The following is a 72,089-nucleotide window of genomic DNA, read 5'->3' on the forward strand; positions in this document are numbered from 1 at the left end:
TCTTCCATATGGTTTCCAATAGCATGTGTTCCAGAACAAAAAAAAAAAAAAAAAGGCGGAAGGAGGGAGAACGTGCTGCATTTTTCCTGCACTGGACTGTATTGGAACACAGCAAAACGCATTAAAAATGCACCAAACCCCAGTACAGCAAAAAAAAAAAAAAAAAATATTATATATATATATATATATATATATATATATATATATATATATATATATATATATATATATATATATATATATATATATATATATATATACACATACACATACACATATACACACACACACACACACACACACACACACACACACACATATACATACATACACATATATATCCCCCAAACAACATCTGGAATGTATCCAGAAATCCGGTAGAATTTCAATCCATGTATGGCCATTAGTATCGGAAGAAGTCAGACAACTAGACAATTTCTCTGTACAGGTTTCTTTTACCTGCTCCCTATATAGACGTTTTCTGCTCCTATTCCATGGAATGTAATACATAACAATGGAAGTTAAACTTACCTTATATTATAGGAAATGTCTGCAAACCGGTCAAAGCACCAAATTCCAAACTCAGAAATGGTGAAAAGAACTATGAGGAGCCCCTTCCCTTATCACAATCCTCTGTGCTCAGCTGTGCAGAGACCTAGTTTAACCCCTTCGTGACCTAAAGGACCTGCCATACGAAAAGTGGTATTAACCACTTGGCTACCGGACACTTTCACCCCCTTCCTGCCCTGGCCAATTTTCAGTTTTCAGCGCTGCCACTCTTTGAATGACAATTGCGCGGTCATGCTACACTGTACCTATATGACATTTGTATCATTGTTATCACACAAATAGAGCTTTCTTTTGGTGGTATTTAATCACAACTGGGTTTTTTATTTTTTGCTAAACAAAGGAAAAAAGACAGAAAATTAAAAAAAAAAAAAAAAACACATTTTTCATAGTTTGTTAAAATTTGGCAATTTTCCAAACAGGTAATTTTTTTCTCCTTCACTGATGTGTGCTGATGGGAAGGTACTGATGGGCACTGATAAGGCGGCGCTGATAGGTTTCACTGATGAGGCAGCACTGGTGGGCACTGATAACGTGGCACTGATAATGTAGTGCTGATAGGTTTCACTGATAAGGCAGTACTGATGAGCACTGACGAGGAGGCACTGATGGGCACTGATGAGGCAGCACTGGTGGGCACTGCTGCACTGATGGGCACTGATAAGGTGGCACTGATGAGGTGGCACTGATAAGGTGGCACTGATGAGGCAGTACTGATGAGGAGACACTGATGAGGCTGCACTGAGAGCTGGCACTGATGGGCACTGTTAGGTGGCCCTGATGAGGCAGCACTGATAAGGAGACACTGATGAGGCAGCACTGGTGGGCACTGCTGCACTGATGGGCACTGATAAGGTGGCACTGATGAGGTGGCACTGATGGGCACTGATAAGGTGGCACTGATGAGGTGGCACTGATGGGCACTGATAAGGTGGCACTGATGAGGTAGCACTGATGGTCACTGATAAGGTGGCACTGATGAGGTAGCACTGATGGGCACTGATAAGGTGGCACTGATGAGGCAGTACTGATGAGGAGACACTGATGAGGCTGCACTGAGAGCTGGCACTGATAGGTGACACTGTATTATCACGTGGTATTATCAAACCCATATTTCAGTAACAAATACACTACAGTTAAAGGAGAAGTATAGCCAAAGCTTGTTGGCTGGGCTTCTCCTGTGGATCACGGGAGAGCAATCCGTTTTGCACTCCTGTGACCCGTTTCCATCGGAGAGCGGTCTGAAGTCGGACTCTCTGCTGACATCACTGGAATCAGTCATGGCACCACGTCATCACTACAATGGGAGTCTGGATCCGCCAGGTGCCTGGACTGACACCCGTCTCAGCAAGTCGCTGAGAGGCTGAGACGGCCGCTCCCCGCCCCTCCACAGCTCAGCGCTCCAATGAGTGAGGAGGAGCAGAGCAGAGAGCTGTGATTGACGGTCTGCAGCTCCCCACTCGGAAAAAACATGAGGCTGCGTTGAGTCAATAGATACCAAACATGTCAATCTTTAAAACTTTGAGCGCCCATGAAACAAACTTTGTTACCCAAAATTTCTTATAGGCGACGCGGCTGTGCGTCTTTGCCTCCGTATCAGGGCCGCATTCAGGCAAAGATTCTGCCCTGATTCATCCCTGAAACGGAGAACAGGGACGGACAGTGTTGCTGTGCGATCCGCGGCCGGTTTAGGTGCGAACCAAGCGTTACAGGTCATCACTGTAGAGTTACCCATGAAATATGGCCCTAGAATAATTGCTCTTACTGAGGTGTAGATGACCATACCAAATATGCTCCATAACTGCCATATAGGCTCTCCAGCACATGCATTTACATACATATGTACATGGGGGCAAGGGCCATTTACATTTGTTTATATTTATATATATATTTTTTTAATTTTAATTTTTTATTTTACACTGAAAGTGGTATTAAACCTTCAGTTTATAAGAACTACCGGCAGCTGAATATGCAGCTTCTTTACTCTTTAATCCTTGCCTATGTTCCTGTTTTAACTGGTGCCATGACCTCTCTTGCAGCGTCCTATGGAGTCACCCATGTATGCAGGGACTACTGTTGTGTCTCACTACACTGTGTGCATCAATAGAAACACAGAGCCCCATTGCCTAGGGTGGCAACAGACAGGTTGGAGACTGCATTGGCCATTGTTCTCTCTTTCCTGTGAAGAATGGACATTCAGGGAAGCGGCACTGACAGAGCCAGCAGCATTTAAAATTGTAAACTGCAAGTGCTGGAGGAAGAATTTTAACAAATAATTTAACAGGGAATGTTTATTTTATTGTACTCAATTTGTTTAAGTGATACTATAGGTATTTTTTTTTTTAAATAAACATGTTATATTTATCTGCTCTGTGCATCCAAATTGCACAAAGCGGTCCTTTACTTTACTGGAAGTGCCTCATCATTGCTGTCTGCTCCTCCTTGCAAACGGATGCTATGGAGGCACCCTTGCACACATTTTCCCAAGCTGGGCTGTGTGCATCCACAGACACACACAGCACTGGTAAGCCCCACCCCACCCCCACCTATGGCCTACATTGTAATTGAATGTTATTAAAAACGACCTTTCGTTTTTAATCTGTAATTTTCTGTAAAATGCAATATGGCAGCCTGGAAGTGTTCTGTACACAGATGGTTTATGGAACGCCCCCCAGAAATGTAATTTCCTGCTTGTTTGATTGGCTTACTGATTTTCCCAGAAGTCTGCAGTAAGATACAAGTCAGAGTTTGGGCATCTCTTGCAACATTTTTTGGTAAGATACTCCCAAAGGGGAAATCATCTCTAAAGGGATGCAGACCCTGCCACTTTCCTCATCAGAACCCTGCAAGTGCAACAGCTGATTGATAATTAAAATAAAGGACTCCCATTCACATTTACTTTGCACATGGACACAGACAAACAAGCAGTTTTAGAACACCCCAGAGGGAATTTTTTTTTTTCTTCTCAAGAAAAGTGGAGTTATACTCTAACTTTGCTGTCGCAAAAGTTGATAGCATAGTATAAATGACCCGCTAATGTCCACTATGGACCCCAGTGAAGCTGATCAAGCACATTTTGTGCTTGATCAGCTTCTTCCTGGGCCACAGCAGCCAGGGAAAGACAGCTGTGAACTCAGACGTGATTAAATACTGCTTGGTTTAATCACTGGAGGGGAGATCAGCGAACAAACGCTTGCTGATCTCCCTCAATTTTACTTCTGCCACCCAACATGCCTGTCCTGAACACACAGGAAGGACATCAGATCCTGGGATACAAAATAGGGGAAGTTGGGGGCAGTGACATCTTAATATGGACAGGTGCATGGGGGCCATCATTTTGCATTACTTATGCATACTTTTGCTGGGACAGTCACAGGCTTTTTACTAAGCTGTCCAGAGAGGGCCTTGTCCTGACCAGCTTCCCAGATTCTGGGCCATGGGGACAGCAGCAGTCTGCAGTGGGCTAACTGTACTTTGGAATGAAATCCTCCCCCCAGCTACAGTGAGGGAAAAAAGTATTTGACCCCCTGCTCAATTTGTACGTTTTCCCACTGACAAAGAAATGATCAGTCTATAATTTTAATGGTAGGTTTATTTTAGCAGTGAGAGACAGAATAACAACAAAAAAGTCCAGAAAAACGCATTTCAAAAAAGTGATAAATTGATTTGTATCAATGGCATCACTGAGGGGGGGGGGCAGAGGGGGCCCTGACCCCCCCAACATTATGCTGTGCCCCACCATGTGCCCCCCCCCAATTTTTTTTTTTTTTACAAAAAGGCAATTTGCATTCATAGCGGATGCACCGCATCTTACTCAGGCCGCCGCTGGAGCAACACAGTCTCTATTGAGAGGGAGAGCGTCCCCAGTCAGCTCCTGCGGGTGCTCCCCCCCCCCACCTCTGCTCGCTGACACTGCATAATGCGAGCGCTCACATAACCACGGGCGTCCGATCTGCTCCTTCCCCTGCATCCTCATTGGCAGGGAGAAGAGCGAGTTCCAGGAAGGACTCCACCAGGACTCTCAGTTACTGAAAAAACAGACTGATTTCTCCCATCCTTAGGACAGGAGGACCAGCCTGTAAATTCCAAGAGATGCCAGACCAGCGCTGTCAATAGCAGGGGCAGGACAGCAAGAGGAGGCTGGGGAACCCCACAGTGGCAGAACACCAGGGCCCGGAGGCAAGACAACCTTTGCAACCCTGATAATTCTCCCACTGCTTTAGATCCTTATATTTTCTTGGTATGCTGGTGACATATATCTCTTGTTTTCTGCCACCCTGGGGGGGGGGGGGGGCCCAATACAGTAGGAAAGGAGCTCACTGCACAACACGTGAAAGGGCTGTTGTGGGATCGTAGTAAAGGGCCCCAGGATATATATATATATCTATATATATATATATCTATATATATATATATAGATATATATATATATATATTTGTATTTTATAGTTGCCCCCTACTTTTGTCCCCCTGTCCCCCCATGTGCCCCCCCCCCCCCCCCTAAATATGAAAGCTGGAGACGCCACTGATTTGTATTTTAATGAGCGAAATAAGTATTTGATCTCCTATCAATCAGCAAGATTTCTGGCTCCCAGGTGTCTTCTATACAGGTAACAAGCTGAGATAAGGAGCACTCTCTTAAGGGGAGTGCTCCTAATCTCAGCTTCCTACCTGTATAAAAGACACCTGTCCACAGAAGCAATCAATCAGATTCCAATCTCTCTACCATGGCCAAAGAGCTGTCCAAGGATGTCAGGGACAAGATTGTAGACCTACACAAGGCTGGAATGGGCTACAAGACCATTGGCAAGCAGATTGGAGAGAGGGCGACAACAGTTGCGATTATTTTCAAATGTAAGAAATACAAAATACCTATCAATCTCCCTCGGTCTGGGGCTCCATACATGATCTCACCTCGTGGAGTTTCAATGATCACGAGAACGGTGAGGAATCAGCCCAGAACTACACCGGAGAATCTTGCCAATGATCTCCAGGCAGCCTAGGACCCTAGTCACCAAGAAAACAATTGGTAACACACTACATTATGAAGGACTAAAATCCTGCAGCGCCCGCAAGGTCCCCCTGCTCAAGAAAGCACATGTACAGGACCGTCTGAAGTTTGCTAATGAACATCTGAATTATTTAGAGGAGAACTGGGTGAAAGTGTTGTGGTCAGATGAGACCAAAATCAAGCTCTTTGGCATCAACTCAACTCGCCGTGTTTGGAGGAGGAGGAATGCTGCCCTATGACCCCAAGAACACCATCCCCATCATCAAACATGGAGGTGGAAACATTAGGCTTTGGGGGTGTTTTTCTGTTAAGGGGACAGGACAACTTCACCGCATCAAAAGGACCATGGACGGGGCCATATACTGTCAAATCTTGGACAAGAACCTCCTTCCCTCAGCCAGGGCATTGAAAATGGGTCGTGGATGGGTATTCCAGCATGACAATGACCCAAAACACACGGCCAAGGTAACTACAAGAAACGTCTGACCTCTGTGATTGCCAACAAGGGTTTTGCCACCAAGTACTAAGTCATGTTTTGCGAAGGGGTCAAATACTTATTTCACTCATTAAAACTCATTGTCTAAAACTCATTGTCTCTCACTGTTAAAATAAACCTACAATTAAAATTATAGACTGATCATTTCTTTGTCAGTGGGCAAATGTACAAAATCAGAAGGGAATTAAATACTTTTTCCCTCACTGTATTACTGGCACTCTGTATTGGTTCAGGAAGATTCCCCAGAGGCGGCGCATTTTACTGCAGTTAACTATGTCTGTGTGGGCATGATGTATACTGCTCTGATCCTTGCTGGCCCTTCAAGACCCACCCACACTGTACCATCCAAACCTGCCCACACTGTGCTCTACTGACCCCTGTACTGTGCCCACCTGACCCACCCACACTTTGCGTTACTGACCCCTGTACTGTGCCCTCCTGACCCACCCACACTGTGCCCTACTGACCCACCCACACTGTGCCCTACCGACCCACCCACACTGTGCCTCACTGATCCCTGCACTGTGCCCTCCTGACCTACCCACACGGTGCCCCCCTTACCCATCCACACTGTGCCCTACTGACTCATGTACTGTGCCCTCTTGATCTACCCACACTGTGCCCTACTGGCCCACCCACACTGTGCCTTACCGATCCCTATACTGCCCACCTGACCCACCCACACTGTGCCCTCCTTACCCAACCACACTGTGTCTTACCGATCCCTATACTACCCACCTGACCCACCCACACTGTGCCCTCCTTACCCAACCACACTGTGCCTTACTGATCCCCGTACTGTGCCCACCTGACCCACCTACACTGTGCCCTCCTTACCCAACCACGCTGTGCCTTACTGATCCCCATACTGTGCCCTCCTGACCCACCCACACTGTGCCCTCCTTACCCAACCACACTCTGCCTTACTGATCCCTGTACTGTGCCCTCCTGATCCACCCGCACTGTGCCCTACTGACCCACCCACACTGTGCCTTACCGATCCTCGTACTGCCCACCTGACCCACCCGCACTGTGCCCTCCTTACCCAACCACACTGTGCCTTACTGATCCCTGTACTGTGCCCACCTGACCTACCCACACTGTGCCCACTTTACCCATCCGCACTGTGCTTTACTGATCCCCGTACTGTGTCCTCCTGACCCACCCAGACTGTGCCCTCCTTACCCAACCACACTGTGCCTTACTGATCCTTGTACTGTGCCATCCTGATCCACCCACACTGTGCCCTCCTTACCCAACCACACTGAGCCTTACTGATCCCTGTACTGTGCCCTCCTGACCCACCCGCACTGTGCCCACCTTACCCAACCACACTGTGCTTTACTGATCCCCGTATTGTGTCCTCCTGACCCACCCAGACTGTGCCCGCCTTACCCAACCACACTGTGCCTTACTGATCCCTGTAGTGTGCCCTCCTGACCTACCCACACTGTGCCCTCCTGACCCACCCACACTATGCCCTCATGACCCACCTACACTATGCCCTCCTGACCCACCCACACTGTGCCCTCCTGACCCACCCACACTATGCCCTCCTGACCCACCCACACTGTGCCCTCCTGACCCACCCACACTATGCCCTCATGACCCACCCACACTATGCCCTCATGACCCACCCACACTATGCCCTCCTGACCCACCCACACTGTGCCCTCCTGACCCACCCACACTGTGCCCTCCTGACCCACCCACACTATGCCCTCCTGACCCACCCACAGTGTGCCTTCTGACCCCCATTACTGTGGCCTTCTGACCCACCGTACTTAGCTCTGCTTCAAAGTACTAATAAATAAATATTTAATCTTATTAACTATATATACTTTAATTCTTGAGATTAGATGCGTAAATTGGGGCAGGTTGGTAGGGGCCCCAGTGCACTACTTTGCCCAGGGGCCCATGATTCTATTAAGAAGTGTGTGGAAGTGATCTGGTAACTTTACAGCCATCCTAATTATTCCACCAGAAAGCTGACAGTCGGCTTGACAGTTTTTAAACACAGAGTAACCTTAAAAGCCCTTGCTACTGAATAAGCCGCCATTTATATACGGCGCTGGAAGACAAAAGGCTAAGCATTACAAATTTAATATTCTTTCATTTAATGTTACACTTTTTCCAGCAAACGAAAGGCTCTAATTGGTCCGATGTCAGTGAGAAGATGAAGCCCAAACTTTGAGAATTCGTTTTATTCACTTTCGTCTTCTCTGAAGTTCTCGTTAGCCTCGCCGACTAACCTCGCCTAAACCAAATTAGAACGTCGCTGTTTTTACAATCCCGCTAATTACCCGCATTCACAAAGACTCCGCTAGTTCCCTTCAAGATAAATCTGACTCGTATCTTCGCAGCTTGCCTGACCCTGCGCCCTTCATATCCTCAAAAACGCACCATTGATTTTCCCGTTAGAAAAACTCAGTCTGTCGAGGCTTTTGGCAGCAACAAAAATCTTAAGTACAGCAAAGTGCTAATAGACGCGGCTAAAAATAGCTTTAATGAGATTGAAGCCACCACGCGCGCTGGTCAAGATTTTATGTCCGCTGCTAAAAAAAAAAAAAAAAGTGCTGGAAGAAAAATGCTATCATCTGACGTGCCTCTTGCTCTGTGACATGATTACATTTTGCACAAATCTGTAATATTTTAGGCGACTTTTTGTTTTTTACTGGAAAAGGCGCTAATTGCCTTCCAGAAAGACTTAAAATACAGTTCTATTAATAGCATTACCGTAATAAACATGTCACTTTTTTCACACAGCCTACACAGATTTAACAAAAAAAGAACTGTTTGAGTCTAATCCTGCCACTAATAATTTAAAGCGGAACTTCAGTCATTTTTTTCAACTTTCCATCTATTAAATCTCCTGCCCTTGTTGTTTTAATTTTGGATAGTAAAACATTTGTTTTCTGCCAGTAAATCCCTTATACTGCTCACTTCCTGTTTCTTGTCTGGTCATTAGCCTAGGCTTATGACATCATGCACAGCTTTCTCTCTCACTCTCGTGAGAGTTTGCCAGGGAGGGAGGGGGGTGAGTCATAAGAGGGCCAATGAGAGCTGCAGAGCTGGAGGTGTGCCTCTGTGTGTCTGTTTAAATCCAGGAAGTGAACAGGCAGCAGCTTCAGCTGCCCACAGTTAAAATGGTTGCAGCCAGACTCAGTGGAGGGAAATTTCTGCAGCATATTGGGCAAGTACAGAATCACAGTATATATAAAATAATATGCAAAGTGGTTGGAGGGAAGCTTCAGAACAGCAAAGATATTTGCATTACAAGTTATGTGAGCAGACTGCAGTTCCTCTTTAAAGCTAAACTCCAGGCACAAGTACTTTTATTTAAATCTATTCCTCAATAACGACAAAATGATATAAGTCCACTTTGTGTGCGCCAAATGCCTTCGCAATTCCAGTTATTTCTCTGTAAGGGTAGCAGCAACATCACCACTGTGCAAATGAGTGTAGCTTTAGATTGCTGTACACGTTTGATGCAATAAACCGATTTAGTCTCCAATGCACTGAGATCAATATAATTGCATTAATGTCTTGTAACCCTATCACTACTGGTTCTGATGAAGTGGAGCTATCTACGAAACGCGTTTCCCGCAATCTGTGAAAGGGGAAAGTCAGCATAGTGCAATATATAAGTGAACTTTGTAGTGGGCCAAAAAAGAATATTGTATTGTGCATAATATTTGATTCTTTTAGGTTCCGTTCACACCATGTAGGCGCGACGGAGCATGTGCGCTTCTAATTGTCGTGTGTAGGCAGCCCATTAATTTTAATGGGCTGTCCCACATGTGATAAAATGGGCATAAAAAGTCCCTGAACCTTTTGCCAAATCTTGCAGTGCCATGTTTTTTGGCGCATGCATTAGCACAGGGGTTTAAAAACTGGAGGCCCTCCAGTTGTTGCAGAACTACAAGTCCCATTATGCCTCTGCCTGTGGGAGTCATGTTTGTGACTGTCAGCCTTGCAATGCCTCATGGGACTTGTAGTTCTGCAACAGCTGGAGGGCCACCAGTTTGAGACCCCTGCATTAGCATATGCATAGGGTGCCATTAAGAATTAAAGTGATACTAAGCACACACTGTTTGATATGCATTGCCCCTTCTATTTCTCTAGAGGAATTATTGCATTGTAATTATTTTAATTTAAAAAAAAAAAAAAATCTAAGTAGCTTTTTCCTAATCAATATACAGCTGTCACATGACCCGGCTCCTTCCCAGCCTGTCTGCAGGGAAGCATTAGCAGGAGGAGCTTCTAGTCCTCTGCTGCTGGTCACATGTTCAAAAAAATAAAATAAAAATAAAAACAGCTTTTAAAAAACAGAGTAAAAATAAATAATTGATATCAATAAACTGTTTTACATTGCCATACAAATATATATTTGAAATCAAATCTTTATTATTCTTTGGCAATAACATGATGTGGGCAGATTTCGGCCAGTCACAGGCTGTATCACGCCCCTCCAGCCTGTATCTTAGAATAAGAGGGAGGTGAAGCCTCCATTAATCTACATGTAATATTCCACCCTCATTGTGTTTAGCTGATTAGTGGGCATGAAAGTGGAGGGAGGGAGTGGGCTGTCATTTACCACGGCGTATACGCCCACATGTGTGACTCTATAGTCACATGGGCTGCTCAGATGTGATAGGGAGGAAATGCTCAGCATAGAAACTCACTGAAAACTGAGCATGTGCAGAGCTGCCAACACTGCTCTGCAAAATCCCTAGCTGAATTGGGGACATTGGGGACATAGACAGAATCTATCAGGATTTTTGTAGAATACTGACAATGAATCTCATAGTGACTGAGTGAGTATGAACAGCCAGTGGCGTAGCGTGGGGGGGTGCAGGGGGTGCCGTGCAGTGGTCAGTATAGTGGACAGTGTAGTGTAGTATAGTGGTCAGTATAGTAGACAGTGTAGTTTAGTATAGTGGTTAGTATAGTGTAGTATAGTGGACAGTGTAGTGTAGTATAGTGGACAGTGTAGTGTAGTATAGTGGTCAGTATAGTGGACAGTGTAGTGTAGTATAGTGGTCAGTATAGTGTAGTATAGTGGTCAGTATAGTGGACAGTGTAGTGTAGTATAGTGATCAGTATAGTGGACAGTGTAGTATAGTGGTCAGTATAGTGGACAGTGTAGTGTAGTATAGTGGTCTGTATAGTGGTCAGTATAGTGGACAGTATAGTGTAGTATAGTGGTTAGTATAGTGTAGTATAGTATAGTGGTCAGTATAGTGGTTAGTATCAGTGGATAGTGTAATGTAGTATAGCGGTCAGTATAGTGGACAGTGTAGTGTAGTATAGTGGACAGTGTAGTGTAGTATAGTGGTCAGTATGGTGGTCAGTGTAGTGTAGTATAGTATAGTGGTCAGTATAGTGTAGTTTAGTATGGAGGTCAGTATAGTGTAGTATAGTGGTCAGTGTGGTGTAGTATAGTATAGTGGTCAGTATAGTGTAGTTTAGTATGGAGGTCAGTATAGTGTAGTATAGTGGTCAGTGTGGTGTAGTATAGAATAGTGGTCAGTATAGTGTAGTTTAGTATGGAGGTCAGTGTAGTGTAGTGGTCAGTATGGTGGACAGTGTAGTGGACAGTATAGTGTAGTGGTCAGTGTAGTGTAGTGTGGTGGTCAGTATAGTGTAGTATAGTGGACAGTGTAGTATAGTAGACAGTGTAGTGTAGTATAGTGGTCAGTGTACTATAGTGGACAGTGTAGTGGTCACTGTAGTGTAGTATAGTGGTCAATGTAGTATAGTGGTCAGTGTAGTGTAGTATAGTGGACAGTGTAGTGTAGTATAGTGGACAGTGTAGTATAGTGGACAGTGTAGTGTAGTGGTCAGTGTAGTGGACAGTGTAGTGTAGTGGTCAGTGTAGTGTAGTGGTCAGTGTAGTGGTCAGTGTAGTGTAGTGGTCAGTGTAGTATAGTGGTCAGTGTAGTTCTCAGTGTAGTGGACAGTATAGTATAGTGGTCAGTGTAGTGTAGTGGTCAGTGTAGTGGACAGTATAGTATAGTGGTCAGTGTAGTTCTCAGTGTAGTGGACAGTATAGTATAGTGGTCAGTGTAGTGTGTAATGGTCAGTAAAGGAATCAGGTTGGTCAGTGTTGAAATCAAGTAGGTTAGTGTAGTGGTCAGTATAGGAATAAGGTAGGTCAGTACTATTGTATTTGAAGGGACTCGGGGAGTGCTAAAAGTCTGCAGGTTAGGGGGCGCAAATTACTTGCCTTGCCCCGGGTGCTGACGCCACTGTGAACAGCGTGTAATACACCATTTGTGATGTGGATTTAGTGACACTTTAATGCACCACCATGCATCTACTAAAGAGCAGCGGGTTTCTGTGCGTGTCAGGAAAGTACATGCAAAAAGTGTGAAGAGCTTACCCCATCTATGGCGGGCAGCACTTCACCCAGGCGACAGTCGGCGGGCATCGTTTCCAGCTTCCCCTTCCCCTGCTCTCCTCCGCGGGCATCACGGCGGCTTCCGTCTCTTCCCGTCCTCTTCCAATTGGAATGCTCCTCCTTTCAGCCAATTGGGAAATGGGTCTCAGACCCACTTCCTGATTGGCCGGGAGGAGAATCAGTGTAAAAATAGCGAATTTTCATTCGCTATTGTCACACAACTGGGTGGGCTCAGTTCGCACAGTGCTCTGCACCCCGAGAACACCCTATTTTGAATCACGTGCTTCAAAAAAACACCCCCCTCCCACTGAAATTCATGCATCTGGCGTCCTGCATGGGGGCCAAACACATGGATATTGGGGGCTATGCCCGTGCGCCCGTAATGGACGGGCCACCCCTGCCAGTAAGGGTGTGAAACGTGTTAGCTACAGCTGATCCTTTTACCTCCGTTTGCTCTATGGGCTGTTTTCATACTAATAAAAATGATTGCATTGGAGTGCAGCTGTCCAGGTTCACACGTCTATTGCATGCAAAGCCAGCACCCTTTTCATGTGCAGGGGAGGTGTAGCTGTAGGTTTGCCATCTGGAGCGGTATACCATTTGTGTTAATTTTTAATAAAGTTAAATTGAACAAAGTCAAAAAGTAAAAAAGGCAATTCTTAGGTCATGATATCCCTCCAATTGCTGTATAAATACAGTGTCTAATTTTTACTATGTAGTTTGTCAGTGTTATTTTTAGGTAATGAAATGACATTTGTTTCTGTAAGTTTCAAATATGTTTGTCATTTGTCTGTGCCAGGAAATTATGAAATGCTTATCTGCTGTGTGGTCAACAATCTGGATGCTCTCTGTGTCCAACCCTTCCTTAAAGTGACAATCCGGATTTATTTAGAAGATAAATACCCTTAAATTATACCTAAAAAGCAAAGTGGAGATGGAGTAGAAGACCTGTCAGGTTTTCATTGCTTCCTGTGGCCCCCATTGGGGAGATTCACCCTCTCTATTTGTCTTTTTTTTTTTTACAATGATCATCGAAAGAAGTGAAAGTTAAAAAAAAAATTCTAAATTTTAGGTTGTCCCTAGAACAGTATTAGTGTGGAATTTGGTGACAACCAGGAGTTTCCTCACTTTGGAGGGATTTACACTCACTTCCTGTTTGGCTATGGGACAGGAAATCAAAGGAAATCTCCCTAATAGGACAAAGATGGGAAAAAAAGCCCGGCAAGGGCTATAACCTTCCCTTGCTCTATCAGAAAGGGAAAAAAAATGTTTGCCTTTAGTTCTACACCTATCAGCCACAACATGATAATGACCCACCAAATATTGAGTAGGTCCCTTTTTGCTGCCAAAACAGCCCTGACCAATCACGGCATGGACACCATTAGACCTCTGAAGGTATGCTGTGGTATCTGGCACCAAGCTATCAGTAACTCAAGTAAGTTGCAAGGTGGGGCCTCCATGGATTGGACTTGTTTTTCCAGCACAAAAAAGTTAGGACACATCTTATAAGTCCAGCTCCTCTTTCTCTGCCACAATGGCTCCCACCAATATTACCAGCAATTACTGGCTGTCAAAGTGAAGGCCCTTCACTGTTCCAGCATGTCTGTACCCCTGTGTACAAAGCCAGCTTCATAAAGACATAGTTTGATGAGTTTGGTGTGGAAGAACTTAAGTGTCCCGAACACAGCCCTGACTTCAACCCTACTGAACACCTTTGGGATGATCTGGAAAGCCGATTGTGAGCCAGGTCTTCCCATCTTACATCGATCCATAACCTTACAAATATTCTTTTGGCTGAATGAACACAAATTCCAACAGACACCCTCCAAAATCTTGTGGAAAATCTTCCCAGAGGAGTGGAGGCTTTTATTGCCACAAAGGAAGGGAGACGATGAACTCAGTTTCATAATAATGGTCTTTTTTTTGGAATGGAATGTCCAACAAGCTCATATAGATGTGATGATCAGGCCCCCCGTATACATTTGGACATTAAGTGTACATTGAGAGGATTGCAACAAGTTTCTTTACAGATCCTTACCTGCATCTCTTCTGTAGATCCCAAGATAGACCATTCGAGTGCATTTGCTGAAAGTGAGGGGTGAGTGAGAGAGTCTGCTTCTGTAATCACATGATCAGCGAAAGCATTGTAATGAGAAATGTTGCTCTTCTCATCATCTCTCTATATGCATCTCAACAAAAAGATACTTGATATATAGGAAATGCTCTCAGCACTTAACCTTAACAACTGTATGATCCGTTGTTCAAAGTTAGCTAGCCTTAGTAGTTCATTAGTAAGTAGACTAGCAAAGGTTGTCTGTTGGGCTCCTTATTTTCCTAACATCCCCTAAAAGCCCACCTGGAGCCCCTCCGTGGACATTTACTATATTTTTAGATTTCTGATACATGTGTGATATCATTTTGTCATTGATATAAGTAAGTCATAACTACATAGATAGGAAGTATAGTACTTATTGGGTACATGGTAGAATGCATTGATGTAATTATGTCATGGAACACCTGCCAATCTAACAATTAGTGATTCGACATTGGTTTACTTACTGTACTCTATGACCAGTAGAGTGTGAGAGTAGGGGTGTACCAACTTGACCAGAAGTCAGACAGTAAGGGTGTGGGGGTGCCCAATTGACTGGAGGTTAGACAGTAAGAGGATGCCCACTTGACCAGAGATCAGAGAGTAAGGGGGTGTCCACCTTACCAGAGATCAAAGGGTAAAAATAGTTGGCCACTTGACCAGAGGTCAGACAGTAAGGAGGTTCCCCACGGTGTGTCCGCTTGACCAGAGGTGAATCAGTAAAAGGGTTTGGCCAATTTCCTAGAGCTCAGAGTAAAGAGCCTGAGCAAAGGTCATAGAGTAAGAGAATGACCACTTCACTAGAGATAAGAGAATAAAGGGATGCCCACTTGACTACTGGAGATCAGAGAGTAAAGAAGTGCGCACTTGACCAGAGATCAGAGAGTAAGTGGGTGCCCGCTTGACCATTGGTTAAAGAGTAAAAAGGGTTTGCCACTTCACCAGAAGTAAGACAGTAAGGGGATGCCCACTTGACCAAAGGTCAGACAGTAATAATGTCATGGAACACCTGCCAATCTATCAATTTGTGATTCCATATTGGTTTACTTGTTGATCAGTAGAGTGTGAGAGTAGGGGTGTACATACAGTAAGGTGGTGCCCATCTGGCCAGAGGTCAGACAGTAAGGGGGTGCCCACTTAACTAGAAATAGGAGTGTAAGAAGGTGCCCACTTGACCAGAGGTGAACGAGTAAAAGGGTTTGGCCACTTCACTAGAGCTCAGAGGGAAAGAGGGTGCCTACTTGACCAGAAGTCAGAAGGAAGGGTGCTCATCTGAGAAAAGGTCATAAAGTAAGGGAGTGACCACTTCACCAGAGATAAGAGAATAAAGGGATGCCCACTTGACCAGAAATCAGAGAGTAAAGCTGGCCATACATGGATTGAAATTTGGCCAGTTCAGTAGAGACCAGCCAAATTTCGATCTGTTTGTGGCCACTTTGGTTGAATAGAAGTCATTCCACCGACTGGCTTCTGTTCAACTGCCATGTTGGTATATTTCCCTTTGATCAGAGCTGCAGGCTATTGATTTCAGTGTTTATCTGTATATTCTGATGGTGGAGGAGCCTCCCTGTTGTCAGAATACAATGATGAAACTGTGAGGATCCTGCATCCACATCGAGTGTGATGTGGATGGGGAATCAGACCAGTTTTTTTTGTTCAACCCACTGGCTGAGTGAAAAAATGAACCATGTATAGCCGGCTTAAGGGGGTAGCTACTTGACCAGGGGCCAAAGAGTAAAGGGGTTCAAACTTGGAGACACCTGAAGCCTATTAAAGGACAATGTAAAAAAGTTAGGTATCTCCATCCTACTTAATTTAAAGAAGAACTCTGGAAAATGTTTTCTTGTTAACTGCTTTCTTTTGTCTAGGGGTGAGGAGGGCAGAGATATACTTACCTAACCTGCCGATCCTCAGAGCGCAAGACTGGTCCCTGCCGCTGCTGTCCCTCCCGCATGCTAGCGGTCTTGTGCATGGACTGTCCCTGACGTCACCACGCCCATAGACCGGCTCTGGACATGAAGACGACAGGAACAGTCCACCGCTGGACATGGGGGAGAACAGTTTTCCAGAGGATCTAAGGATCAGGTAAGTATAGCCTTTCTGTGTGCCCTTGGACAAAACGAGGAGTTAACCCATGCAGTGCGGGCACAGCCCCACTGCAGGCGATTTTTTTCCCCAGAGTTCTTCTTAAAGGATAAGTACACTTTCACATAAATCGCTCTTTCTGGTGCCAGTGAACCTGTCAGAAAAATAAATCCTTAACCCATTCCCTCACCCTATTCTACTTTCATTGCCTCTCCTCCATAACTCCGATCCCTTCCACTGCTCTGCAAAACTCACAATACTTTTGGGTATGAAGGAACCTGGACACACCCCTGCCTCCCTGAAACGCATTGGTCTGGACAGCAAATTGTGAGCTCGGCTAAATGGGGACAGGGGGTGACCATTTCCAGTGACTTTAAGAAAGTTGATGGTGGGCATCTGACCAGCAGAGAAACGGAAGAGGAAATTAAGGGTGCCCAGCAGACCATATGGCCTGCATGGTAGTTTTAATTTCCTGACAGGTCCAGTTTAAACATTGTGAATCAAACTAGTTAAACAAAAAGAAAGTTTACAGTTTCTTCACTTTTTTTTAAATATAACTATTATCGTCAGATAGGCTCAGATTCTCAGTAATTTGCAGGATAATTGTCATTGTCACAGCCATCTTCCATGACATCTGTGAGTGCGCTGATTTTCAATGTCACAGACAACTCATAAAGGATGAAGATTTCATAATGCTTTATTGCATGCTGCGGTATAATATACAGCCCCCAGAAAATCAACACTGAACTTTCATAAATTAAAGAGAAACATAAAACCTATTATTCTATAATAAACTGTTCAGACTCTTTAACGTCACCATTACTTTCATATTTTTTTTTTGTACGTTAAGTGGTGCTCTTATGCTTTCCATATAGACCCATTTAAATGCAGCTTTGTGAGAAGAAAAGGCTTTAGAAAGACTAGTGTGCTGAAGTACTCAGGAATAGATTGCCATATTGTGGCATTGCGTAATGATGCTCAATGTATATAATTTTATTTCCTCAATCGACTGCTGGAAGGGGAACTACTAACCGTAATTGGCTGAATATATAGAATAATCAGGTACAACCAATAACTAAGTTAAATAATAGTCAGAGAACAGCAGTATATTACAACAGAGGAGTGGCAACTTCTGATTAATTTCAAGCAACCAAAATCATATCCTTGCCATAAAGCTGGGGGGGGGGGTTAGGCAACCCTGAAGGTAGAGATCTACCTGAACGACATGGAAGAGATCAAAGATTACCAGTTTGCAGTGCTCTTTTTTAAGAGAAAACCCATCAGGGAATCATTAAAAAGTAAGGAAGGTTTAAAGAGTTTAGGGGTCAGTAGTATGTAATGCAGAGTTCAGGGGCCAATAGTATGTAATGTACAGTTCAGTTAACAGTAGTATGTAATGCAGAGTTTAGGGGTCAGCAGTATGTAATGCGGTGTTCAGGGGTCAGTAGTATTTAATGCAGAGTTAAGGAGTCAGTAGTATGTAACATAGAGTTTAGGGGTCAGTAGTATGGAAGCCAGAGTTCGTTTAGTGGTCAGTAGTATGTATTGCAGAGTTCAGGGACCAGTAGTACTGTATGTATCGCAGAGTTTAGGGGTCAGTAATATGTAATGCAGAGTTCGGGGGTCAGTTGTATGTAATACAGAGTTCAGTGGTCAGTAGTATGTAATGCAGAGTTCAGGGGTCAGTAGTATGTAATGTACAGTTCAGTTAACAGTAGTATGTAATGCAGAGTTTAGGGGTCAGCAATATGTAATGTGGTATTCAGTGGTCAGTAGTATGTAATGTGGTATTCAGTGGTCAGTAATATGTAATGCAGAGTTCAAGGGTCAGTAGTATGTAATGCAGAGTTAAGGAGTCAGTAGTATGTAACATAGAGTTTAGCGGTCAGTAGTATAGAAGCCAGAGTTTGTTAAGTGGTCAGTAGTATGTATTGCAGAGTTCAGGGACCAGTAGTACTGTATGTATTGCAGAGTTTATGGGTCATTAGTATGTAATGCAGAGTTCAGTAGTATGTAATGTAGAGTTCAGGGGTCAGTAGTATGTAATGCAGAGTTCAGTGGTCAGTAGTATGTATCGCAGAGTTCAAGGGTCATTAGTATGTAACGCAGAGTTTAGGGGTCAGTTGTATGTAATGCAGAGTTCAGTGGTGAGTAGTATGTAATGCAGAGTTCGGGGGTCAGTAGTATGTAATGTACAGTTCAGTTAACAGTAGTATGTAATGCAGAGTTTAGGGATCAGCAGTATTTAATGCAGTGTTCAGAATATGTAATGCGGTGTTCAGTGGTCAGTAGAATGTAATGCAGAGTTCAGGGATCAGTAGTCTGTAATGCAGAGTTAAGGAGTCAGTAGTATGTAACATAGAGTTTAGGGGTCAGTAGTATAGAAGCCAGAGTTCGTTTAGTGGTCAGTAGTATGTATTGCAGAGTTCAGGGACCAGTAGTACTGTATGTATGGCAGAGTTTAGGGGTCAGTAGTATATAATGCGGAGTTCAGTAGTATGTAATGCAGAGGTCAGTAGTATGTAATGCAGAGTTCAGAGGTCAGTAGTATGTAACATAGAGTTTAGCGGTCAGTAGTATGGAAGCCAGAGTTTGTTAAGTGGTCAGTAGTATGTATTGCAGAGTTCAGGGACCAGTAGTACTGTATGTATTGCAGAGTTTATGGGTCAGTAGTATTTAATGCAGTGTTCAGTAATATGTAATGCGGTGTTCAGTGGTCAGTAGAATGTAATGCAGAGTTCAGGGATCAGTAGTCTGTAATGCAGAGTTAAGGAGTCAGTAGTATGTAACATAGAGTTTAGGGGTCAGTAGTATAGAAGCCAGAGTTCGTTTAGTGGTCAGTAGTATGTATTGCAGAGTTCAGGGACCAGTTGTACTGTATGTATCGCAGAGTTTAGGGGTCAGTAGTATATAATGCGGAGTTCAGTAGTATGTAATGCAGAGTTCAGTGGTCAGTAGTATGTAATGCAGAGTTCAGAGGTCAGTAGTATGTAATGCAGAGTTTAGGGGTCAGTTGTATGTAATGCAGAGTTTAGGGGTCAGTTGTATGTAATGCAGAGTTTAGGTGTCAGTAGTATGTAATGCAGGGTTCAGAGGTCAGTAGTATGTAATGCAGAGTTTAGGGGTCAGTAGTATGTAATGCAGAGTTTAGGGGTCAGTAGTATGTAATGCAGAGTTCAGGGGTCAGTAGTATGTATCGCAGAGTTCAGGGACCAGTAGTACTGTATGTATCGCAGAGTTTAGGGGTCAGTAGTATGTAATGCAGAGTTCAGGGGTCAGTTGTATGTAATGCAGAGTTTAGGGGTCAGTAGTAGGTAATGCAGTGTTCAGTAGTATGTATCACAGAGTTCAAGGATCAGTAGTATGTGTTGCAGTGCTAAGGGGGTTCAGTAGAATGGAATGCAGAGTTCAGTGATCAGTAGTATCTATCGTAGAGTTCAGGAGTCTAGGGGTTAATAGTATATAATGCAGATTTCAGGGATCAGTAGTATGCACTGCAGAGTTCAAGGGTCAGTAGTATGTATTGCAGAGTTTAGGGGTCAGTAATGCAGATATCAGTATTATGTACTAGGGGTAAGTAAAGCAGAATTGAGGGGTCTTCCTTCCTTTGTAAAATTCTCTCTATGCTTCAACTAGAGCAGTACCCGGAACATGGTAGCAGTAGTGGGACAAGGACATTTAGCGCCTAGGGCGAACATGCCAAACTGCGCCCCTCCCCCTCACGAAGTATGAGCATTATGTGTCAGCAAAGATCCCCTTCCCCCCAAAAAAAAATAATAATTGAGCACTAATCTGAATATTTAACCCTTAAGCATAAATTCCCCCAGTACAAATCAGCCCTCTTACTGAAATCCCCCCTCCCAGCACAAATCTTGCCCCCATCCCCCAACACAAATGCCCCTCCCCAAAAAAGTCACCTCTTCTAGAACAAATCCTCAACCCCTCACATTTCCCCTCCGAGTACACCTCCTCTCCTGCCCTCTATTTAAATCCAGCTCCTAGCACAAATCCACCTCCTAAATTTCCCCTCCTGGAACAAATCCCCCACCCCTGACCCAAACAAAAATCTCCCCTCCTAACACAATTCTCCTCCCCCCTCAACATAACAAGTCTTCTAGCATAAATCCTCCAAATCCCCCCTCCTAGCACAAATTCACTTCTCCCATTCCCCTCCACACACCCAAAATCCCCCTAAATCACCGCTCCAGCAATTCGTACCCCCTGCCAGCCCCCAAATTGTCCCTCCCAACACAAATCCCCCCAATCTCCTTGCAGCTCACATGAAACCACAGCGCCCCCCTCCTGCCCACGCCTTGTCCTGGCCCTGCCTGGTAGAATGGGGGAGGTACTCCCAAGTCTCATATACCATATGACATATCAGAGCCAAGGGGGAGCCTAAGACTTCCATTGAACTTTCTTTCACATTGCCACTCTAATGTGAGGTCTGAGAGTCATTGGGCAGCATCAGGAGCTGGGTCAATTTTATGATTTTTACCTACACTTTAACAGTAACTAGTGCAGCCCTTGGGGCCTCTGCATACAGTAATCTGTGGTTTCCTATTGCCCTGTAAAAGCATTGATCTCTAGCAGTTTCAGGTAATTGGTCTCCAGTCTTTGTCTCCGGAAGCATGTTCCCAGTCTCTAAGAATTATTATAGTATATTTGTTGTCTCTAACAACTCCTATAATATGTTAGCAGTCTTCAAACATCCCTTATAGCAAGCTTGTTGTCTCTGACCATCTCTTGTAGCAAGCCTATATGGTGGAGCTTTTAAGGAGGTGGGGCAGTGGAGAGGAGGGTTGCATGCAGAGGTCAGAGCTGAAGCAGGGTGAAAGTGAGATGTGGATGCAAGAGGATGCAGAGGTAAGCAGCTGTGGAAGAAGGCTGAACCCTGCACTCTGTATGCAGCACACCCCTGAAATCTGCATTCTGTTTGCAGCGCACCCCCAAACTCTGCACTCTGTATGCAGCGCACCCCCGAACTCTGCACTCTGTATGCAAAGCGCACCCTGAACACTGCACTTTGTATGCAGCGCACCCTGAACTCTGAACTATGTACATAATGAACTTCCAAACTCTGCACTCTGTGTGTAAACCCCCCCCCCCAACTCTGCACTCTGTACATAATGCACTCTTGGTGTTTAATGCCCCTTTAAAGCCTAATACACACTATCAGTATTTTTTTTCATTCAACCCAATGGGTTGAACAAAAAAGAGCAGACAGCTTAGATCGGAGCCACTGTACTAACAATCGGCTGCTGGTTTTCCAGCATGCTTGTCCGAAAGAAGCCAGCCAAACGGGCGTTGGCCGTCTTCTGTTAGACCGTCTGACATATGGGTCAAATGGTTTTTATTGAACCAGCTAATGACACCTGACATTTGGCCCATATGTACTAGGCTTTAGACCCTTCCACCATTTGTGAGATTTAACCGCACCCACAATTTGATGCAGGTTGGAGGGTGTGTGTTTGGGAGGGGGCTTTTGGTAGTGGTGGTGGTGGGGGGGGGGGGGGGGGTCGTGGTTGAGTTCCTGTACCTATTTTCTGAGAAAAAAAGCCCTGCAAATTAGTATATTATTTGGTAAGCTCTGAATTTTTTAAAGTTCGTTTTATGTGATGTCAACATTCTGTGATTTTTTATTGAACATTTCGGTCAGAGATCTCCTAATTTTGTTCCACAGACTTTTACTTTTTCCCAACCTGTCCAGACAGACGTGGGGGATATTAATAGGAGACAGGTTGCTAAAACATTCTGGCAGCTGCCACCCCCCCAGGGGATGTATTCCTTTCCCATCAACGTGTGCTGGGGGGGCATTTGGAGCCTGGAGGTTCTCACATTCACTCCCAAGACTCAGGACTTTGCAGAAGACGTACCAAGGACCGAAACAGCAATTCCACACAGAGGTAAACCTGAAAAAAAAAAAAAAGAACTATTTTTATTTTAGGATACGAGCCCCAAAGTGTTATTATGAAATGACGCACGATTAAATTTAGTCGCTTTTATTTTTTGCCTTTCTGTGCTGGATAAAAACAGAGAATACAACTAAACTCATTTATATTTATAGATTCCCAGGAGGGGTTTTATTTCTGAAGAATTTTATCTTGCATGCTGGAATGAGATTTTAACACTGAATGGTGATGAAGTTAAATGCATATTGTATATGTATATTTTGTAGCAGATTTGCACTTTGGGAGCTTTGGTTACTTTTTTGGGGGGTTTTTGGGGTTACAAAAAAATGTTACATATTACCGGTTACATATAATTAAAGGGGAAGTACAATATATTTTTCTAGAATTATTCTTAAATTCTTTAACATAAAGTATTTTTAAATAGCTTTTACAGTTTTAAAAACTCTTCCATGTTTTTTCATTGCATTAAATATGGGGATTTGTAGATTAAGCACTAGATGGAGTCCTCACTGGCTGAGTGATATTACTCTGTCTTTCTACTGATATCCTTTCAGATAAAATATGAGACACAGAGAGAGAGAGCTTTTTACGAGTCCACTGACTTATTAGGCTTAATTTACAAAAGCAATTTCATTCCCGTGCCTTATTTTCTTTTGCTTGAAAGGTAATATACCATTGATTTAATACTTAATAATTTTTATATAACCCGTGCATGTTATTTTATCAATGTAATATTTCAACTGTTAAAGCCAATTCACAAAGTTTACGGCACAGTTTATGATTGTATAGACCAGTGGTCTCCAAACTGCAGACGGGGGGCCAGATGTGGCCCTTTGCATGCCTTTAACAGGACCTTGCGACACTATGCTTTCTTCTCATACAAGGCATCTTTTTCTTCTACACGAACAATAGGGCATAATTCCTGTCACTGATACCAAAATGGGGCACTATTCTTCCTACTTACACCAATGATGAGACCTCATTCCTTCTACGGGCACCAACTGCAGGGCCCTATTCTTCCAACTGACACCAATGACGGGGAACTATTCCTCCCACTGACACCAACAATGGGGCACTATTCTTCACACTGACACCAAGGATGGGACACTATTCCTCCTACAGGCACCAGCTGCAGGGCCCTACTCTTCCCACTGACACTAATGAAGGGGCACTATTCCTTCCCCTGATACCAAAAATATGGCACTATTCCTTCCAATGATTGGGCACTATTTCTTCCCTTAATACCAACAATGAGGCATAATTCCCCCCACTAATGCCAACGATAGGGCATTCTTTTTTTCGATTAACATCAAGGCAATTTCTACTCCCACTGGCCACAGTCCAGCCCCCTTAAAGTCTAAAGGACAGTAAACTGTTCAGAAAGTTTGGAGACCTCTGTATTAGACAAAGCTTTTTTGTTAGTTTTGGATAGAGTAGGAAAGAGTGAAAATCCCTGCTGGGTGCTTCTTTTGTTGTCTGTATCTCATTAGGGAGATTTCACTTCTTTTCCTGGAAACGCAACAGGAAGTGAGAAGAAGTCTCTTCAAAGTGGGGGGATTCCTCCTCCTCCCCATTGCACACAGGGCCATCAAGAAGCAGAGTCATAGAATATGATAGGCTGCCTGAAGTGGGGCTGGACACTGCATCTGTCCCTCCCAGGAGGAATAAGACACTAGAAGGGATGCCCTGCTTCTAGGCTGCAACATGTGCAAGTGGCCTTAGATCAGCCATACACTTTTTTTGCTGTTCAGCCAGCGGATTCTTCAATCCACACAAATGAGGTTGGTGGAGGAATCCCCCTGCTGGGACATTGTATTTTCATAGCTGCATCCGCCGCTGTCAAAATACACTGATCAGTGACTGCAGCAGATTGGCCGCAGCTGAGAAATGTTTTCCAGCATGTCCCTTCAAAAGAAGTAGATCAAACAATCAAACAGGGACGGCCATACACTGATCGGAATTTGGCCAGTCTCTGCTGAACCGGCTGAACTTTGATCAGTGTATGCCAGCTTTGTAGAATTGGTATCATTGAAAGATGTCCCCTTTGGAAGATTTGCCCTCAAATTGAGTTCTGTTGACAAGTGCAAGGTTTTGGATTTCCCACCGCCAATAGGAGTTGATCAATTGGTAGAACTGGGATGACCACACACTGATCGGAATTCAGCCAGTCCCTGCTGAAATGTCAGAATTTCGATCAATGAAAGCCAAGTTTGGACAGTTGTCACCATCGCAGGGTGGACCCTTTGGAAGATTTGCCTTCAATTCGAGTTGCGGTGACAAGTGTAACATTTTGGATGTCCCATCCCTTTGTCTTCTAATAACAGTGGTCACCAGGATAATTGCAGAGGGAAGTAGACCTAGCCGGGACACAGATAGCATAGAAACTTTGGTTTTTGCATTGACTTTTATACACCATTTATGTTTGGCATAAACTTTAGGGGTTTTGGACATCTGCAATTCCAGATTCTATTATAGCATTTAAAGCTTGACACCATCACATCACAGGTTCTCCCATCACATCAGAGGTTCTCCCATCACATCATAGGTTCCACCATCACATCAGAGGTACCGCCATCACATCAGAGGTTCTCCCATCACATCAGAGGTTCTCCCATCACATCAGAGGTTCCACCATCAGATCAGAGGTTCCACCATCAGATCAGAGGTTCCCCCATCACATCAGAGGTTCCCCCATCACATCAGAGGTTCTCCCATCACATCAGAGGTTCTCCCATCACATCAGAGGTTCTCTTATCACATCAGGGGTTCTCTTATCACATCAGAGGTTCCCCCATCACATCATAGGTCCCCCCCATCACATTAGAGGTTCTCCCATCACATCAGAGGTTCCCCCATCACATCAGACGTCTCACTATCACATCAGAGGTTCTCCCATCACATCAGAGGTTCTCCCATCACATCAGAGGTTCCCCCGTCACATCATAGCCCCCCCCCAGCACATCAGAGGTTCCCCCATCACATCCTCTTCAGCTGCCTGCCCTTGAATTAGTCATATTTTTATTTTAAGATTAATAACACATAGTGATTCAGAAAGCTGGGGGGTGCCACTCCAGGCTTCTTCACCATTAATCCCATCCGGTGGGGCACACTAATGCCGTGTACACACGATCACACATTCCGACAACAAAATCCATGTTTTTGTTCCGACGGATGTTGGCTCAAACTTGTCTTGCATACACACGGTCACACAAATGTTGTTGGAAATTCCAATCGCCAGAAACGTGGTGACGTACAACACGTACGACGAGCTGAGAAAAATGAAGTTCAATAGCCAGTGCGGCTCTTCTGCTTGATTCCGAGCATGGAATTTTGTGCGTCGGAATTGTGTACACACGATCGGAATTCACGACAACGGATCTTGTTGTCGGAAAATTTGAGATCCAGATCTCAAATTTTTTTGTTTGAAATTCTGACGAAAATGTCCGATGAGCCTACACATGGTCGGAATTTCTGACAACAAGCTACCATCGAACATTTGTTGTTGGAAATTCCGACCGTGTGTACGCGGTATAAGAGTCCTGGCTGAGGAGAGTCTGTCCTGGCTCAGTGCACTAAATCCAACAAGAAGAAAGTCCCAAGTGCCACACACCAACACACTCGACAGTCACTTAGGTAAAAACAGCCTCAGCCCAGCTCCATGCAGGCCATGCCCCTTATGAGTTTTGTCCCACCCACGGGGCTTAGTCATGGAGGTCACCACCATGTATTGTCAAAGCTGACAGCTGCTACAGAGTGCTTTAATGCATCAAAATTTTGCTATAGTGACCCATGATTTGTAGTTACCCCCCCCCCCCCCCCCCGCTCCAATAGGAACACAAACAAACAGCAGAGGGGTGAATGGTCAGAGCTTCTGACAACGTTCTTAAGACTATCCTTACTTTGCTCTTCCGGTGACATGAATTATTGAATGTTGCCGGGACATGAAGTGAGGGAAAATCTCCCTAATAGCATACCTGACAACTTTTTGATATGGGGAAACCTATTAGTAAAAGTAGACATAAGACACACACCCTGACATACCCTCTTAAAGCAGAATTATACAAAAAATATACATTAGTTAAATCCACAAGTGTTTTTTTTTTTTTTAGCCACTACTATTCCTTTATACTGACTTTTGAAATGTACAAATGCATCAATTAAAAAATTGGAGAAACACTTTTTAAAAGATAAAAAGTGCATTTTATATACAACTATATAGATCAGACCAAAATGAGGGACAAATGAGGAGGAAAGAGGGACTTTTTTTTTCCAAATTAGGGACAGTCCCTCGAAATCAGGTACAGTTGGGAGCTCTGCTAAGATAGGGTCACAAAGAGAAATAAACACCTAACAGAAAATGTACACTTTTACCAACAAAAACATTGAAAAAAACTATACATTCCCTTTAAAGTTTTTTTTTTTTCCTGAAGCTATAATAGATAGCTTAGGTAAAACCTTGCAGTGGTATTAGCATTAGCAGCCAGTACATAGCTGTGAGGCACAATTGTGCACAGTGTGTTCTTGTTGGTGGTCTGACTTTGTAACCTTTGCATTTCTGCTAATAGTAAGCAACAGTGTAGGCTGTCAGCGTTTAAAGGACATTTCCTCATTGAAGTCGCCTTCACGTTGAGAAACGGCACTCACTGAACAAAGTCTTGGGACTCCAGCTTTTGAAGTTTAAAGTCCAACAGGACCTTCCTATGTTATTACTGTAATTCAGTCAGGATGCATAAACAGTACATAAAAATCTAACATCTTTTTTTTCTTTATCTTTTAATACTACTGTTTGTTGCAGAGAGGATTAATAGACCCTATACTAGAAAAGAGACCCAGGGTCAGTGTTGCTAACCGCCAGTATTTTTACTGGCAGGCAGTAAAAAACAGGCACTTTTCTGCTGCCAGTAAATGGCAGTGACAGGAAAAGGTTGCCAGTAAAAAAATATGGCTGTAACGCTCGGCTCTGAACTGCGCATGCGCAGCTTTGATCCAAAGCTAGTGGTGCCTAAAGCCGAGAGCGGGAGCAAGGCAAGCCGGGAGCGGGACTGTCAGTGCTGTTTGGACTGGAGTGGACAGAAGGGACCACCTGGCGTGGAGAGAGGTTGCCCCTGTGACTCAGGAGGGACGCGTCGTATCGGTGAGTTGTCGCCAAAAATCATCTGAGCTGCTGCAGACTGCTGTCAGTGTCATTGTGAGAGTCAGTTTCATGTCTGTGTGTGCCTCCCCATTCTATTTTCTTGCCCTACTGAGTCCTGCCCCTGAGCTACTTACTTACTATATCGAAAATAAAATAATAAATATATTTTTTGCCTTAATATATACCTTAAATCAGTGGTCATCAATGCTGTCCTCAGGGCCCACTAACAGGCCAGGTTTGCAAGATAACTGAAATACATCACAGGTGATATCATTTGTTGCTCAGTGATTGCAGTATTCTAGTCTGCATCTCCCCAAGGTAATGCATTAAACCTGGCCTGTTAGTGGGCCCTGAGGACAGGGTTGATGACCACTGCCTTCAATCACATTGCCCATTGCATATTCTACTTTTTTGTAGCCTAAATACTGAACTTTGCAGTTAAAACTAATTTTGTAACTTTTGGAAATAGCAGTAAAAACGTGGCTGTGCCAGTAAATTTTGGGTGTCGCGTCAGTAAATTTCAATCTGTTAGGTTGGCAACCAGGGGCGTTTCTAGGGGGTGGCTATTGGGGCTATAGCCCCGAATCTGAAGCCCATAGCACCGAGTCTCATGCTGCAGGCTCCCTGCCTAACCAGTGGGTTGCGGCTCCTGTGGCGGGCAGGCTGGCTGCATGAGAAAGGCGGAGGAGAGTAGAAAATCGGGCGGACGAGCAGAGATGATATCTCTCTCCGCCCGCTCCACATCAGTGCTCTTCACAGCCTGGCCTCTTCAATCTGAGAGCGAGGTGCGGCGAGTGGCAGAGAGATGACATCATCTCTCACTGCCCTCCACACATCAGCGGTCTTCCACCCTCACAGCATGGTGGAGTGGAGGTCATGTGCTTCCTGTCATTGTGGAGTTCCACTTTGCAACCAGACCCCCTTGCTTCAATGTCGGAGGTGCGGCGGTGAGCAGTGAGATTACATCATCTCTCACTGACGCCCCGCATCACCACTCTCCTGCTCTCTCTAAATGGACCAGTGGTGTCAGCCTGCCACCAATGCAGCGTCAATGCACATTTGGTGGAACTGGCTGGCATGGCAAGTGACAATCCACATCAGTCGGCAAATGACAACCCACATCTGGTGGCCGGTGACGTGGCAAGTGACAATCTGCAAATGGTGTCAGGAGACGTGGGAATTGACAATCTGCAAATGGTGGCAGGTGATGGGGCAATCTGCAAATGGTGGCAGGTAACGTGGCAAGTGGCAATCTGCAAATGGTGGCAGGCGACATGGCAAGTGATAATCCACATCTAGTGGCAAGTGACACGCTGCATCTGGTGGCAGGAGATGTGGCAAGTGACACGCCCAGGGCTCCCACTGATTCTGCAGTATGGTGAGTTGAACCACTTTATTATATATTAGAATGTAACAATAGAAACAATGCACTTCAATCACCCTGACACCATATCAACCATGGTGCCATGATGATTGAAGCTCCAACACCAGCCATCGCCCGTGAAAAATTGCTTACCACCTCCCCCACGCGGGCATACAAAAAGGTTGCTGACCGCTGCTATGGGCTCTAGCCCCAGATCTTTTGCAGACCTAGCAACGCCCCTGTTGGCAACAATGCCCAGGCCGCTGTGCTCTGTGCAGCGCAGAGGTGGTCTGACATGCCCCCTGCCCAGGGCTCCAATAAATAGAGCCAACCAGGTAGTGTGCACCCTGTTGATAGGCACACTGGGCAGTGTTGGGGACTTGAACCGGACTGGTGGATAACTCCCACTCAGGATCCTGGGAACACGCTTTGACCATCTTCTGCATATTGCGTCATCGTTAGTTCTGTCCTCTTTCAGGCAGGGGGCATGTCAGACTGCTAGAGATCTTGAATGTGTTGAGCAGAGGTCTGGCTCTCTAGTGTGCTGCTAGTACAGGTTGCTAATAAGAAAGAAGATATTACTGTTTATGCATCCTGATTGCGTTACAGTAATAATACAGTAAGTTCAACTGGGCTTTATTATTTATTACAGGTACCATACCTATATAGCACAATCAATTTATGCAGTGCTTTACATATTTTTATACATTCACATCAGTCCCTGCACTCAAGGAGCTTATAATCTAAGGTCTCTAACTCACATTCAGACATACACATGCTAGAGCCAATTTACACAGGAGCCAAATAACCTACCTGGAGGAAACCCAAGCAGGCAGAGGGAGAACATGCAAACTTCATGCAGGTGGTGATAGGATTCAAACCAATGACCCCAGTGCTGCCAGGCAGAAATGCCCACCACTTAGACACTGTGCTGCTTTAACTGATTTCCCCTGATGGAGACTAGTATATCTAGAGCAAGTTCCATCCAAGTTCAGGCTGTTTTGTTCCTGATCGAGCAGGAAAAGATTAAATTAGATTTTTTTTTTTAAATCAGATAATTTTTATTAATGATTTTTCTTCTGAAAATACGTTACAAACATTTTCAACAGAGGAAAAGCAAAGCAGGATTAGAGGTTTTTAATTACTATCCATATCCCTATTAAGGAAATTCCCCTTCTTGTCAGGGCAGAAAGTGATCGGAAATCAGTACAATGCAATGGCAATGGAAACAAAAACAGAAAATTGCAATAAAATACCCCAATTTTCCTTTCCTGACGCCAATCCATGGCAGCACACATGTGATAGAGCTCCGCCCCTATACCCACCCACAGGACCTGTTTAAATCTATAAAAAGAAAAGCTAGAGCAACCTCCCCCATTACATGTAAAAATAACGAGGGCAAAAAAGGGAGGTTTTGTATGCTTCCATGGATTGGTGTCAGGAAAAGAAAATTATAGTAAGTATTTGATGCAATTTTCCTTTTTCCTGACACCAGCATGGCAGCACACATGTAACAAATAATGAGCTAAACGGTGGGGGGGGGCTAAAATGTGTAATCAAACTTTATGACAATAGATATAGAAGCCTGGACCGTCATCCCATTGAAGTCCATTGACATACAAGCCCTTAGATCTTCCCTGTAGCGCCTGAGACTGCGGCAACCAGACTGCTGCTTTGCAGATATGTCCATAGACATTTTGCATGTGTTGCCCCAAACTTAACCACTAGCCAACCGGCCGCTGACGTTATATGGCGGCAGGTTGGCTCTCCTGCGCAAATCGCTGTAACTGTACGCCGGCTCGGCGCGATAGCGGGCACGCTCTCACTCTCGCTGCATGCTGCGGAAACTTTCCCGCGGGTCAGGTGACCCGCGATCGTCTACTATAGAGGCAGAATGGCTTTGTAAACAAGGCGGATCCCCATTCTGACAGGGGACATGTCAAAGATCTGCTGTTCCCAGTGATCGGAATAGTGATCTCTGTCATGTCCCTGCCAGCCCATCCCCCTACAGTTAGAACACACCCAGGGAACAAAGTTAACCCCTTGACCGCCCCCTACTGTTAACCCCTTCCCTGCCAGTGCCATTTTTACATTGATCAGTGCATTTTTATAGCATTATTAATGTAATAATGTCCCCAAAAAGTGTTATTTGGGTTCGGATTTGTCCGCCGCAATGTCGCAGTCCTGCTAAAAACCGCAGATCGCCGCCATTACCAGTAAAAACAATTAAAAAATAAATAAAAGTCTCTAAATCTATCCTATAGTTTGTAGACGCGATAAGTTTTGTGGAAAAAAATTAATATACGCCTATTGCGTTTTTTTTTTTTTTACCAAAAATATGTAGAAGAATATATATCGGCCTAAACTGATGAATAAATTACTTTTTTTATATATTTTTTTTTGGATATGTATTATAGCAAAAAGTAAAAAAAAAATGTTTTTCTTTCAAAATTATCGCTCTTTTTTTTTTATACAGCAAAAAATAAAAACTGCAGAGGTGATCAAATACCACCAAAATAAAGCTCCATTTTTGTAGGAAAAAACGGACGTCAATTTTGTTTGGGTACAACATTGCACGACTGCGCAATTGTCAGTTAAAGCGATGCAGTACCGTATCTCAAAAAATGTCCTGGTCATTAAGGGGGAAAATCCTTCCGAGGCTGAAGTGGTTAAAGGCATAAAAATGGAGAATGGGGAGAGGTCCCGTGGGTGAATATATGGGCGGAGCTATATCACATGTGTGCTGCCATATTGGCATCAGGAAAAACATTTTTAGAGCTTGCCATGCATGCAATAAAAAAAAAGCTGAACCGATTCCCCCATCCATATGTTCGCACTTTTGTATAATGACAGCAGGAGGACTCCTCTGAGGTTAGAATACACAGATCGGTGCTGCAGCATTTTTTTTCAACAGGTCAGTTTAACAGAAGTTGATTGAAAGATTTACTGTTTAGCAGCAGTGGCCACACATGGATCGAAATTTGTCTGGTCCCTACTGAACTGGCCAAATTTTGATCCAACTTTGGCCAGCTTTACATATGGGGAGGAGCCTGATAATGTTTTAAAAGCTGCCTGTGCCCTCCTGTCCCAATTACATACACCCTGTGCTAGCAACATACTAGAGAGGCAGACTCAATATAGAGTGCAGTGGTCTAACACCCCTCCTGTCCAAGGAAAGAAAGGGTACCCCTGGAAGTCATACATCTATGGTGTCCTACTGCGATGAATGGAGCGGCAACTTCAGTCTAAGCTCCGAGGGGGCGGAGTGAAACGCATTGGGGGTGTAGCCTGCTCGGAGTCCAGGCTGAAGTTGCCACTCCATTCATTGCAGTAGGATACTATAGATGTGCGACTTCCAGGGGTCACCTTTCTTTCCTTGAACTCTTGCAGGAGCCAGAATGGGCTCCATCCCCTGTCAGCACTCTCGCAGCAGCTGCGGACGCACTATCTATATACCCCCTCCCTATCGAGCGTGAGCGGCACACACACTTTTCCCTCCCCTCCTGTCTAGTGCTCCAATCAATGGCTTTTATGCTCCCTGAGCAGCGTTGTTGACTGGAGCACTGGGCAGGGGGCGTGTCAAAAAGCTGGATCTGTGTTGAACAGAAGTCTGACTCTCTAGTGTGCCGCCACCACCGAAAATAGAAATAACAGACATTTTTCAGGTTTAGGGCTCCATTTACAAAGCGGTATGTACCGCATTTAGATCTGAAGTAAAATACCTCTTATGCCCTGTACACAGGATAGGATTTTCCGAGGGAAAATGTGTGATAGGACCTCGTTGTCGGAAATTCCGACCGTGTGTAGGCTCCATCACACATTTTCCATAGGAATTTCCAACACACAAAGTTTGAGAGCTTGCTATAAAATTTTCTGACAACAAAATCCATTGTCGGAAATTCCAATGGTGTGTACACAAATCCGACGCACAAAGTGCCACGCATGCTCAGAATAAATTTAGAGAGGAAAGCTATTGGCTACTGACACGTTTATAGTCCCGACGTACGTGTTTTACGTCACCACGTTCAGAATGATCGGATTTTCCGACAACTTTGTGTGACCGTGTGTATGCAAAACAAGTTTGAGCCAACATCCGTTGGAAAAAATCCTAGGATTTTGTTGTCGGAATGTCCGACCGTGTGTACAGGGCATTAGCGTTTTTCCCCAAAAATTTTTTGCAATTCACTAAAAAAAAATACTGCATGGTCTATTTTATGAAGTCATGCCATATTTTAGTAGTCAAAGCTAAGGTTATTTTAACAGCTAGTGAATAGCTGGTTGTTAAGGAGCAGGTGGTCAACGTGTCCTTAACAGCTAGTGAATAGCTGCTTGGGAGAGCGGGAGAAACCATAACTTATCTGCTGTCAGTGGGGTTCCTCGCTGACAGCAGAATGTAAAACTAAAGCAGTGCCCTCATTAAAAATGTAAAAAAAACAACAACGTAGAGTCTCTGTGATCCCACCCTATATCCTGTGGAAGACCTCCAGTATCATCTAGCTCTTTCCTCCTCCTCTGACTGCCACTGGCCCACACCTTTCACTCCTTGGATTTCAGTTCTTTTAATCATGGAGACTCAGCATCTCATATGGCATGGGGCGGCCTGTCCATTGTGGGCGCACAGGCCCCGCCCCCCCCATGCATGCCCGCCGCCCTCCCTATCCATGCACCCGGTCCCTTTCAGGACGCCAAAGACTCTAATAGGCTTCAAAATAGGGTGGGTTCGGGATGCAGAGTATTACGTCTGGAGCCCACCCAATTGTGTTGCAACAGCGAATGAATATTCGCTATTGCAACATTGATCCTCCTCCCGGCCAATCGGGAAGCTGATACCTGTCACCTGATTGGCTGAAAGGACAGGCGATCCTATTGGATGCCTAGGAGGAGGGGGAGGAGACGCAAGGCGGAAGTGAGGAGGAGAAGAGCTGCTGGCCGATGCCTGGATGCCCGATCCTGCCTGCTCCGTGGATGCCCGATCCCTGCCACGGCTTGGTGCCTCAAACCCCGCCTATCCTCGGATGCCCGATCCCCATCACTGCTTGGATGCCCGATCCCTGCCGCTGCTTGGTGCGCCTCTCCCCGCCGCTCCTCAGATGCCTGATCCCGGCTGCTCCGCGGATGCCCAATCCCTGCCACTGCTTGGTGCCCCATGCCCGATCCCCATCACTGCCTGGACGCCCGATCCCTGCTGCTGCTTGGTGCGCCTCTCCCCGCCACTCCTCAGATGCCCGATCCCTGCTGCTGTTGGGGCCCTGATCCCCGCCCCTCCTCGGATGCCCGCCGATGCATGCCGCCTAGATGGGGTAAGTGCCGGTGGACCGACCGGCATACAGCGGGGGGGAATGGGGTGGTTTGAGTTGCCACGGGGGAGATGGGGGGGTTCAGTTGTTTGCCACCCAGTGTTCCATCTACTATCACACGAGCCAGTCTAGGGTGGCGGGACCTTGTCACAGCACCGCCGAACACAGACACAGCTCCGCTCTGTGTGACACATAAGATGAGAGACGGAGGGAGGGGAGCGCTGCAGCCAGCCACAGCTCAAAGCGGCCCCAGGGCAGGCGGCCTACCTGAACATTTCCCGGTATCCCAGTAGGCCAGTCCGGCCCTGCTGCCCCCCCAAACAAAAAAACACCAGCCGCCACTGCATATGACCATTTCCTATGGCAGTCTGCATGCAAATTTAGTCTGACTAAGCACACCCACTGCCTCAGACTGGCATCTACCCACCAATTCTTCCAGGAACCAGCCCACTGCTTGCATTAGGGCAAAGGGCTCTTCGGAGGAATACTAAGGCAAGATGCGGTGATGTTATCAGGAAGCTTTTTACAGCAAATAAGATATGTAATGAAAACGGAAAGATTTGATATAAAAATGTCATTTGAATGTTGATGAGGTGAAAGAGGGGAAGCAAGGAAGGTAAAATCTAATTGGATTAAACGTCAGCTTTAAATGCTATTAGACAGATCAAGTCAATGAGAACACATACAAAGTACATGAAAAAAGGCACCAAAAATGCAGCTTCCATTGACGTCTATAGGAACGCACCAAAAACGCAATAGACATAATTTTGTGTGTTTTTTGAGTCACATGTTCATTTTCCCCAGGTAAAAAGGGATGCATGTAAAATGAATTATGTGTTGCATTAAATTTTAATGCAATGCAATAAAAAAAGATCCGCGTTTTCAAAAACGCAGATCGCGTTTTATAATGCACAGGTATGAACAGGCTCTTAGCCGAAAACAATGAGAGCTCCATTTGCCAGTCCATACTTGTATATTTGGGATAACCCCCCCCTAGCAGGAGTCACTAATGACCATGTCCGATGAGGCTGGCGGGGACCTCTGTGTATTTTAGGATTAGTGGCATGTGCCCAGAATGAAAAGTGTTAATAAGACTGATGTATGGAAAGTGACCCTGGGCCTGACCGCTTACATTGCAGCCCCATGGTGTCACATACAGTTGTGCTATGGCTGTCCTATATGTCGTTAGTCTCATAGGAGGTGACAGATCACAGGAGATTCCTGGCCTGTGCGGGAACCCTCTAATTATAGGACAGACATCTCAACCCCTCCGTCCGCTGCCATAACACAGACTGAGAGTGATGAGTGTCAGATGATGGGCCTTTCATGTGCGCCTGTGTCTGACACTCAGCCAATTGAATCAGATGATGAGCTAATATTAATATACCGGATTAAAGCAATAATGCAAAAAGACATTTTTTACTCATTTATTTTTTTTTGCACACGTTTAAAAAAATAATTTTTGGCCTGAAGATTATGTCTAACACCCAAAAGATGATATATTTTGTGAAAGCAGAGCCCCTAGAGCAGTGCTCTCCAAACAGCAGCCCGGGGGGGGCTGGATGTGGCCCTTTGTGCTGCTTTTGTCCAGCCCTTGGGCCATTATCCCCCCCCCCCTCCCCCATGAGCAACAGTGAGGCATAATTCCTGACACTGACATTGGGGCACTATTCCTCCCACTAACACCAATGATGGGGCACTATTCCTCCCACTAACACCAATGATGGGGCACTATTCCTCCCATTGACACCAATGATGGGGCACTATTCCTCCTACTAACACCAATGATGGCACACTATTCCTCCTACTAACACCAATGATGGCACACTATTCCCCCCATTGACACCAATGATGCAACACTATTCCTCCCATTGACACCAACGATGGCGCACTAATCTCCCCATTGGCATCAATGATGGTGCACTATTCCTCCCACTAACACCAATGATGGGGCACTATTCCTCCCACTAACACCAATGATGGGGCACTATTGCTCCCATTGACATCAATGATGGCGCACTATTCCTCCCATTTAAACCAATGATGGCACACTATTCCTCCCATTGACATCAATGATGGCACACTATTCCCCCCCATTGACACCAATGATGGGGCACTATTCCTCCCATTGACAGCAACGATGGCACACTATTCCTCCCATAGACACCAATGATGGGGCACTATTCCTCCCAATGACACCAACTATGGAGCACAATTCTTTTCAATGACACCAAGGATGAGGTACAATTCCTCCCACTGACACCAGTGATGGCGCACTATTCCTCCCTTTGACACCAATGATGGTGCACTATTCCTCTCATTGATACCAATGATAGGGCACTATTCTTCTCATTGACACCAGTGATGGGCACTATTCCTCCTATTGACATCAATGATGGTGCACTATTCCTCCCCCTAATACCAATCATGGGGCATTGATTACTTCTTCTGACGCCAGGACATTTTCTACTCCCGCTGGTCACAGTGCTGCCCCACTAATGTTTGAAGGACAGTAAACTGGCCCTTTGTTTAGAAAGTTTGGAGACCCCTGATCTAGAGAACAAAATAGCAGTAGTTCCAGACTTCCAGTTTTTACATCACATCATATTAGCACAATGGTTTACGAAACATAACATTTTAGTAAAGAAACACTAAAATTAATTCTGGGCACCTAAACTCAATATATTATCCAATCTTTTGGTAAAATGCTCATTTTTTCATGGGGTGAGCATACTATACCTGATCCTTCGATCCTCCTTCGAGGAGGGTGTACGGAAGCGGTCTGACATTGGTGGCAGTATAATGGTTAAATGTATATTTTTCAATGCATGCAGTGTAAGTCCCCGACTTTGACTTGGTATTGACAGCAGAGCTTGGAAAAGGTGAAAAAGAAACAGCTCAAGGAGCCAATGCTGCAGTTCAAAAAGCATGTTGATAGGAGGGGAGGGCAAAGTGACAAAGATGAGCCCCTCAGTCTACTGCTTCTCCTTTACTGTCCAGTCACAGGAAAAGGGGTGGGGAGGAGACCTGTAAGTAAAAATGAAACTGCAGCAGAAAAAGATCATCTTTCTTCCCCTGTCAGCCAGGACTGTGCTGTATGGCAGATCTGTGTGAATCTCAGAACTGGATGGACAGAAATACAAATCCTTTCGCAGGTAAAACAGCTCCAATATACTGTATGCATTTCATCTGTACATTTAGATATCTGCCTGGAGTTTTGCCTAAAGCATGTTGCCATTTTTTGTATGATATTTTCAAAAATGAAAGGGGTATGCTGGTAGAAAGAGAAAGCAAAGTGACAGAAAGATGACTCCATCTTGTTCTGATATTTTGGAAAAACAATATAATACTGATAATGATGATCCACTTTTTGCCTCCAATGCAGCTCTATACCTGCAGACTCCATGGCTGAGAAAAAGATGAGACCTGCAAAGTTGAAATCCGCTGATAACCCTAAATTGGCCCCAGGAGCCACCAGCGGCTACTATACCGACTCTCTGGGATTCATGGCCATGGACAGCAAAGTACCCGGCTTGTCCAACGTCATCCTGCAGAAACTGAACATGGGGAGCCTAGAGGAGTACAGGTGACTAGAGAGACGCCATATTGTCCCTTGTTCTCCCACATCTAAATTTTAAGGACCAAATAACAGTAACCCAATATTTATTTTTGCTTAGCCCAAATCAGGGTCCAGTATTTCACGTCTGTTTGTCTCTCTGCTCTTCACAGGTCTGCAGTGGAAGGTAACAATCTTGCTACAAATTTCGGCATCAGGTCATATTCTGAGATGTTTCAGAAGATGGAGGACACTTACAAATTCTGCGTTCAGTGCAAGAAGCTCCCGTCCAGTGCTCCCGATGCCCGTAGTATGAGGCGTTGTAAAAGGTAGAGTCCGGAGTTACATTGTGCTACCACATCATCTCATCTTCAGGAACAGAACTCCTGCTAAGTTCAGAGTACCATTATACCACGAGAGTCTAGGGGAGGCCAGGGTTATGAACCCTCAGGAGAGAAACTACTTGGCTTAGCTATCCCAAATTGTACACTGTCTCAGGATCTGGTAATAAAGTAGTCCTCATGAGGCCAGGAGAGCAGCTGTGCTCCAGAGGTGGGGGACTCGAGTCACCTGTTTGAGGACTTGCGACTTGCTTGACAAAATTAAATAAATGACTCGACTTGACTTGTCACTAATGACTTGCAACTTGACTTTGACTTGGGCTATTTGACTTGCAATGACTTGGCACCACCAGTGCTTTGTCTTGGCCTAGGCAAAAGCCGCACCCCCCACAAAAGAAAGCTCCCCCCAAGTCCCGACTTCGGGGTAGATCAGTATTTTGACTTAATTTGTGACTAGACCAAAATAAATTACCCGTATTTATCGGCGTATAACACGCACAGGCGTATAACACGCACATTCATTTTAAGAGGGAAGTGTCAGGAAAAAAACTTTTAAATAAGGAACTTTGAAGCAAAATAAGGGTCAGTGTCCATCTGCAGCCTCACTATTGCCATCAATGCAGCCTGATCAATACCCATCTGCAGCCTCACAAGTGCCATCAATGCATCAATGCAGTCTCATCAGTCCACATCAATGCAGCCTCACCATTGCCATCAATGAAACAGCCTCACCATTGCCATCAATGCAGCAGCCTCACCATTGCCATCAGTGCAGCCTGATCAATGCCCATCTGCAGCCTAGAGGGGACAGGGAGGGAGGGCGGAACAAGCGCCGACAGATTACATACAATGAGAATCTCCTATCATAGACAGAACAGTGGTCTAATGGCGGCCCAGGAGATGGGACTTCCTATTACAGAAGCCGCCAAGTAAACAGGAGATTCTCACAGTATGTAATCTGACGGCGCTCGTCTCGCCCCCCTCCCTGTCCCCTCTGAGGCAGCTAACATTGAAGTATTGGCGTATAACACGCACGTGCTATTTGCACCCGATTTTCATGGTGAAAAAGTGAGTGTTATACGCCAATAAATACAGTACTTGACTTGACTTCTAGCAGGGACTTGACTTGACTTGCTTGCTTTTCGCCACAGTAACTTGGGACTTGCTTGTGACTTGAAGGTTAAGACTTGAGACTTGCTTGTGACTTGCACATGTGTGACTTACTCCCATCACTGCTGTGCTCTACAGCTTCCTCCAGGTGCCTTCCAGTGAGACTGTGCAGACTGCATCCTTAAGTGAAGTCTCGGGTGTTAGAGATACTTTCAAGTGTAGGAGACCCCCCCCCCCCCCCGGCTCTGCCACAGCCAAGACCTTGTTGACCAGCAGCATGAACCAGTAGGAAGTTTTGGGATAGGAGTAACCACCCCCAAATGGGCAGGTGGAATCCCTTCAATAGGAAGCCATGCTGTTCTAAAGCTTAGACAATTTATGCGTACTTCGGCCACCTTCTGTGCCCAACTCCCCAGGGATGGACTGCAGCACCGTAAATATTTGTGCTGCCCATTTGCCTTGCTCCGCTCCCTATGCTCTAGAAATCTCCAGAAGGCAGGGGAAAGCAATCAAACTATTTATGCGCTCCTCTGCCATCTTCAAGGCCCACCTCCCTAGGGATTGGCTGCAGCACCATAAATATTCATGCTGTCCATTTGACTTTCCTGTACTCCCTATGTTCTAGAAATCTCCAGAAGGCAGGGGAGAGCAATCAAACCAGCAGCCTGTGAAACCCAGAACAGCCAAAAGAAATCTACAACTGCCCTGCTGATTACAGGAGCCAAAAAGTACTAAATTTACCTCTCATCCTAGCAACCCAATTAGGAGGGTGCTACACAAATATATTCTTAACTGAGAAAAGTCCCTTCTATTGCTCTCAGCCTCCTCCAAATCTCTAAATTCTTTTTTTTCTGCTGCTGTGATCTGACCTCCTGTTAGAGGGTGGCTATGTTCGTTCTTCATGGTCCCACTGTATGTAGGAACTTAGCCACTCTCTCTTGCTTGCTCCTGAGATGGGCTATGGACTATGAGATGTGTAGAATGCATAGAGAGTGCACATGAGCCACTGAAGTCTAAATTCAATGCACCGCAATACAATGGCAGTTCCCTTACTTTTAGACAGGTTCACTTTAAATACACCAAAAGCAAAATGTCAGCTGAAATTGTTTAGACATTTTATACATGGGTGCTTCCTTGCAGGTGTCAGAACGTTTACTATTGCAGCTCGGAGTGTCACAGAGAGAACTGGCCTGTGCACAAAAAGTTCTGCAGGAAACTGAAACTGGCTGCCATTGACAGACTGATGGAGTGGCTGATCTTTACAGGTAGGTGTGAGTTCCCTCCAGATTGGGGAAGTTGGGAAATGAAGTGCCAGGGCAGTAAAGGAGAACAGAAATGGAAGCAGCAAAAATGGGTATGACCACATGGGCAATGTTCAAATAGGTATGGCTTGAAACAGAACAAAACCCTCCTATAGTTTTCAGCCAAGAAAGCTGCCATCTTGGTCTCTGTTTTATCTTCAACTGCCATGATGCTGCACATGTGATCAGTTATGACACCAGTTATTGGATGGTTTGACAGTTTGGTTGAGAGCACAAGCAAATGTGACAGTTGCATTGGAAGTCAATGGGTTTAGTTCTGCTTTAAAGTGAAACTAAACCAATTTATTTAATGGTTTAAATAGCACTTAAATTCCCAGCATGCAGGTGTTCGTCAGATTAGGCGACCCGTCAGATTTTGTAATGGAAGTGACGTACCGTCGCCGCCATCTTGGGACACTCGTCCACAGTAAGGATTAGGGATGAGCTTCGTGTTCGAGTCGAACCCATGTTCGACTCGAACATCGTCTGTTCGCCCGTTCGCCCATTTGCGAACGATATGGGCCGTTCGCGCCAAATTCGTGTGGCGTGTCACGGCCCATAATTCACTGCGGCATCGCAGTGCATTGCTGGCTGATGATTGGCCAAGCATGCACTATGACCCGCATGCTTGGCCAATCACAGCGCCGTCTGAACAGAGAGCCGTAATTGGCCAAAGCCAAGGAGGCTTTGGCCAATTATGGCTCAGGGGATCTAGTACACGCCCCACACTATATAAGGCCGCCTGCACGGCGACCCTGTGTAGTGTGTGTTCCGGCGTTCATAGATAGAGAGAGAGAGAGAGACAGACAGTGTCATTTGATTTGAGTTAGATAGATTAGGCAGAACAGTCAGTCAGTTAGCTGCACTTACAGTGTATTGTGTATATATATGCATCCCAGGTGTTGCATATATATATATATATATATATATATATATATATATATATATATATATACACTGTATTCAGTTTAGCTAGATCCGTTCCTGTTATCTTCTTACTGACAGGCAGGCTTGTCTTGTTACAGTATTTACAGCTACCTGAAGAAAATTGCTGGTGTTCTTTTGATCCTATTAGTACCACAGTCAGGCAACTAGACTATTTACAGTTAGTGGGGTGCGTCCTGCTCACAGTGTTCAGCTAAACCTAGAAGTTAGTGCAGTGCGTCCTGCTCACAGTGTTCAGCTAAAACTACAAGTTAGTGCTGTGCGTCCTCCTCACAGTGTTCAGCTAAACCTACAAGTTAGCGTAGTGAGACCTCTGCACAGTGTTCATCTAAAGCTACAAGTTAGTGCAGTGTGTCCTGCTCACAGTGTTCAGCTAGATCTGTTCCTGTTATCTTCTTACTGACAGGCAGGCTTGTCTTGTTACAGTATTTACAGCTACCTGAAGAAAATTGCTGGTGTTCTTTTGATCCTATTAGTACCACAGTCAGGCAGCTAGACTATTTACAATTAGTGCAGTGCGTCCTGCTCACAGTGTTCAGCTAAACCTACAAGTTAGTGTGGTGCGTCCACCTCACAGTGTTCAGCTAAACCTACAAGTTAGTGCAGTGCGTCCTGCTCACAGTGTTCAGCTAATACTACAAGTTAATGTGGTGCGTCCTCCTCACAGTGTCCAGCTAAACCTACAAGTTATTTTTTTGAGAGCTCTGCACAGTGTTCAGCTAAAGCTACCTGTAGAAGGTTGGTGGTGTTTTCCTGATCCTATCACTACCGCAGGCAGCTAAAAAAGCTACAAGTTAGTTTTTTGCGAGCTCTGCACAGTGTTCAGCTAAAGCTACCTGTAGAAGGTTGGTGGTGTTCTCATACTACAGGCAGGCAGTTGATTTTGCTAGCTGCAGTATCAGTATATATATATATATATATATATATATATATATATATATCCCAGCTTAGTGCAGCTACAGGCCATTAGTATGTCTGGAAGGCCAAGAAGGAGAGGCAGACAGTCACAAGCCAATAAGAGAGGGCAAGCAGGCTCTGTGTCTAGTGCTGGTCGTGGAGCCGCAACATGCGGAAGACTTGGTCGAGTGGATGACCAAGCCGTCCTCATCCTCCTCATCCTCTCTCACCCATGCCCAGGGTACTTTGTCTGGCAAAGCAGCGGCCTCTTCCCTTGGCTCAATGTCATCAGTGACTCCTTCCCTAGCCCCACCATGTCCTCCTGAGGAGTCCCTCGAACTGTTTGACCACAGTGTTGGGTACATGCTCCAGGAGGATGCCCAGCGTTTGGAATGCTCTGATGATGATACTGAGCTCGATGAAGGCAGTAACGTGAGCACGGACAGAGGGGGTGCCCAAGAAGGACAGCAATCTGGCAGTCATGCTCCCCCTGCTGCAGCATACTGCCAGGTTTGCTCCAGTGATGAGGAGGGAGGGGATGATGAGGTCACTGACTCAACGTGGGTGCCTGATAGGAGAGAGGAGGAGGAGGAGGCGGCACATCACCAACGAGGCAGGATGCCCCCCAGGGGCCAGCCTAAGGGCAGCACCTTGACTGCATCACACCCCAAAGCTCCACATGTGCAGGGCGCTGCAGTCTCTGCGCGTTATTCAAAAAGTTCTTTGGTGTGGCCCTTTTTTGAGACGAGTGCATCAGATCGCACTGCTGCTATTTGCAACATATGTCTCAAGCGTATCTCGCTTGGCCAAAACATCTCCCACTTGGGTACCACATGCTTGACCAGACATATGTTGACCTGCCATGCAGTTCATTGGCAAGCGTATCTAAAAGACCCACACCAAAGAACAAAGAGGACCTCTCCTTGCTCCTCATCAGCTGAGATCTCCAACCCCACTATACCTTCAGTCCTCTCTGAGACCTGCACTGAGAGGAATGAAGGTGTAGAATTAGGTGTGTCACAGCCAAGTACTTGTGGGCAATCTGCTTTTGGTACACCGACGTCAGATTGTACCAGGCAAATTTGCCCCAGCTGCTGCACCGCCGAAAGAAGTTTGCTCCCAGCCATCCACATGCCCAGCGGTTGAATGCTAGCTTGGCAAAATTGCTAGCACTTCAACTGCTGCCTTTTCAGTTGGTAGACTCTGCCCCCTTCCGTGAGTTTGTGGAATGTGCGGTTCCTCAGTGGCAGGTACCCAAACGCCACTTTTTCTCATGGAAGGCGATTCCGGCTCTCTACCGGCATGTGGAAGGCAATGTCCATGCCTCGCTGGACAGGGCGGAGCGGTAAGGTGCATATTACCGCTGACTCATGGTCCAGCATGCACGGACAGGGATGTTACCTAAGTTTCACGGTGCATTGGGTGACTCTGCTGGCAGCTGGGAAGGATGCAGGACAAGGTGCAGTAGTGTTGGAGGTTGTTCCACCACCACGCCTCCAAAATGCTAATGATTGTGACACACCTCTCTCCTCCACCCCCTCCTCTTCTTCTTCCTCCATGGCCTCTTCCTGTGCTTTGTCCTCGGAACCAGCGGTGCTCCGTAGCCGTTCAAGGGGCTACGCAAGTACGCAGGCCAAAAGATGCCATGCGGTGCTTGAGCTGGTGTGCTTGGGGGACAGGAGCCACACTGGGGCAGAGGTTCTGTCAGCTCTGCAGGGGCAGGTTCAGAGGTGGTTGACGCCACGCCAACTTAAGGCAGGAATGGCGGTTTGTGACAATGGCACCAACCTCCTCTCTGCCCTCCGACAGGGACAAATGACCCATGTGCCCTGTTTGGCTCACGTCCTTAACTTGGTGGTGCAGCGGTTCTTGGGCAGGTACCCGGGCTTACAGGATGTCCTGAGGCAGGCCAGGAAAGTCTGTGTGCATTTCCGCCGGTCATATAATGCCAGTGCTCAGCTGACGGACCTCCAAAAGGAGTTTAACCTACCCAAGAACCGCCTAATCTGTGACATGCCCACCAGGTGGAACTCAATGTTGGCCATGTTGCAGCGGCTGCACACGCAGCAGAGGGCCATCAATGAGTACCTGTGCGACTATGGCACCAGGACAGGGTCAGGGGAGCTTGTTTTTTTTCCCCACGCCAGTGGGCCATGATCAGGGATGCATGCACTGTCCTGTCACCATTTGAGGAGGCCACGAGGATGGTGAGCAGTGACAGTGCATGCATCAGTGACACTGTCCCCCTTGTCCACCTGTTGGAGCACACGCTGCGTGGAATAATGGACAGGGCACTTGAGGCAGAACAGAGGCAGGAAGAGGAGGACTTCCTTAGCTCTCAAGGCCCCCTTTATCCAGACAGTGTTCCTGCATGCCCGCCGATCACACAGGAAGAGGAGGAGGAGGAGGAGGAGGAAGACTGTGTCAGTATGGAGGTGGAGCCTGGTGCTCAGCATCAGCAGCAGTCTTTAAGGGATCAGTCCCAAGAAACACATGGACTTGTACGTAGCTGGGAGGAGGTGGCTGCGGACCATGTCGTCCTTAGTGACCCAGAGGACTTCGGACCGAATGCCTCAGCAAACCTACACTGCATGGCCTCCCTGATCCTGCAAAGCCTGCGTAATGATCCTTGTATTCGTGGTATCAAGGAGAAGGACCAATACTGGCTGGCAACCCTCCTTGATCCACGTTACAAGGGTAAGGTTGCGGACCTTATCTTGCCATCGCAGAGGGAGCAGAGGATGAACATCTTCGGGAGGCCTTGCAGAAAGGTCTGTGCAACGCGTTCCCAGAGACTGGGAGGTTACAAACTCCTGTTTCTGGACAATGTCTTGCTGAGGCTTCGGTCAGTCAAAGAAGGAGCGGTGGAGAAGGTGGCCGTCTGACCGATGCGTTCAGACAATTTTTTGGTCCGCAGCCCCAAGGTATGATCGGTTCCAGCAACCGTCGCCAGCGTCTGTTTTACATGGTGCAGGAATACCTAGGGGCAAGATCTGACTTGGACACCTTTCCCACCGAAAATCCTCTGGGTTACTGGGTCTTGAGGATGGATCACTGGCCAGAGCTTGCACAGTATGCAATTGAGCTACTGGCCTGTCCTGCATCCAGCGTTCTTTCGGAATGGACATTCAGTGCTGCTGGAGGCTTTGTAACCGATCACAGGGTGCGTCTGTCCACCGACTCGGTCGATCGACTGACCTTCATAAAAATAAATCAGTCTTGGATCACCACCAGCTACCAAGCACCTGATGCTGATGTAACCGAATAATTTTTTTTGAAATCTCAGATCCCTTCAAAGACTGCCTATGCTGATGCTGAGTGACTATCCCTGAGTAATTATCCTCTTCCTCCTCAATCATCACGCTGATAGCTTGTAAGAACATTTTTGGTTCTGGGTGCCACCACCAGTGCCTAAGGCCCAATTTTTCAGCCCCGTTTAACAGGGGCGTGTAATTACAATTTTTGATGCAATACTTTGCAGCAGGGCTCATTTCTGCGTTCCAACTAGAGTATCTGTGAGAGGTTTCAGTGTTGTGGCACCAGCACCAGTGCCTAAGGCCCAATTTTTCAGCCCCTGTTCAACAAGGGCATGTAATTACAATTTTTGATCTAATATTTCACAGCAGGGCCCTGTGAGGGCTTACAGTCTTGTGGCCACAACAACACCTAAGGCCCAAATTTCTGCTGAGTATATAGGGCAGGCCCCTACTTTCAAACATCTAACTTACAAACGACTCCTACTTGCAAACGGAAGGAGACAACAGGAAGTGAGATGAAATCTACCCCTAGGAAGGGAAATTCTCTCCTGTAAGAGTTAATATGGTAAAAACATTTCTCCTTTCCACTGATGCTTTCCAATCCTTGTTCCACAAAAAACCCCAAATTTTCAAAAAACATTTGTCATTGGGACAAAAAGTGAGGTGAAATCTTCTGAAGAGGAGGAAAGACAGCAAAACAAATGTCACAGGGGTGATAACCCTTCGCTATGTTTTCCAAAAAGCTTAAAATAGATTTTTTGGCTGGAGCTAAACACGTTAAAAATGTACCCGTTAAAAATTACAAACAGATTCTACTTAACAACAAACCTACAGTCCCTGTCTTGTTTGCACCGCCTGTATACTGCTGTTCAGAGTATATAGGGCCTGGTGGCCCCACACCTTTCCTTATTTTAATTTGGGTGCGGGGTTCCCCTTAATATCCATACAAGACCCAAAGGGCCTGGTAATGGTCTGGGGGATACCCATGCCGTTTGTCTCACTGATTTTCATCCATATTGCCAGGACCCGACATTACATTAAACCCGCAAGCAGTTTTAAATGAGATTTTTTCCTTTAAAAATGTCATTTTGTGCAGGGACTGTTCTAAACAAGGGAAACACGCGCCACTTTACAGGCATACTATAGACACACCCCAGGTACGATATTTAAAGGAATATTTCACTTTTTTTTTTTTTACTTTAAGCATCATTAAAATCACTGCTCTCGAAAAAACGGCCGTTTTTAAAAGTTTTTTTTGCATCGATACAAGTCCCCTGGGGTAGGACCCGGGTCCCCAAACCCTTTTTAGGACAATACCATGCAAATTAGCCTTTAAAATGAGCACTTTTGATTTCGAACATTCGAGTCCCATAGACGTCAATGGGGTTTTAACGTTCGTGCGAATTTTCGGTCCGTTCGCAGGTTCTGGTGCGAACCGAACCGGGGGGTGTTCGGCTCATCCCTAGTAAGGATACAGTGAGAAGGCGGCAAGCGGACATCTTGTTACACCCAGCGGAGTCCTACATTTCACACTTATTTTTAACATTAAACGGAGCTTATATAGTCAAATTCAGTATTTAAAAATCTGTCTGACTGTTTAGATGTTGAATTTTAAAAGCAGCAGCAAGGCTGCTGATCTCACAGGTTTGCTAATCTGACAGAACACAGCTGCTTTGAAAAATCAACATCAAAACAGTCTGCCGGATTTCAAAATACTAAATTTCACTATATAAGCTGAGTTTACTATTAAAAATAAGTGTGAAATGCATGACTCCGGTGGGTGTAACAAGATGTCTGCTTGCCGCCTTCTCGCTGTATCCTTGTCACCAGTCAGTATCCCGCCACACCAGACATATGATGACGCTGTACTGCACTGCTGACAGTATGTGAAAAAAAATAAATTATGAAAAAAAAACTAGTTTTATTTAATTTCTTTCTTTCCAAAAAAATTGTGGCAAAAAATTACAACTTCAAAAAACTTGCCATGCCTGTTGCTAAATACCTCAGATTGTCTACTTTCCAAAACAAGTTTGCCTTGTCTTTTCTCTGATGATGTCATGGTCACCAACCCAACCTAATTCTCCAAAATATTCTCCTGCACAAATATTGAACAGCACACAAAAATATTTGATATATTATTCGACACAAGTAAATCACCCTAAAAGCAAAGGTCCGTTTTTCGCTGCAGTGGTCGAGGTTAGGGAGATCTCCATCCAGGGGTTGCAATGGTGACAAACCATGGGAGTGAAGGTTGTTCAAACACTATTTGCTCTTTAATAATCCTTGGAACATACTGTATTTTCTTGTAGGAGATATTCCTTTCACCACCTCCCCTTGGACCAAATCTATTTCTATTGTGAAGACCTGGGATGACTGGTTCTCCATGCAGGAGAACCTAGAGGAGAAGATAGCAAACATCATGGCGGGACGGTACATGGGCATCCTCTGGTCCAACTGTGGAAAGCCAAAACCTGAGAACGCTGAACTGAGAGAGTCCATCAAACGCTTGACCACCGACTTTTTCACAAGGCCCTTGACCATTGGTTTTGCTATGAACGCCTTCCGCGTTGATCCCTACACTGGCCCGATCACTGTGCATGTGGTTGGCGCCTCTCACATCGAGACATTGAACATCCGGGAAACAGACTACGATGAGCTTGCCAAGATGTTTCCAGGGAACCAGGGTCTGGAGGTGGTTATGGTCGGCCCAGAAGTGGTCCATGGCCCGGTGATGAGACCTCCACTGACAGCTTATGGCCCACGTGGAAAAGTCTACCTGAGTGGTTACAAAGCCCTATACCATATCTTCTGGGAGACGCTGGTGGAGAACCAACGGGCAGCGAGGCCTGATCTCGTGGTGGGCTTCCATCCAGGTATTTATCTCACTTTGCTTTCTCTGTAATCTGTGCATCGTGATACGTGATCTAGCACTAATAAGGATGTGTGGAATCTGGAATTCTCAGAACAGAACTCAGTTGAAATGCAATCCAAAGCTTCTGTAGTCATAAAACATTCTGCTAAAGCATGTGACAAGGAGGCATCCTGAAGAGCTTTACATTAAACTGCTGACAAAAGGGTAGGGTCTATAATATATATATATACACTGAGATTGGAATAGCTATATAAATATTAAAGGGAAACTATCTTAGCTGGGGATCAGTTTATTTCCAGTTTCTTTTTTTTTTCAACCTGATAGTGTGTGGATTTGTTGTTTAGGCTCCGTTCACACTTGTGTGACTTGTCATGCGACTTTGGACAAATAAAGTCGCATGACAAGTTGCAGCTCATTGGTTTTAATGGCACCCGTCGGATCTATGCGACTTAATTTTGCAGCAACTTTGGAAAGGTTCTTGCATTATTTTTAATGCGACTCGAGTGCCAGAGAGTGTAAAGTTGCACTGGAAATCATGCGACTTTGGAGTTGCACAAGTGTGAACAGAGGCAAAATATGATCTGCTGTAACACACAGAATAAAGGTCCCGAGACACTGTCCGATATATAGCAAGTGACACTAATAGAAACCTGGACTTCCTTCACTAAAAAACCCTAAAAGGTTCCAGTTTTAACCAGAAGTCTTTATAACTTCTAGAAAGGACATTATTGCCACAGAGCATTCTAAACCTAGAGAACCTGCCATAAAAGTACATAAAATAATAAATACCTGCCTTTTCACTGGCTTCTGCGAGTTTCGTGGAGCCACCCCCAAATGCAAAAACCTTTAAAACATAAATGCCCAAAATGAAAAAAAAAAAAAATTACCTTGGTCCCAGTTTTCAGCAATTCCTGGGAGGCATGGGTGACATCACCCCTGCTTCACCTGGGAGACAGAAGGATTGATGCTCAAACCGCACCAACGAGGTCCTGTTGGTTGCTGCAGCCAGACATCCTAGCAGTAGCGTATTACTTTTTTTGGCCATTTGGGCTAGCTGTGGATGGATTTTAGGAATAAACCAGAGGGTTTTCTGGACAAGTGATTTTTATAAAACATCTGCACTCAGTGATTCGTTACAACATCTGAGATATAGACCCCTGTGGCCAGATCTCTCCATCTGCTCCGGCCCCCTTTGGGTGGGCACATCCCCACATGAGGGTCTTGTCTGACATTTTCCATCTCTTGTCTGCTCTGTTGGCATGGCGGTGCTTTGGCGTCTCACTACCCCTTTTATCCCTTGAGCTACTATCTTCCTTGGTCGAATCAATTAACACATGGGACTGAATGTACATTTCTGGAATTCTTTTGCCCGTTGTCCCTGAAGAAGACTGCTACCTTAACTGTTGAAACGCGTTGGTCTTCCTCTGTTGATTTGGGCCATTCCAGCACTTGGCTCCCAGATGTTTCTCTTACCATGTGTTTGGTTTTATTCCTTTTTTGTATTGTTATTACGCAATCATTTTCTGCTTGAATAAATTTGTACTTTTATAAATCAATTACTGCTTATGGTTCCGTTAAAATCCCATCTTTGAGGAACCTGTTTTTCACTCAACGTCACCATGCCTTACCTCTGCCTCCCAGCTGCAATGTGCTAGAGAGCATTTCCGTAGGATTTCAGGTGGCCACTTTTCCTGGAAGGCAGCGGTGAGGCACAGTGACGTCACTCATGCCTCCCCAGGAGGTGCTGAAAACTGGGACCAATGTAAGCATTTTTTATTTACAGTATCTCACAAAAGTGAGTACAACGTCACATTTTTTGTAAATATTTTATTAAATCTTTTCATGTGACAACACTGAAGAAAGGACACTTTGCTACAATGTAAAGTAGTGAGTGTACAGCTTGTATAACAGTATAAATTTGCTGTCCCCTCAAAATAACTATAAACAAGGCAGATCGCCGTTCTGCCAGTAGGAACTCATGGATTCTGTGTCTCTGCAGTGCAGGGACATGGATCCATGCCTTCCCTTAGTAAAAGCACCTCCCACACAGTACACCGAAACATAGGTTAGGCACACAGTTAAATCTTTGATCGCCCCTGATGTTAACCCCTTCTCAGCCAGTGTCATTCGTACAGTGACAGTGCATATTTTTTTTAGCACTGATCACTGTATAAGTGTCACTGGTCCCCAAAAAGTGTCATTTAAGCCGTATACACACGGGTGGACTTTTCAGCATCAAACGTTCCGACGGTCTTTCGACGGAGTTACTACGAACTTTCGGGCGACCGGACTTGCCCACACACGAACGGACTAAAGTCCGTTCGAAAGTCCGTTGGTATGAACGTGATGACTTCCGAAGGGACTAGAATAAGGAAGTTCATAGCCAGTAGCCGATTGCTGCCCTTGCATCCTTTTTTGTCCATCGGACTAGCATACAGAAACATATTCCAAATCTAAAGTCTGATTTTCTACAGAAAAAGTCCGCTGCAGGTCCGATAAAGCCCACACACGGTCGGATTGTCCGACGGACTCGTTCCGCCAGGCCAGTCCGGTTGAAAAGTCCGCCCCTGTGTCCGATTTGTCTGCTGCAATATCGCAGTCACGCTATAAGTCACTGATCGCCGCCATTGCTAGTAAAATAAATAAATAAAAATGTATAAAAAAATCCCATAGTTTGTAGACGCTATAACTTTTTTGCAAACCAATCAATATATGCTTATTGGGAATTTTTTTTTTTTTTACCAAATATGTATCATAATACATATTGGCCTAAATTTATGAAGACATTAGATTTTTTACATTTTTTTTATTGGAAATGTTTTATAGCAGAAAGTAAAAAATATTTCTTTTTTTTTTTTTTTTTAAATTGTCAGTCTTTTTTTTTGTTTATAGCGCACAAAATAAAAAACAGCGGAGGTGATCAAATACCACCAAAAAAAAGCTCTATTTGTGGGGGAAAAAAAGGTACAGCGTCACGCGACCACGCAATTGTCAGTTAAAGTAACGCAGTGCCATATCGCCAAAAATGGCCTGGCAATGAAGGGGGGGGGTAAATCTTCCAGAGATCAAGTGGTTAATCTGATGGCCATGATTCCACCTTTTGTTTATATTGAGTGGTGTAGGTCTTCACTTTCCTGCCTGGACAGGTGAAGACTTGCATCATTGATATAAATAAAGCCTCACAAGCACAGCCGTCAGTTCTAGTAGGTATGTATCTGTACAGGGGGAGGGTGGGCAAGGTTGGGTCAGGGGAGAGGGGGGGATAAAAAGGGTAATTGCTCTTTGTTTTAAAGTGCACTTATCCATTAAGCCTTGGAACACACTATGACACGATGAGCTCAGAGGTGCCGGGTTACAGTCCAATGTTAGAAATGTTCTCCACTCCATCGTTACATCTTTAGATGGAGCCAAGCAATCCTGCGTATTTATGGCCCTTGTAGAGGTTTATCTGAGGATCTCGTGCGAAGCCCCTTTTATCCCACCCCTGCCTGCCAGAATCGGTAGCCTGAAACCCCAGAGCAACGGGAGAGAGCCCTGAATAATCTCCCAACTACGCCAGAGAAAGTCTTGTGGAGATACACAGGGACAGCTGTACATACACCATGGGTGTGGGCCTGGGATAAAGAGGGCCAACCAGACAGGTGCTTAAGTGAAGTCAAGCCCAGGATGGATGGATGGATGGTCAGGAATGCTGGGAGAAGGTCTAGAAGTGCAGATTAAATTTAGACTTACAGCGATTTATTGGGCATTTGTTGCTTGTTCTAGAGATTTAGAGGCTAAACAATTATTCGGCATCAACGGCGTAGCTCCCAACTGTCCCTGATTTCGAGGGACTGTCCCTGATTTGGAGCAATGTCCCTCTGTCCCTCATTCCTCCTCATTTGTCCCTCATTTTGGTCTGATCCGTATAGATGTATATAAAATGCACTTTTTATCTATAAAAAAGTGTTTTCCAGTGCTAAACCTTTCATTCAAATTCTAAATTGCTGCATTTGTAAATATTAAAAGCCAATAAAAAGGAATAGTAGTGGTAAAAAAAGTCCTTGTGGATTTAATTAACCTTTTTTTATGGTTAATTCTCCATTAAGGGGGTGTGGCAGGAGGCGTGTCCTATGCCTACATCATAGCTCCCAACTGTCCCGGATTTGGAGGGACTGTCCCTGATTTGGAGCAATGTCCCTCTGTCCCTCATTCCTCCTCATTTGTCCCTCATTTTGGTCTGATCTGTATAGATGTATATAAAATTAGCTTTTTATCTATCAAAAAGTGTTTCCCAGCGCTAAACCTTTCATCTGATTTCTAAATTGCTGCATTTGTAAATTCCAAAAGCCAATATAAAGGAATAGTAGTGGTAAAAAAAAAGCACTTGTGGGTTTAACCAATCTTGTTTTTTCTGTACAATTCTCCTGTAAGGGGGCGTGGCAAGGGGCGTGTCCTATGCCTGCATACTTTTGCTGATAGGTGTCTCTCATTCCCATCTCAAAAAGTTGGGAGGTAGGCCTACATACATTCTCTAGTAGGTGTTCCTCATTCCCATCTCAAAATGTTGGGAGGTATGATCAACGAGAAACAGAAAAATAGAGACATTATTAAATTTAAAACTCATTAAATCTAAATCTAAATTAAATCTAAACCCATGACCTATATAATCTATTGCAGCCTACTGGTCCTTAGATGTGGTGGCTGCATTCCTTTTCATTTTTGAGGCCCCATTCACATTTGATATCAAGGGGCAGAATCGCACACGATTCTGCCCGCATCTCCAAATCGCTTGGCAATCACTGCAAAACGCACACAACACGTGTTTGGTTGCCATTGCTTCTAAATGACATTCCCAAATGCGATGCGATTTTGCCGCGATTGACGCACAACAGAATCGTGCTGCAATCATAGCAAAACTCACCTTTTCAAAGGAGCAGGGCCTTCTTTTGGGGGCAACAAACGCGCATTGAGGTGAATGGGCTGCCCTCTGGGTGACACACAGAATCGTGTAAAAATCACTTACACAAAATAGCTGAGCAGGAAAACACAAGTTCTCGCTACGCAAAGTGTGAATGGGGGGGCCTCAAGCTTTTATTTCCTTCGTTTTAACCTGGTGATCCTGCATACTTTATATCCTAGGCATAGGCATGGGCACAGGGTGTGCCGGGTGTGCCCAGGCACACCCTAATCACCCTGTGCAGCACAGATTCCCCCTACTGCCCTGGCTCCCCACTCCTTCCCTCTGCAGCACTTCTGGCTTCCCTCTTCTCCTCTCCTCTCCTCTCCTCTCCTCTCCTCTCCTCTCCTCTCCTGCCGGCTGTTGTTGTGGAGATGTTTTAGGATGAGTGAGGGAAGAGGCCGGTAAATATGTATTTATCAGCCCCTTCCCTTTCTGAATGAACATGGTGAGTGATGTGAGTAGTAGTGAGTAGTGTGTGTTTGAGCTTTGGGGTGCACACCCTAATGCAATAGGCTGCGCACACCTATGATCCTAGGGTGATAACGTTCACTCTATCTATAAAAAAAACAAAAGCACAGTTATTACCCTAGGACTACAAACACCTCCTCATCTCCAATTCTCCATAACATAAAGGAAGTGGGTCCTATAGTCTGCAGAGAGAGCAGAGAACAATGTAACTGAGAACAGTCAGAACAGGCAGAGTGTACAGTTATCAGCTCAAGATTTCCGGCAGAATAAACAGGTATTTTTGCATTTATGGAACAAATATAACAAATGAAAAAAACACCTACAATGGTAGATTTAAAAAGCCGAAAAGGGACCAAATAGGAAAAGCTCATTGTTAGGATTTTCACCATTTAATCATTACATATTGACCACTACCTATTAGTGCGATCTCTGTGATCTTTGGCTTCTATGAGTGTCCTTCTTGATGCTGCAGATTCAGACTTTTTTCTTCTGAGAGTCCAATTTTACCTTCAGGTGTCACAATGTTATTTATATACAGTGCATATGTGTATATATATATATATATATAAATTGTGACACCTTGAGGTACAATTAGAGTCTCAGAATAAATTGGATCTCACACACATTTTTGTATGCTTAGTTATGTTTTTTTATTTTTTATGATTACATAGATTTGAATTAATTTTTTTTTACTATCACATAGATTTGATTTGATTTTACTAGGCTGCGTCCCATTTCTGGCCTGTAGGTGGAGCTGTGCCCATAGGCAGCTTTTTTTGTGACAGTTTTTAGAACAACAGTACAATTTTTAGCTTTCCTCCAGTTTATATTTGTACAAATAAGTTTGTTCTTAGGATCATTAGAGAGTTCATGGGATAATCACAAATCTCTTCTGCCTTGTCTCTATATTTTGCAGGATTCCACGCCTCGCAGGGTCTTACAGAAGGCTGGCTTCCCACCCTGCTTCTCCTGCGGGATTATAACATCCCTTGTCTGTTTACAATGTACAGGTAAGTGTGCAGCCGCGGGGTGTCATTTGCAGTAATCCTGTTCTATTTAAATAGCCCCTGTCACCAACATAAAAAGTTACATGCATTTTAAAATGCTTACTTTCAGTGTTTTTCCTTTTCGTAAACTCTTTTTTTATGAACTTACATTTTGCCTTTCAATTTGCTAGAAAATTTAAATACTCCAAAAAAAAAAAAAAAAAGAAATTCCCTGGCACTTTTGCTACACGTTTCCCTGTGTGTAACTCAACATACATCTAAACCCTACTATTCTGCAATAGGCCAGACTGCATGTAGTCTGGAAGCTTTATTAAAAAAACAGAGTGGGGTTAAACTATTAGGGAAAAAACTGATAAGAAATTCATACAAATCAGTGTATAAAACATGCAGAAGCACAATAAAATAATCAGGCTGCAGATAAATTCAGTCCTCAATATGCGCTGCAGATATGATGGCTGGTTTCCCCTCTCCCTCAGTTCTGAGTCTGAGCTCCCAGGATGAACCTGTTTCCTTTTCTTAGACTGAAGGATGATGGAAGCTTTTATTAAAGCTGAACAGTCTTTGGCTCCTACTATTAAAATTTAGTCTGGGTTCCATCTAGTGGCCAACATTAATATTACAGGCTGAATTTCCATCCTGGAAGCAGAACAGGTCTTCCCTTTCTTGCATGTCTGTGCTGTGCCAACTCCTTCACCTCTCCCTTTATGACTCTACATAACCTTTTATATAGTTGCCGAGAAAGGAGAGAAGGCGAAGGGCACTCCTCAGTGCAGGCTTGGCTCTAATTGGTGGTTCTGGGGAAACGCAGACATCTACTGATCTGGCCATAGATGGAATACTTCATATGCCTTGTACACACAATCGGACTTCCCATTGGAAAAAGATATGATGGCTTTTCTGACGGGATTCTGCTCAAGTTTACCTTGCATACACACGGTCACGCAAAAGTTTGGTGAAATTACGACCGTCAAGAACGCGGTGACGTACAACACTACGACAAGCCGAGAAAATTAAGTTCAATGCTTCCGAGCATGCGTAGAATTGCCTCAGACGTGCCACAGACGATCGCATTTTCGGATAGGACCTTTTTCTGACCGGAAAATTTGATAACATGCTCTCAGTTTTTTGCTGGCTGGAATTCGGCCAGCAAAAGTCCGATGGAGCGTACACACGGTCGCATTTTCCGACGAAAATCTCTCACCGGTCTTTTGCGGGATTGGACAATCTCTCTGATGAGCGCTCTCCTGTGCCTAGGCATCTGACCATGTGATTGCTGCTGAAGGGAAGGGTCAGAGATTGGCTTTAGCTGTGACCACATGACTGAGAGCCTGGGCTTTTGGTCACGTGGTCAGCTATGGAGGGAGCAAAGGGCAGCGTTTTCTCCATGAAGGTTTATCAGACCCATTACTCTTTGTTTATCCATCCCAGCAAGACCGATAAAGCCAACTACAATCAAAACCTTTAAATATCAAAATATCTTAATGGGTGGATATCAGTCTGGAGGAGTGGGTGTTCCTAGACAGGCTGTAATTGCACGCAGACCACACTAGATAATGACCACATATGATGCTGAGCATCCATGATTGAAAGAACTGAAATCCAATAAATGAAAGGGGCCAGCAAGAGAGGAGCCTTTACAACAGGGGTCTCCAGGGAAGGCTAGAGGTCAGCTGTAAAGGCAGACATGACTAACACCCAGAATCTTTTCTCTGTTGACAGTGATCAAGAGCTGAAATACTCCCTACAGATCTTGGCTGAGTTGGAAACGAAGGTTATTGGAGCCGGGCCCTTCCCGTTCGCCTCCCAAAAACCAGAACAGGTCCAGTCCGACCCCAACAAGCCCCCTGTCACCAGCAACTCCCACTTCCTGATCTTCAAGGGGCCCACCTGGCAGGACGCAGAGACAGACATGGGAGAGCTGGAAGAAAACTAGATCTGCCTTATACTAAACCTTCAGAAATGGCCATTCCTGTCATGTAATACGGGGGTTACCACCAATAGAATCTCCACAGACCTAGAGGGAACCTATAGTGCATAGTCAGTGAGTACACGTTGCCAATCATGAGGGCAACAGTTACCTTTCTGATGTAACTTTCATAGTTTGCGTGCTTTCTGTTCCATATTTTTAATCGGTAGACTATCCCTCTAGTGGCCCTTTGAATCCTAAGCAGTACAGACAGCATCCTGGCTGAACAGAGCTAAGATACAATCAACTATTCACACAAAGTTGTGTTCATTTTTGATTGGTGTGAGTCCATGGAAGAAGTCACTTCTGGAAGCCTCAAGAGATATAAGAAGCCGATAAGGGCCACCCAAATCCACCTACAACTGAAACACCGCTCTTGCATGGACTGACTCTTCACCCTGATCACATTCAAATGAATATCTGAAAAAGCTATATAAAAAAAATGAGGTTCCCTTTAAAGAGAACCTGTAAATCAAGTATAACATTTAACAGTAAAAAAGAACTTTGCCTAAAACAAGAATCTGATAGCATAAGGTTGCCAATCCTAGGCCTCTCAAATTGATGTTCCAGGACAGACACCAAAGCTCATCCACTCCCTATTAACGAAAGACTGGTTGGACATCAAATACAGTCAATAATCCTATTCTTAAACCTGTCAAAAGACGAAACGCATCAGTAGGGGGAGACCACCAGGTCAGGCTTTAATGTCTGTGTCTCTAAACAATAAAGTTGTATTAGATGCTGTGTGCAGCTGGTCTGATATTGCCCTAGGTTAGGTAGACATGTTAGCCATGTTGTGCCACTAAGGGCCTGAGTTCCCGTGATGTGGGGATAAACTATTCTCGGTGGAGCTGAGTCCTACCTACAACCATCCCCTTTCCAATACAAGCACCTCAGTGGTCGAAAGGGGTTCAGCCAATGGACAGGAAAATGTATGAATGGGCATTGCAAATTCAGAAAATGGAACCATACAGAATCAATCTGAGATTAGAAAGGCCTACTAAAAGGATTTCTTCTAAATAATGGAGACAGTAGTGGGAATATTGTAGGGTCTACTCTTAGGTGAGACTTTTACTTTTAAAAATGTAAGGTGGCTGACAGGTCGATTTTAAAGCTGAACTATGGTGAGCGTAATGTTTGCATGTGATTGGTTGTTCTGGGGCAATGAGGACTGTTAGCACCTCATACATTTAGATAAGCAAGGAGCCAGAGTGCTGCTTAGCAGAAGAGAGGAGCAAGGGTTGTGGGTGAAATTATCTAAAGTGGAACTAAACTGAAATATACAGAAACAGCTCTACTGGGATTTTAAGGGCAAGCAAACAATTTCACATACATAGTATTAAGATAAAACATTTTCTTTATTCCATATATTAAAATACATAAATCTTAAGATAAGATCTATTTTTAAAAGGCAATAATTTCACCATATACAGCTGAGGACTACATCTGAAGTCAATACACACTCACTGGCCACTTTTATTAGGTAAACCTTGCTAGTACCGGGTTGGACCCCTTTTGCCTTCAGAACAGCCTTCATTCTTCATGGCATAGATTCAACAAGATGTTGGAAACATTCCTCAGAGATTTTGGTCCATATTGACATTCAGACTGCAGATTTGTCAGTTGCACATCCATGATGTGAATCTCCCGTTCAACCACGTGCAAAAGATGCTCTAGTCTATTGGATGAGATGTGGTGACTGTGGAGGGCCATTTGGGTGAAAGTGACCTCATTGTCCAGTGGTGAGATGATTGGAGCTTTGTGACATGGTGCATTATCCTGCTGGAAGGAGCCATCAGAAGATGGGGACACTGTAGTCATGAAGGGATGGACTTGGTCAGCAACAATACTCAGGTAGGTCGTGGCATTTAAACGATGCTCAATTGGTACTAAGGGGCCCAAAGTGTGCCAAGAAAATATCCCCCCCACACCATTACACCACCACCACCATATTTGCAAATCAAAACATACATAAATCAGAGATTTTCACCAAACTCAGTGTGTGTATAGCTTTTTGCATGCACTCTGGGAGACCATCTTGAGGGTGGTGGAGACACATGTGGTGGCTTATGAGGAGGTTTGGTATGCAAATAGCTATACACGAGTCATTAAAGATTTGCCATCTACCAAACAACAATTGTTAAAAGACAGCTTTTATTTACTGGTCGTTGGAGGATAAGAAATCCATATATATGACAAACAGTACCAGATCTTGTAAATTTGTGGAAGAAGAATGCACATTATAGAGTTGACAAATGATCGGATGGCCAAAAAAGTGGCACTTGATCGCTAAACTAACTGTTTGCCAATTGTGAAACATGTCCCTCTGTGCACAAAATAGTTGTGTGTTGCATTTTTCCATGTGTTCACTAGGTGGCCCCAGAAGTCTGGATTTTCCCCAAGAACTAAGGTTTGAGCATAGAACCTTACACCAATCTTACATCTTCTAAGCATTTTTGCTGGCACAGCATGTGTAGCACCCCCCAGAGACAGGGTGCAGGCAGCATTTCACCCCAGGGCGAGTGGCTAAAATGGGGGAGTGATTAGAACATTGGGCGCCACTTACATTTGTTTTTTAAAGATTTATTGGAGAACAGTCAAGGAAGTGAGAGTTCGGGGGTACCAGCAGTGGCGGCCCGTAATGTAGGGCGCAGGGGCGCCGCCACCCTATCCATGCGTCTGGCCCTCTAATATACATGCGGGGCGCCGGACGCATGCATTCCAATGGGGTTTTTTTTTTCTTTTTAAGCACGTGGTTAGAGCCAGAGGCTATAATAGGCTTAAAAGAAGGGTGGGCTTGGGGCGCAGACCTGACTGACTGGGAAGAGTGGGGGGGTTTGGGGGGGTGATGCGTGTGACCCAACCAACTGGGGGGGGCTGTGGGTGCATTGACTGCCACCCCCCACCCCAAAAAATATACCACCAGTCGCCACTGGGTCCCAGGTACCATAGCAGATCACTTACAGCATAGGTGGCCCAACCTTTTTGAAGAGTGAGGGTCACCTAAGCAACTTGGTAACCAGTCGCGGGGCACTTGGATGACGGGTCCATGTACGCTCTAAGTGTCATTAACCATGCATTTTTCTGTGGTTAAACAAATGTGTAATCAAACATGCGTTTTCAGCGATTATACAAACATATAATCAAACATATCACCTTTCATAGGTAATAAGGATGTTCATCCGAAAAAATGTGATGGTGATTCGAAAAAATATAAGTGAAAAAAAACAACAAATTATAAGTGCAGTGTCTACACACATGAATCATCTAATTAGAATAATATATATCACCCTACATCACAGCAGTGTATAGTAGTATATAAAGGCATAAAGTCCATACATAAAAAATTCTAGCGATAAAGCTGTGCAAACTGTCGCACTGATGAGATCCCGTAGTGATTGTTACATCTGGTGGGCAATCTTCCTGCATACAGATTTCATATAGAAATAGTAAGGTGGATGCGCTTACCAGAACGGATGGACACTCTCACAGTACGGCGGGGTGTCATAAGGGCTTGTGGATCCAGATGATCCTATGGATGTTCACTGGAAACTCGGTGAGGCGTGCCAATGGACAATACCGGAAACTGCATACACAGGGACTTCGGAGACAGAAACTGCATACACAGCGACTTCAGCGACTTCAGAGACGAGGTAGACTGTAGGTCATCGGATGGATGGATGGATGGATTCACCTCTCCCAATACGCTAGTGGCCGAAAGGATGTAGTTCTCACCACGTCGCAATGTCTTCCACATAGGGAAAAAAAAGGGAATCTCCACATGGTGCATGAACCGATAAAAGCAGATTTATTTGAAACCATCAGCGGCACAGCAGACGTTTCACAAGCATCAGATAAAAAAGTTGAACAAGTGATCACAAGTTGAATAAAAATAGGATTGGAAATTAGCGTGGTAACAGAGTAACAGCAGTCAGCAACCCGACATGTTTCGAACGATTGTCCAGCTACAGGGGCATATAGCTAGATATCTGAAACCACGCTGATATCTGAAACCACCAGATATCTAGCTATATGCTCCTGTAGAGAACAGATATGCTAATTGCTTGACTTCAATCTTCACTTCTTCCTCAGGACTTCTGCAGGTATCTGTCCCAGACTGTTGCTGTCCCAGGCAAGGTATCGCCAGCTGTTGCTGTCCCAGGCGGGTATCACCAGCTGTTGCTGTCCCAGGCGGGTATCACCGGCTGTTGCTGTCCCAGGTGGGTATCGCCGGCTGTTGCTGTCCCAGGCGGGTATCACCAGCTGTTGCTGTCCCAGGCGGGTGTTACCAGCTGTTGCTGTCCCAGGCGGGTATCACCAGCTGTTGCTGTCCCAGGCGGGTGTTACCAGCTGTTGCTGTCCCAGGCGGGTGTCCCCAGCTGTTGCTGTCCCAGGTGGGTATCGCCGGCTGTTGCTGTCCCAGGCGGGTATCACCTGCTGTTGCTGTCCCAGGCGGGTATCACCTGCTGTTGCTGTCCCAGGCGAGTGTCACCAGCTGTTGCTGTCCCAGGCGGGTGTCACCAGCTGTTGCTGTCCCAGGCGGGTATCACCAGCTGTTGCTGTCCCAGGCGGGTATCACCAGCTGTTGCTGTCCCAGGCGGGTGTTACCAGCTGTTGCTGTCCCAGGCGGGTGTCCCCAGCTGTTGCTGTCCCAGGCAGGTATCACCTGCTGTTGCTGTCCCAGGCGGGTATCACCTGCTGTTGCTGTCCCAGGCGGGTGTCCCCAGCTGTTGCTGTCCCAGGCGGGTGTCCCCAGCTGTTGCTGTCCCAGGCGGGTATCACCTGCTGTTGCTGTCCCAGGCGGGTATCACCAGCTGTTGCTGTCCCAGGCGGGTGTCCCCAGCTGTTGCTGTCCCAGGCGGGTATCACCTGCTGTTGCTGTCCCAGGCGGGTATCACCTGCTGTTGCTGTCCCAGGCGGGTGTCACCAGCTGTTGCTGTCCCAGGCGGGTATCACCAGCTGTTGCTGTCCCAGGCGGGTGTCACCAGCTGTTGCTGTCCCAGGCGGGTATCACCAGCTGTTGCTGTCCCAGGCGGGTGTCACCAGCTGTTGCTGTCCCAGGCGGGTGTCACCAGCTGTTGCTGTCCCAGGCGGGTGTCACCAGCTGTTGCTGTCCCAGGTGGGTATCGCCGGCTGTTGCTGTCCCAGGAGGGTATCACCAGCTGTTGCTGTCCCAGGCGGGTATCACCAGCTGTTGCTGTCCCAGGCGGGTGTCACCAGCTGTTGCTGTCCCAGGCGGGTGTCACCAGCTGTTGCTGTCCCAGGCGGGTATCGCCGGCTGTTGCTGTCCCAGGTGGAGTGCACTTGGTATCACTCACCTGTGACGGGAGCCAGCACTATACTGGAAGCATTGGCTCTGCTCTATACTGCAGCTGCATGCTTCCTCTACTGCCGGCAGGGGCGGATCCAGAGTCTAGTCTCGGGAGGGGCACTGCCAGAAAATATATTTTTTTGGGGTACATTTATCGGGGAAATGGCTGGTGTTGGCGCTTCAATCATCACGGCACCATGGTTGTTATGGTGTCAGGATGATTGAAGCGCATTATTACTATAATTACATTGTTATAAAAAATTAAATAGTTTAACTCACCATAATGCAGAATCAGTGGGAGCCCCGAGTGTGTCACTTGCCACGTCACCTGTCACTAGATGCAGATTGTCACTTGCCACGTCGCCTGTCACCAGATGCAGATTGTCACTTGCCACGTCGCCTGCCACGTTGCAGATTGTCATTTGCCATGTCACTTGCCACGTCGCCTGCCACTGTGCGGATTGTCACTTGCCATGTCACTTGCCACGTCGCCTGCCACGTTGCGGATTGTCACTTGCCACGTTGCCTGTCACCAGATGCAGATTGTCACTTGCCACGTCGCCTGCCACGTTGCGGATTGTCACTTGCCATGTCACTTGCCACGTCGCCTGCCACATGTTGCGGATTGTCACTTGCCACGTCACCTGTCACCAGATGCAGATTGTCACTTGCCACGTCGCCTGTCACCAGATGCAGATTGTCACTTGCCACGTTGCGGATTGTCACTTGCCATGTCACTTGCCACGTCGCCTGCCACATGTTGCGGATTGTCACTTGCCACGTCGCCACTTGTCACTTGCCACCTGCTAAGGTGGTCTCTTGTGTCCCAGAGACAGGCAGCAGAGAGATGATGTAATCTCTCTGCTGCCGCAGCTGCCTGCATGGAGGGGGGGAAGTTGAACTGCAGGGATGCAGGGCGGGCGCCGGGCGGTGAGAGATGATGTCATCTCTCTGCTCCCCCGCCCGCCGGCTCCCTGATTGGCCAGCAGGCAGCAGCCCGCCCACCAACACATTGAGCGGCGGCTCTCTCTCGCCTATGGAGCCGCCCGGCAGCTCCCTCACTTACGGGGCCGCCCAGCAGCTCCCTCAGTCACCGAGCCGCCCAGCGGCTCCCTCAGTCACGGAGCCGCCCAGCGGCTCCCTCAGTCACCGAGCCGCCCAGCGGCTCCCTCAGTCACCGAGCCGCCCAGCGGCTCCCTCAGTCACCGAGCCGCCCAGCGGCTCCCTCAGTCACCGAGCCGCCCAGCGGCTCTCTCAGTCACCGAGCCGCCCAGCGGCTCCCTCAGTCACCGAGCCGCCCAGCGGCTCCCTCAGTCACCGAGCCGCCCAGCGGCTCCCTCAGTCACCGAGCCGCCCAGTGGCTCTCTCAGTCACGGAGCCGCCCAGCGGCTCCCTCAGTCACCGAGCCGCCCAGCGGCTCTCTCAGTCACGGATCCGCCCGGCTCCTCTTTCACTCACGGAGCCGCCCGGCGGCTCTCTCACACACCCTGCTCTCACAGTCACCTGCATTTCTCGGAGGGGGCAATTGCCCCGTTGCCCCCCCCTGGATCCGCCCCTGCTGCCGGCTCCATTCTTATCACTGATGCTCAGGGATAACGGGTTGGGAACCCATGATCTGGGCTTGCTGACCCACCATCCCAGAGCAGGAGGTCGCAGGCCACATCAGAAGGCGCCACGGGCCACAGGGGTATTTGGTTGGGCACCCCTGACTTACAGACTCTCCAGATCCAGCTTCACAGTTCCAGAACCTTAAATCCAACCCAGTGACAACGTAGCACATTTCCTAAACTCAGTATGTCCTCCAAGTGAGTCACCTGGCCCTTCTGAGAGACCAGCCTTCTTCCTGGCTCTCTCCAGCAAGGGGCCTCCCCTGGGTCTCCTCCTTGGCACAGCTTCCTCCAGACTACGCAGGACAGCTTCAGGACCACTTCAGACCAATCTCCATTCAGCACATATTAGGCTGCATACAGGCTATTGGGCCAAACAGCAGAACTGCATCCAGCAGCACCTCCCCAGGCCTCAGCCCAGGGGAAGAGAGCAAGTACATGGCTTGTCCCAACTATTTCCAGTAATGAGCAAAAGTTTTAGGCAGGTGCGAAGAAATGCTGTTAAGAAAGAATGCTTTCAAATATATATATTTTATTGTTTATTTTTATCAATTTACAAAATGCAAAGTGAGGGAACAGCAGAAATATTTAAATAAAATCAATATTTGGTGTGACTACCCTTTGGCTTATAACCAGAATGAATTCTTACACTTGCACACTTTGTACACTTGCACAAAGTCAGGGATTTTGTAAGATTAGTTAGGTGTATGATTAACCAATTATACCAAGCAGGTGCTAATGATAATCAATTTCATATGTAAGTTGAAACACAGTCATTAACTGAAACAGAAACAGCTGTGTAGGAGGCTTAAACCTGGATGAGGAACAGCCAAACTCTGCTACTAAGGGGAGGTTGTGGAAGACAGTTTCATCTCACAGATCATACACCATGGCAAGACTGAGCACAGCAACAAGACACAAGGTCTCCCAAGCAGTCTTGGGTTTCAAGGTGTGCTGTTCAAGCTGTTTTGAAGAAGCACAAAGAAACGGGCAACATTGAGGACCGTAGACGCCGTGGTTGGCCAAGGAAACCTAATGTAGCAGATGAAAGACACATCATGGTTACTTCCCTTTGTCCTCAGAAGATGTCCAGCGTTGCCATCAGCACAGAACTGGGGGAAACCAGTGGGACCCAGGTACACCCATCTACTGTCCTGAGAAGTCTGGCCAGAAGTGGTCTTCATGGAAGAATTGTGTCCAAAAAGCTGTATCTCCAATGTGGAAATAAGCTAAATGACTCAACTATGCAGGAAAACATAGGATCTGGTCTGAAAAAAATGGCAGCAGGTGCTTTGGACGGATGAGTAAATAAAAGTAAGTAAAAAATATTTGGCTGTAGCAGGAGGCAGTTTGTTGGTGAAGGACTGGAGAGCATGGTGGAGGCTTCTTGTAAGTTTGGGGCTACATTTCTGCAAATGGAGTTGGAGATTTGGTCAGGATCAATGGTGTCCTCAATGCTGAGAAATACAGACAGATGCTTATCCATCATCCCATACCATCAGGGAGATATGTGATTTCTCCCCAAATGTTTTCTGCAGCAGGACAACAACCCCAAATATACTGCCAATATCATTAAGAACTACTGTATGTGTCTGTTTGGCTCCTTTCACGCTTGCACCCCCTAAAAAGGGATCGATCTTCAGAGGATGGAGAAAGGTGCTTTGCAGGTATTCAGGTACCTCTTGCTGCCTGTGTGTTTTTTTTTGTTTTTTTTTAGCTGTTTGCTTTTTCATTGCAGCAACCTACCACAACTGCAAGCCAAACATTTGGCTGGCTGTTGCAGTGGGGCCCCATTATCTTGTATGGGAGAGTTTGACAGTTGGTACCATCTATCAAACTTGGCAGGTGACGTTTACATTGTTTTCCTTTACATTACAGTCCGCAGCGTTCCCCTTTACAGCAGAGTTCTTCTTTAAATCAGGGTCCGCAGTTCCCCTTTACATCACAGTCCACAGAGTTTCCCTTTACATCAGACTTCCTATTTACATCAGGATCCGCAGAGTTCCCCTTTACAGCAGAGTTCGTCTTTAAATCAGGGTCCGCAGTTCCCCTTTACATCACAGTCCACAGAGTTCCCCTTTACATCAGACTTCCTATTTACATCACAGTCCACAGAGTTCCCCTTTACATCAGACTTCCTATTTACATCACAGTCCACAGAGTTCCCCTTTACATCAGACTTCCTATTTACATCACAGTCCGCAGAGTTCCCCTTTACATCAGACTTCCTATTTACATCACAGTCCGCAGAGTTCCCCTTTACATCAGACTTCCTATTTACATCACAGTCCGCAGAGTTCCCCCTTACTGCACAGAGCAAGTAAGTATGACATGTTTGTTTTTGTTTTTTTTTAAAGCTGAACCTTTAGTATCACTTTAACCGCTTGCCGACCGGCTCACGCCGATAAACATCGGCAGAAGGGCACGTACAGGCATACTAACGTACCTGTATGTTGCCCTTTAAGACGCGGCTTGTGGGCGCATGCGCGCTGCCGGCGGCACGCGCCAGCCGCAAGCTCCATGAGTGTGATCGCGGGTCCGCGGGGATACCCGCGATCGTCTTACGGAGAGGAAGAATTTCCCCGTTCTGTCTAGTGACAGGACACTGATCACCGCTCCCTGTAATCGGGAGCGGTGATCAGTGTCGTGTCACACATAGCCCCTCCCCCCCAGAGTTAGAATCACTCCCTAGGACACACTTAACCCCTGCAGCCCCCCCCTAGTGGTTAACCCCTTCACTGCCAGTCACATTTACACAGTAATCAATGCCTTTTTAATCGCACTGATCCCTGCATAAATGTGAATGGTCCCAAAATAGCGCCAAAAGTGTCCGATCTGTCCGCCATAATGTCGCAGTCCTGATAAAAAACGCTGATCGCCACTATTACTAGTAAAAAAAAATTATTAACAAAAATGCCATAAAACTATCCCCTATTTTGTAGACGCTATAACTTATGCTCAAATCAATCAATAAACGCTTATTGGGTTTTTTTTTACCAAAAATATGTAGAAGAGTACATATCGGCCTAAACTGAGGGAAAAAAAATGTTTTTTTATATATTTTTGGGGATATTTATTATAGCAAAAAGTTAAAAATAATGCGTCTTTTTTAAAATTGTCGCTTTTTTTTGTTTATAGCGCAAAAAATAAAAACCGCAGAGGTGATCAAATACCACCAAAGGAAAGCTCTATTTGTGGGGAAAAAAAGGACGTCAACTTTGTTTGGGAACCACTTTGCAAGACCGCGCAATTGTCAGTTAAAGCGTTGCAGTGCCGAATCGCAAAAAAGTGCTCTGGTCTTTTGCCAGCCAAATGGTCCGGGGCTGAAGTGGTTAAGAAAACTATACTTAATAGTGGCCAGTAGATGGAGCTAAAGACATAGGCATTAATCTCTGTTTGCCACCCTTGGACTGCCATGACCTGCTTTCACCCAAAGCGCTTTTTAAAAAAAAATTATTATCACCTCAAAAAAGAAAAAAATGAGTCAGACTTTTCAATTAAACTTTGCTTCTGTGTGAGAATGGTACTGATTGTACCTTTTTCAGATGTGTTCTTGGTTGCGTCACGGTACTGATTGAGAGGTAATTCCAATGCTCCGCTGACGAGTCAAATGCCCACACATTTAGACCAGGTGAGGTGCCAGTTCCCAGGTGCTTTGCCCCCTCTCCATAATCAATCACAATCAGAGGGGGGGAGTAGCCACACTCTATAAATAAGTTCATTGCGAGTGAAACGCGTCAGCCGGAGGAACTCTGATGGTCTGCTGTGCATCAGATCCATCCATAAACACAGATGACGGCTTTTTACTCCAGAGCATAACTACCCTCTTCTCTGATTGTGATCGATTGTTGGGGGGTTTAATGAAGTCTGACGGCTGGAGCATTTCTCATGTCAAGTCTCTTGAATGTTTGCCATGGCACACTACACACGCCACCATTATGTCACCCTTGTACGCTTCTCTTTGGATTAAAATCTCCGGAAGAGGGGGGATGCGCATGAAGGGGATGATTGAGGATGTTTCGATCTGTCATATATTGTGCCATTGTGATGTCATTTGATGTTCTTAATTAAAGAGTATGATAATAGACTGAGTATAACCCTGCGCAAAGGCAAACAATACCTAGGACTAGCAGGTCACAATCATAGCCTATTGCATTAGGTTGTGCATCCCAAAGCTCAAACACACATGCGTGTGTGTGTGTGTATGTATATGTGTGTGTATATACTGTATATATATATATACATATATATACATATATATATATATATATATATATATATATATATATATATATACACTATATTGCCACACACATTAACTTTATTTATTTATTTTTTAATATACACTTTATTACCAAAAGTATTGGGACGCCTGCCTTTACACGCACATGAACTTTAATGGCACCCCAGTCTTAGTCCGTAGGGTTCAATATTGAGTTGGCCCACCCTTTGCACCTATAACAGCTTCAACTCTTCTGGGAAGGCTGTCCACAAGGTTTAGGAGTGTGTCTATGGGAATGTTTGACCATTCTTCCAGAAGCGCATTCGTGAGGTCAGGCACTGATGTTGGTTGAGAAGGCCTGTCTCGCTGTCTCTGCTCTAATTCATCCCAAAGGTGTTCTATCGGGTTGAGGTCAGGACTCAGTGCAGGCCGGTCAAGTTCCTCCATTATAAGGCAGCAGGTCGGCACGATCCCGCGGACCGTCGTAGCTGTATGTCGGTCCCTTTAAGCGGGAAAGCAGGTGCGCGCTGCATTGCGGGGGGGGGGTGCCGATGCTCGCCTCGATGACTGCCGGCCGCGTGCGATCACAGGCACGAGAGGCAGAACAGGGACGTGTGTGTGTAAACACACAAATCCCTGTTCTGTAAGCTGAGGAGAGACAGATCGTGAGTTTTAAATAGCTAGGAACCACGATCTCTCATCTCCTCTAGTCAGTCCCCTCCCCCCCACAGTTAGAACACACAGTCAGGGAACACAGTCAACCCCTTGATCGCCCCCTAGTGTTAACCCCTTCCCAGCCAGTGACATTTATATAGTAATCAGTGCATTTTTATAGCACTGATCACGGTATAATTGTCAGTGGCCCCAAAAATGTGTCAAAATTGTCCGCCATAATGTCACAGTCCTGATAAAAATCGCAGATCGCGGCCATTACTAGTAAAAAAAATATAATAATAATAAAAATGCCATGAATCTATCCCCTATTTTGTAGATGCTATAACTTTTGCTCAAACCAATCAATAAACGCTTATTGCGATTTTTATTACCAAAAATATGTAGAAGAATACGTATCGGCCTAAACTTGGAAAAAAAAATAGCTTTTTTTTAAAAAATATTGGGGATATTTATTATAGCAAAAAGTACAAAATATTGTGTTTTTTTCAAAATTGTTGCTCTTTTTTTGTTTATAGCACAAAAAATAAAAACCGCAGAGGTGATCAAATACCACCAAAAGAAACTCTATTTGTGGGAAAAAAAGGACGTTAATTTTGTTTGGGTGCAACGTCGCACGACCGCACAATTGTCAGTTAAAGCGACGCAGTGCCGAATCGCAAAAAATGGCCCGGTCATTGAGCAGCCAAATCTTCCCGGGGCTGAAGTGATTACATAGCCAGAAGGGGCTGGCTGTAGGTAGGACTGATGAGCAGGTAATGATAACCAGGTGAGCCGCTGTGGAAACAATGATTGCTGACAATTATCTGACAGCTGAGCAGCCTGAGCACAGAGAGCTGCTAAGAGCCCAGCCCTGACAAAAAAAAGGCATATTTTCTGGCCCTTTCCCCCGCTCTCCATCTTGAAACATCCCCCTGTGTGGGGAGAAGAGGGAAGCTGTCAGTGCTGAAGGAAGGGGGGGGGAGGGACACGGAGAGGTGCCTGGGCAGCAGGGGGAATCTGTACTGCACAAGATGATTAGGGTATGCCCAGGCACACCTGGCACACCTGTGCACATGGTTATGTTCACAATAAAAACACAGAAAGAAAAGTCAAAAAACCCTTATCCAATGTTCAAGTGGAGTAGTCAAAGTGGAACTTGAGTAATTTTTTCATTTTTCCATCTATTAAATCTTTTGCCCTTGTTTTAACTTTGGATAGTAAAACATTTTTTTTCTGCCAGTAAATCCCTTATACAGCCCACTTCCTGTTTCTTGTCTGGTCATTAGTCTAGGCTTATGACATCATGCACAGCTCTCTCTCTCACTCTCATGAGAGTTTGCCAGGAAGGAAGGAGGATGAGTCATAAGAGGGCCAATGAGAGCTGCAGAGCTGGAGGTGTGCCTCTGTGAATCCAGGAAGTGAACAGGCAGCAGCTTCAGCTGCCCACAGTTAAAATGGCTGCAGCCAGACTCAGTGGATGGAGATTTCTGCAGCATATTTGGCAAGTACAGAATCACAGTATATTTTATTTTAATTTTATTTATTCCAGGTACTTATATAGAGCCGTCAATTTACGCAGCGCTTTACATATACATTGTACATTCACATCAGTCCCTACCCTCAAGGAGCTTACACTCTAAGGTCCCTAACTCACATTCATACATACTAGGGACAATTTAGACAGGATCCAATTAACCTCCCAGCATGTCTTTGGAGTGTGGGAGGAAAGCGGAGTACCCGGAGGAAACCCACGCAGGCACAGGGAGAACATGCAAACTGCAGGCAGGTAGTGTTGTGGTTGGGATTCAAACCAACAACCCTTCTTACTGCTAGGTGAAAGTGCTATCCACTACACCACTGTGCCGCCCCATATATATAAAATAATATGCAAAGTGGTTGGAGGGAAGCTTCAGAATGGCAAAGATGTTTTTAATACAAATTATGTGAGCAGACTGCAGTTCCTCTTTAACGTCCATATGAATTTATGGAAGTACATGTAGGGCTTCACACTTCTTTCAGTGGCAGCAATCTATCTTCCAAATGGGATCTTAGAACTTTCCCACCAATACCATATTAAAAAAAAAGAAAAAAACGCAGGAGAGAAAGCACCACTGTCTAAGTATAGTATGTATGGAATATTGTGAAATAATGAACACAATAAGGTAATGCACTCACAAGTACTTGGGCAGGGGCGTAGCTACATGGGGCGCAAGGGTCGCACTTGCGACCCAGCCCCAATGCTCCAGCGGGCCCGTGAGGCCCCCCTGTACAGCTGAATTGGAGGGGCGGAATACAGCGTAATTGATCACTGCCTCCTGCAGCCGCTGAATGCCCAATTCTCCTCCTTTCCCTCCCGCAGGCATTCAGCGGCTGCAGGAGGCAGGAATCTATTCCTCTATATCAGGGATATGCAATTAGCGGACCTCCAGCTGTTGCAAAAACTACAAGTCCCATCATGCCTCTGCCTCTGGGTGTCATGCTTGTGGCTGTCAGAGTCTTGCTATGCCTCATTGGACTCGTAGTTCTGCAACAGCTGGAGGTCCGTTAATTGCATATCCCAGTTCTATATGTTACTGCCCCGTCGCCCCTCCTATCCAGCTTCCCTCTGCTGCTCCTGGGCCCCTCTCTTCCAGCTCCACACTGAGCTGCTCGAGAACACACCTTGACATCACGGCACGCCAAGCAACCTGCTGCTCCCAAGAGTGGGACATCCCTGAGCTGCCGGTATCCGGGTCACCAAGGGGGTGAGAGCTGTGAAGGGGGGATAAGCCTCCCTAGCATTCTGCCACAGTAGGGGGGCCCAGCGGGGTTGCTTGCTGCAGGGCTGTGAGCTGAGAGCATATCTCTTATACAGCTCAGAGCCTGCACTGACAGTCCCCCCTCTCGCACAGTCAGGAGAGAGCCGATCTGCTCCTTCTCCTCCCGCCCCTCTCCACTTGTGTGTACTGCAGGAACTGTGAATCTAAGCAGCTGAGTTTGATCATTCAGCTACCTAGCCTAACACTTTCCACAGTGCACACAGGAGGAGAAGGGCGGGAGGAGAAGGAGCAGATGGGCCCTCTCCTGTCCTGTCCGTGCAAGGGAGGAGGGAGTGGGAACTGTCAGTGCAGGCTCTGAGCTGTATGACAGAGATGCTTTCAGCTCAGAGTCCTGCTGATGGGTACTGATAGGCAGCATTGATGAGCACTGATAAATGGCACTGATGGGCACTGATAGGGGGCATTGATGAGCACTGATAGGTGGCACTGATGGGCACTGATGAGGGGCATTGGTAAA

The 72,089-nt window shown here is 45.6% G+C and overlaps 1 protein-coding gene across 1 annotated transcript; it reads left to right on the plus strand.

Annotated features, from left to right (window-relative positions):
• Positions 1–22,394: 22,394 nt before the first annotated feature.
• Positions 22,395–57,754, plus strand: MSS51 (MSS51 mitochondrial translational activator). The gene is made up of 7 exons (XM_073634874.1): positions 22,395–22,557; positions 37,743–37,943; positions 38,087–38,242; positions 40,505–40,629; positions 48,074–48,637; positions 54,963–55,056; positions 56,773–57,754. The coding sequence occupies exons 2-7, from the start codon at positions 37,762–37,764 to the stop codon at positions 56,984–56,986; spliced, it is 1,335 nt and encodes a 444-aa protein (XP_073490975.1). The 5' UTR covers positions 22,395–22,557; positions 37,743–37,761; the 3' UTR covers positions 56,987–57,754.
• Positions 57,755–72,089: the final 14,335 nt, after the last annotated feature.

This window comes from Aquarana catesbeiana, linkage group LG06 (assembly GCF_042186555.1).
Source record: "Aquarana catesbeiana isolate 2022-GZ linkage group LG06, ASM4218655v1, whole genome shotgun sequence".
NCBI classification, from domain to species: Eukaryota; Metazoa; Chordata; class Amphibia; order Anura; family Ranidae; genus Aquarana; species Aquarana catesbeiana.

Coding starts and splice junctions, on each gene's coding strand:
- MSS51 (XM_073634874.1), top strand. CDS start 37,762: ATGGCTGAGAAAAAGATGAGACCTGCAAAGTTGAAATCCGCTGATAAC. Junction 40,630..48,073: donor GGAGTGGCTGATCTTTACAG/GTAGGTGTGAGT, acceptor ATTTTCTTGTAG/GAGATATTCCTTTCACCACC. Junction 48,638..54,962: donor CGTGGTGGGCTTCCATCCAG/GTATTTATCTCA, acceptor TATATTTTGCAG/GATTCCACGCCTCGCAGGGT.